The sequence below is a fragment of the Apium graveolens genome, chromosome 4 (genome assembly GCF_009905375.1).
Source record: "Apium graveolens cultivar Ventura chromosome 4, ASM990537v1, whole genome shotgun sequence".
Taxonomy (NCBI): domain Eukaryota; kingdom Viridiplantae; phylum Streptophyta; class Magnoliopsida; order Apiales; family Apiaceae; genus Apium; species Apium graveolens.
The window spans coordinates 434,162-506,250 of NC_133650.1; the positions used below are offsets into that span (position 1 = coordinate 434,162).

The window sequence follows — 72,089 nt, forward strand, 5'->3', positions numbered from 1 at the left end:
ATTTATTGCTTTATGATCAACTCTTCTTCACTGAAATCTATTTCACATGCTTTGAACATGGGTGTACCAACCTTTCTCAGCATAGCTGGGACATCTTCATTTTCTGTTGCCAATCAACGCAGCTTTATAGTGGTCATCAGAATTAAAGAAATACGGCTCTGCAAAGTAAACGATAATATAAATAATGTATCAAACAAAATAAAACTTAATTATAATCAAACAGAAAAAAACAATTAATTATAAAAAAAATCAGAAACATATTCCAACATATTATTGACCTTAAGGAATAGGAAATGACCTCAAAATCTAAATACAACAAGATACATATTTTATCATATTAAGAGAACTCATTATTGACTTTATAGAACTCAGGGCACATGGAGCAACACGGACTTACCTAAACACATAAGCTTGTCATTATGTCCATGAATAAAAATGAGATTAAAGGTACCTAATTAAGAACATTAACTTTTTTGCTTCTTAAAAAGTTCAAAAGTTAAAGAATTTACCGTTTCACTTTGAATTTTAGAAATATTTATAAAAACTGATAATTGGTATGATAAAAATAGGGTTTAGGGTTTAGGGCCTAAACTCTATAGCCTAAATCCTAGGAACCTGTCATTATGTCCATGAATAAAAATGAAACTAAAGGTACCTAATTAAGGATATTAACTTTTTTGGTTATCGAAAAGTTTAAAAATTAAAGGGTTCACCATTCCTCATTGGGTTTTAAAAATATTTAAAAAAAACTAATAATTGGTACGGTAAATTAGGGTTTAGGATATAGGACTTTTAGGCCCTAAACCTTGTAGCCTTAACCGTAGAAATCTATCATTATGTCCATAAATAAAAGTGAGACTAACGGTACCTAATTAAGGACATTAATTTTTTTGGTTCTTAAAAGGTTTGAAAGTTAAAGGGTTCACCTTCCTCTTTGAATTTTATAAATATTTATATGTTAGGTTATGAATACAACACAGGGGGTGAATGTGTTTTGGATTATTTTTAAGCTTTTTGAACTGTTATGGATATGGTGAACAAAGTAATCTAATTTGTAGAGATAAAGTGTTTTAACAGAAAAAATAAAATATGTATATGAACACACTATCTTCAAAACTCACTTAATTTTATATTAAAATCAAGTATGTCTTGCTACAAATTTATGGGTTTTTTTTATAAAGAACTCAGCTCCTTTTCTTGAGAGAGTTACAAGAGTTTTAGATCTATTTGTTACCACTAAAACAAAGTATTCAGTGTTTACTTTATTGAACAGTAAACACTGGTTTTACACGGCATGCAATAGCATGTACTAAACCCTACTTTAAGTTAACTAGATCTTTCTATTTCTGGATGAGTGTATATTTGCAAATCGTGCATGTCTGTGACTTTACTTTGTCAGTTAATCTTGGCCTTTGATCTTGTACTCTTCAAGCTGATTTTTGTAGACTTTTCAAATCAGTGATTGATTTGTTTGAAGATTGATAATCCTGGATATTTAACTGATCTGCATTTTGTACTTTGAGTTTTATATCGAGATCTCCAGTTTATCATATAGAGAAATCGACATCTCGATAAGTATAATGACTTATTGAGATCTCTTATTACTCTATAGTTATTTAGACTTATCGAAGTCTCTGAGTTCTCTATAAGAGAATTAGGCTTGTCGAGGTGTCCGATCTTCATGTCTTCATTTTGGCTTATCGATATCTCTGAGTTCTCTAGTGAAGAAATGATTTGTCGATATCTCAGAGATCTCTAGTGATAATTTGACTTATCGATATCTCAGAGATCTCTAGTGATATTTTGACTTATCGATATCTCAGAGATCTCTAGTAATATTTTGACTTGTCGATATCTCCGATCTTCATGTCTTCATTTTGGCTAATTAAATTCATCGCAAGTCGGAATTCGTTGATTCTAGACTTTTAGAAAAGGTCTTTTTATTCTCTACAACTTTCGTGTTTTGTGTTTTCGAAGAAAACGTCGTTTAGATGGTCAAAAAGGGTAAATTCAGATCTGATCATATTTTGTGGTAAGTTTTTTATCGGTCTCGCTAGTGTTTTCAAAATTGTATGTTGTGTGTGTATATTTGATTATCAAAAATTGGCTAAATGATAATATATTTGAAAGTAGTATGCTTTGTAGAATATGTATTGATGTATATGTGTGGTGTCTAGACGATAATTTTGAATCTCTGATTTGTGTCATGGTTTGTGAAAATATCAAATAAGAACTTAGGATCGTGGTCACCGGATTGTAGTGACAGTTTTCAGAAAATTTAGGACCGTTATCACCGGATTGTAGTGGTCGTGACATGAATTATTGGTTATGAATTATTGTCTTCTATGTGATTATTTGTATCATGTGTATCGAATAAGAATATAAAAATTTATCGAAAGTATTTGTTTCGAATATCGTATCGTATAGATTATTGTTATTTTTATATGTGTATATGTTACTTGCCCTGCTCGTTGTATCGATTATTTTCTTGATGGTCGTATAGCTCATTATTTACAATTTCAGATTTCATTTAAGATTCGAGTTGGATAGCATTGGAGTTCGAGGACTTAGAATTGGAGTAGATTGACTTTTGGACTTCCGTTTCTAGCTGCGTAGTAATCATTATAATAGGAGTCTTGATCTATAAAGTGTATTTTGTATTAGTTTTTATTTTTAATAGTTCGGAAGTGCGGGTTGTTACAATAAATTTTTCACATAAAGCTCTACTCGCAATTGACTACCCGAACCATCCAAAAATTCAAATATGTACTTCAGACCATCATCATCAACAAGTAAAATAACTCCATATTTGTTTGTCACATGATTCATTAAACTACGTGATACCCTTAATCTAAACATATTCGGATCTATGTTGAATTTTTTGTAAACAACATTCACAAGCTCTTCATATTTCCAACCAAAGTTCAACTTCACAAAGGCAACAACATCTTCATCATATGCAATTAACAATTTAACCATTCACATACCTAATTAATATTCAAAAAAATCAATCCGAATTAAAATTTAAATTTATAAAATAAGTGAAATAAAATTACCTTATGAAGAGGAAATTGATGGAAAGACTCATAATTAATTCGGTTGTGGTATAGAAATAGGGTTTGATTTTGCTTTAGAGCAGTAGCAGCAGAAGAAGAGGAGTATAGATACATTGTGGTGTGTCCGGTGCCGGGGTGAAAGAAACAAATTAGGGGTTTTAAGTTATACATAGAATACGCATTGCGGCTATGAGCCCTCTATATATGTATTGTGACAATACACACTATGTATTAGATGTGGAGTATAATAATGTGTTCTCTACATACGTAATCAAGTTATGCGTATCTTTGTATTTTGATTGCTAATCAAAATAATTATAAAAATTACGCAGTTTTTCATGTTATTCTGAGTGTCTTCATGTATTAAAACAAACCACGCATTATGGTAATTCGTATTCGTTATACGCATTAGAAGAATGCGCATGCGGTGGGCATTTTAGTCGCTCTCAGCGCCGGTGGGTATCTCAGTTCCAAAGAAAAGAGGTAATTAGGTATTTCACCCGAATTCAAACCATTACACTCGTAACGGTTTTTAATTATTTTATTGGATCTCTTTAGACAATAATGTTCTTGCAACAATTTATTCATTATTAGATCTCTATGTATAAAATTTAAATGAAAATAATATAAATTAATCAGTCACCACAATAAAATAATATCCTGCTTACTATTATTATTGAAACATATTGCGTAATATATATGAATTATAATTATTTGACAGAATATGCACAAGAAAATATATGAGTAAATATATTAATAGAAAGATTTTTTTTCTCATTTTATATTATACATGTGAATTCTAATTATTCGATAAAATTATCTTTGATAATTTTTTGTGATGTACTCTATAGTTGGTAAATACATCTAAATCTATTAAATTTTTTATTTTCTTTGAACAAATAGAATGATATAAATAAAGATGTTTATTCAGGGACGAAGTAAGCTAACTAACGAAAAGATGATGTTCGTAACAAAAATGAAGTTTAATATTATTCGTTATCTATATAAATATATCTATATATTATAATGACAAAAGACTGGGTGGTTGAGGTAGCGAGTTCTAAGTTCTTCAGGTTATTTTTCAAATTTTCTTATTAATTCAATTTTATATTATATATTAATTACTACACATTAAATATACATTCAAAACATTTTTAATACACAATAATTTTAAAAATACTTTTATTACACATTGATCGTGTCCATTTGAAGCACTTTTAAAATATATTAATTTTATATTTTTTAAGCCAAATATAATAAACTACACAAAAAAATTCAAATTATATTTTAAAATACTTATATATATATACACATATGTGTGTATTCGAAAAGTATAAGACAATATTGATGATGTGGTAGTGCATATTGTATCCGAGTTAAGACTTTTATATCCTACTTCACCGATCAATCTACATTCTACATGTTTTTTTTCTTCCCTACATCAAATTAAAATTTGCTAAACTTTATTGTGCATGATGTTGATTTTCTCCACAAATAAAGAAAAACTAGAAGAAAATGATATTTCAAGGAACACGGTCAATCTAGAAACATGAACTTTGAATTTCAAATTTCTTAGATTAATCTAGAAACTAAGTAATTTAAATCTAATCTTAAAAAAAATCAGTAATTGAATTTTAAAGAAATAAAAACTACTCATAATTTATCTCAAAACACAAGTTTTATATCATCCATTATTTGTCTTAAAAGATTACATAAGACGGGTATGTTAGGTCACACACACTGTAGAGGGGGTGAATACAGTGTATAGTACACTCAAATCGAACTATAAGAACTTAAGTAACAGAAAACAAATTTTATTGAAACAATAAACTCTGTTACAGTATGGAACTATTACCTCTCAGTGATGAACAAATATCACGAGAGCTGCTAGGGTTACAATGAATAATCTTTTCTAATAATGATAACACTTATAGTGTAAACCCTATGTCTGTGTTTATATACTACACAGTTACAAGATAATCGCTAATTGATATGGAATGTAATTCTGCTTCCTAAAATATATCAATCAGATATCTTTTCTTCCAAGTATTCCATTCTCCACGGAATTCCTTCTTCATGCATATCTCTTCTTATGTTTATCTCGATCTTCTTTCCTTTAATCAGCTACTATCCTTCTTTGATCGTCCTTCAGCACTTAAGTTCTGATATCCAACTTCTGATGATTATCTCCTGATAATATAAGTATTGATATCCTTAAGTCCTGACTTCCAGTATAAGTACTGATTCCCAGTTAAGTACTGATTTGTCCTGTTAAGTAAGATCTGAAAACTAAACATAAATCAAATTAGCCATGACATTATCAAATATATCTAACAATCTCCCCCAACTTGTAAATTAACAAAATATACAAGTTTAACAGATATTTGATGATGTCAAAAACATTAAGTACAAATGCATGAGAAATAGACTAGATAACTACAACTTACAGTCCTTAAAGTTTTTACCAATTTCAACTTCTGATAACAACTTCAATCTGTATAAATATCAGAATTTAAGCAGTTGTAGATCTTTGACTTGGCTTATTCATTTTCTGATCTCTCTGATGTCAGGAGTTGTTCTGAGATAGTTCTTCAACAAACATTTCTCAGCATATCTTAGTTCATCAATCATTCTCCTTTTAACACCTTTAAGCTCTGCAATATCTTCACCAGTTTGAAAGATTGCAGCTCTGAGATTATTAATCTTTGCTTTTCTTAACTCCTGATCTAGTCTTATGACATAAGCTTTGTCTGACTCACGATTGAATTCAAGTCCCTTAATACCAAGATACGTTCTGATCTGTGCAGTATTAGGCTTCATATCAACAATATCACCATTGTGATCTCTGTACTTTGGAACATATCTGCTGTCAGACTTAACAGAATAAAGCATTTTTTGTCTCTGAATCTGTTCTTTTAAGTAGTTTGCAGCAGTCTCTGTTATTCTGTCATCCATTTGAAGTAAGAAAAGTACATGCTACAATTCTTCAAAATACTTCAGAGGAATGGCATTTTGTCTTATATGATAAACCCTACCATCTGTCATGAAATACAACATGATGTATTCTTTCAAGTAGGTATGGTAAACCATCTGTACAGATTCCAGTTGATTCAATCTCTCAGGAGTTGCTCCAATACCTGGTTCACTCAAGGAAGTTGGATCATTGGTAGTATTGTGTACTCTTCTTTCATCAGCACTTCCCAATCCAGTTTTATCTCTAGCTTCCTTTCCAGTAACTACTCTTGCTTCAAAACCACTTGCAGTAGTCTTCAAAGATTGAGTCTGTTTTGCTTTAGTGAATCCTGGTAGGAGTGTCTTTGATCTATTTTCTGATATCAAGTTAACTTGAGCACTGTCAGAGGTTACTTGCTTCTTCTGAATATCAGAACTTACAATTTCTTGACTCTGAACAACTTGAGCCATGTCAGAGGTTGTTTTAAGAACTTTTCTTGTAGTCAGAGCAAGATCATCTTTTCCATCAGTAATTTCTTCTTCCTCAGGAGGTACATAAGGCTTAATAGGTTCACCAACCTTTTCTTTACCCTTGGATCTTGGATCTATCTGTGGTTGTGATCTAGTCAAAGTTGCTTCAGTATGTGTCCTTTCTTTGATCACAATGCCTTTAGGTTTTAGAAGTAACTTTTTACCAGAAGCTTCAGATTTAAATGTGACTTTCTCTGATTTAAGTCTGGCTTCTTCTTCCTTTAAACTTTCCAAGTCCATCCCTGGATTTTCTTGAAGAAATAACTGTCTTGACATTTCCTCATCAAGATCTAGAAGTTCATCAGAACTTATCCTTTTACCAGCAGCAGAACTTATTCTTTTCCCAGTATCAGAACTTGTTCTGTGACTAGCTTGTCTTGATGTAAACCTTCTACCTTGACTATGACCACTACCCATTCCAGAGTTTCCTTGGTCATCTTTTCCATCATCCTTTCCTTGCAGTGTCTTGTTGGTTGTGCATTTGGACTTAATTACCTTCTCCCCCTTTTTGGCATCAGCATGTAATAAAATAGAGATAAGTAGTTCCACTGAGGTCTGGATTTCAGTAAGTTGCGATTGCTGAGAAACTTGATTTGTCAGAATTTGATCAATCTGAGCTTGTTGTTTCTCTTGAGTTTTCTCAATATAAGCAATCCTGTCAATGGTAAGTTGGAAGAACTTTTTCTTATCAATTTTCCAAACTTGTTCCTGTTTGATAAAGTTCTCCTAAATCTTGTGTAGCTCTGCATGAGTATTGGAATGAAGACCTTGTAGATGTTTAGTACTCAATGCAGTGACTCTAAGCTGGGTTTTAAAATCATCAGAATTTAATATTTCATCAGCTTTAGTCAAGTGCTCAGCAAGATGTAAAGCATTTAGAACACATGAAACTGAGTTCCATTCCTTAGTCCACTCCTGACCTGCAGGAGTTTCACTCCAAGGCACTGGTGCATCCCTGATAACAAACTCCTTTACCAGTTCAGACTTAGGAAGAGTCGGTAGAGGAGTATGTCCTGAAGGACCTGCTTCATCAGCATCTACGGTTGTAGCAGCTTCACCAGTATCTCCAACATTTGCAGCATCAGAACTTAAAGAATCAGTATCTTCTGATAAGACAACAGTGTGAGTAGCAATGGAGGCTTCAGCATCCTCTAATTGCTGATCTGATACTAAGTTCTGATCAACAGCCATATCCTGATGCTCACCTAAAATCTGATCACTAGCATCTTGATGCAGAGAAGGTGTTGTTGATAACTCTGGAGTTTGAACAGCATCAGTAACAGGTGTTGTGGAAGGATTATTTGTTGTTGGAGCTTCTAAGAAAAGTATTGCAGGCACAACCAAGTTCTGAATATTAATTTCAGCACTTGTTCCTGGATCAACAAGAGACACAGATGGTGAGTTAGCCTTGTCAGATACAGCTTCCTGAGATGGAGTGGATGGAGAAGAAGTGACTGGAGCAAATTCCTTGTCTTGTGAGATCAGAGATTCCTGATCCCCTTTCTTAGCTGCTTCCTCCTCATCATCTGAAACTGGCCTTTGTGCCCTCTGTTTCTTTTACTTCCTTGTTGATTTGGATTCCTTGGGAGTTTCAGGAACTATCATACGTCTAAGCCTCTTGAGAAGCCTAGAACCCCCAATTTCAGAATCCTTCTGAGAAGTTGCTTTCTCAGCTTCAACCACCACAGGTTCTGAAGAAGGAATCTGTTCCTCAGAATCTGATTCATCTCTCAAAGTAAATCTCCTCCTCTTTTGAGGTGTTTGAGGAACAGTCTTTGTTCTCTTTGGCTTAGAGGATGTAGGCTTCACAGTAGGTGCTGAAGAAGAAGGTTGAGTAGTCTGTGAAGTGGAGAGATAGGATTTGAGATAAGTTCTGAGGGTAGGTTGAGTAGAATGAGAGGTAGGTACTGAAGTTGATGGATTTTGGTTATGGTGAGTTGGTTGAACATTTGAGTAAACAGATTTGTAAGTAGCAGGATCAGCATTTACCAGAATCTGTTTCACAGACTGAGGAATCTGTAATGGTCTCACCATTGATCTCTTTGTGTCAGCATTTATCAGGTCGTGAAAGTACCTTTTTGTAACCTTAAAAGGTGGGGTTTGAGTGCTGACTAAATGAGGTTCATCAGTACAGTAAGTGTAAATAAGTTGATAGAATCTAGCAAAATAAACAACATCTCGATCCTCTGTCATCCTATCCTCAATAAAACCAATTATTCCAGTTGCAAAATCAAAATGAGTTTGATGGATAATAGCATACCCTATGTGCTGACTCAGAATTGGGATAGCATCAAAATTTGAACATTTGTTCCCAAAAGCTTTGGTGATGCAATCAAAGAAGAAACTCCATTCTCTTTTGATATTAGCCCGTTTCAACTGTCCAAGTTTCGTCAGACTCTTTTCATATCCCATTTCAGCCATTAACTCCCGAAGGGCTGAGTCCTCTGGAACTGAGAAAGTACAATCCTCTGGAAGATGTAAAGCCCTGCGTACTGTACCAGGAGTGACTACAAAGGATGAATCACCCACTTGGAAGATAATACTGGGAGTTCCACGGTTACCACCATCATCAAAAACGCCAGTCCTCCAGAACCTCAGAACTTGTTGACTTGAAAATAATTCAGGCTGAGTTAAGGCGTACCCAACCTCACTATGTGCAAGAAGATCTTGCATAAAGTGCAATTCAGATGGAGCTTCAGCATGATCAAGAATTGCAGCATAGTTGTTTGGAACAAACTTTGCTCCATCAATGATTAAATCCTTTGGTGTCATGTGAAAAAAATTGAGAATTAAGTATGCCTGATAGGTGTTTGATATAATGTCTGTATGAAAACAACGGAAAAAGTAAAGTGAAGGAGAGTAAAAGTAAGAAGAGAGATAAAAGATGAAGAAATTAAAAAGATTACAGAAATCTTCTCTCTGCTGTACTTATACAAAAAAATATTACCGTTGGACACCTGTCAGACATGCAGTAATAACGGATAGTTACTGGGCTCGAGAAAACAGGAATGATTACTTACCCAGTTGCCTTGTTTCAAGGAAAAACCGTTCCATTAATCAAGAGAAACAGTTTAATTCAAAATTTAAACCGTTAGCACTGATTGAATTATTTTTCACTGCAACATTAATATTCTGAAAATAAATCATGTTAAAAATGACCGAGATAATTTCGATGAATAAGTGCTGACAGAGAATCAGAACTTAAATAAAAACAAAAATTAAATGGTCATCAGAATATCAATCAGGATTTATCAACAGAAGAGAAAATAACTCAGAGACAAAATCTTGAAGTAAAAACAATTTTCATTAATATATCAAGTCAATACATTTATGAAATGGAAATTACATCAATACAAGATTTTCCCTAAGCTTCTAATCCTAACATCAACAGCTTTAGTCCTAGCTAAGAAGCCTGACAAAGCTGAGGATGAAGAAGAACAGGAAGAAGACAAGATTAAGTCATCTTCCTCTTCCTATCTTCGACGAACAAGATGGCGAGTCGTATGATTCGCTTTTGCTGACGGATAGCTTCCCGCCTTTCCTCCTCCAATCGCTCCAGATGGCGATGGTAATCCATATAGAAGAATAGGAGGTGAGTTAGCACCTCCTGTGGGACAGAATCCCAGATCTCCTCAGAAATGGCTGTTACATGCCACTCCTGCTGCCAGTAGGCACAACTTAGCTCCATTGTGAAGGTTTGGTTGTTCAAAAACATGTTGTATCGAACCATTGTGTTTTTGATAGAAGAAGGAGGATAAGTGTGTGAGAAGAATATGATGGAAAGACTGATGTGAAGTGGTTGCTTATATAGGCAAGAGAATGCCAAGAGACACAAAGATATTTAATGCTGACAGGTAGAATTAATTCTACCTCGTCTCCCTAGACTTTGAAAAAGAATAACAGTCATTGGAAAGAGGAAGCATGGTCTAGACCGCACAAGACACAAGAAACAGTGGACTGTTCAAGTACAAATACCATTAATCCTAATCACAGTGACTATTAATCTTCCACTTCAACATATTCGAGTACGAACTGAGACTGTTATCAAATTTTATTCAAAGATAAGTCAAGTAAAGGATTAGACTGAGAAATCAGAACTTAGACCTATACCAAAACTTAACAGGCATCAGAACATAATTTCTTAACTCGAAAAAGGAATGCCTATCTTAGTAAATACTCATACAAGTTCTGAGTTATGGACGTCAGAACTTAATCATCAGAACGTGTAACTTAGAACTTGTCCTCAGAATTTGTGCAATAATGACACAATGACTGTTTATCTAAAATAACATAGACCACCACAGAAATTTTCATCATTCAGATGGAGTGATTAGTGTGTGCATTAAGATAAAAACGGACAAAGAGTAAAGTCTGATTCACTTCAGTACATCTTAGAAATAAGGCATAACTAAAATTTTGCTAAAGATCTGTCATTGTCCTGAAACCTACTGAAGAATGAGTTTATGCTTGAGTCCACCTCAACTATTTTGTGCTAATTTTATGCATCTTTTGAAATTCTATTTTACAGTGGCTTCTCAGTGTAAGTGAGTCACGACTGTTTATCAGAATTTATGCTATTTTCAGAGTATTTCTCCAGTAATCATAGAGTGTGAAAAGTCACCAAGAAAATATTTTGCTTTTCTGATGCATATTTACTTAATACCAGCAATGCACTTGGGTCGTCCCTTCCACATTTTTACTCTAGATCTTAAAGGAGTACCTGATTTTAATCTTTGATCTTTTTGCTTTTGCTTTTGATAAGAGAGGTCTATCAGCACTTAGTACATTCAGCAGTTTTACTAGTATCAGAACTTAACAGATGAGTAGCATTATTCTAATTTGTGACTTAGTAATAAGATATACAAAGTGAACTTAACTAAGCTCGGTTATCAGAATTTGCTAGTGTCATAAGATTTCCACTGAAATAATTACTTCTTCCATGGAATCATTTGTTTATTGAAGACTACTAGGTCAGTATCTAGCACAGTTATCCTCATAGGATTGAATAGGTACTAGAACAGACATATCACTTATCAGAGTTTAGAAACATATATCAGACAACAGTCAGTACTTAAAGACATTTATCAATTAAGCACAGAATACACAATGAGATTAATTCTGTAAATACTGAGCATAAAGTCTGATAATACAGAACAAGTCTAAGCAGATTTAGAGAAAGAACCTGAAACCATTCCAAGTTCATTTACCAATCTTGTAAAAGTAGCTTCACATAATGGTTTTGTGAAGATATCTGCCAACTGTTGATCTGTGGGAACAAAATGCAATTCCACTGTACCTTCATCCACATGTTCCCTGATGAAGTGGTACCTGATGCTGATGTGCTTTGTCATTGAGTGTTGAACTGGATTACCTGTCATAGCAATAGCACTTTGATTATCACAGTAAATAGGGATTTTGAAATATATTAACCCATAATCCAGTAACTGATTCTTCATCCAAAGAATCTGTGCATAACAGCTTCCTGCAGCAATATACTCTGCTTCTGCAGTTGATGTGGAAATTGACTTTTGTTTCTTGCTGTACCAAGAAACCAATCTGCCTCCAAGAAATTGGCAGCTTCCACTTGTGCTTTTCCTGTCAATTTTGCAACCTGCAAAATCTGCATCTGAGTAACCTATTAGTTTAAAATCTTATTCTCTAGGATACCATAATCCCAGAGCAGCTGTTCCTTTAAGATACTTAAAGATTCTTTTTACAGCTGTTAAGTGAGGTTCTCTTGGATCTGCTTGAAATCTTGCACAAAGACAGGTAGCATACATGATATCAGGTCTACTAGCAGTTAGATAGAGTAGAGAGCCAATCATACCTCTGTAGTCAGTAATATTTACTGATTTACCGGTATCCTTATCCAGTTTTATTGCAGTGGCCATCGGAGTGGATGCACTTGAACAATCTTGCATTCCAAATTTCTTTAGCAAGTTTCTGGTGTACTTGGTTTGACAAATAAAAGTGCCTTCCTCATTTTGCTTGACTTGAAGGCCCAGAAAATAGCTAAGTTCCCCCATCATACTCATCTGATATCTTGACTGCATTAGTTTGGCAAACTTCTTGCAAAGTTTGTCATTTGTAGATCCAAAAATGATATCATCAACATAAATCTGGACCAGAAGTAAGTCATTTCCATGGTTGAGGTAGAACAGTGTTTTGTCTATTGTCCCTCTGTTGAATCCACTTTCCAGAAGAAACTGAGCTAAAGTCTCATACCATGCTCTAGGAGCTTGCTTAAGTCCATAGAGTGCTTTGTCAAGTCTGTAGACATAGTCTGGATGTTTGGTATCTACAAAACCTGGAGGTTGTTCAACATATACCTCTTCCTCCAATTCTCCATTGAGAAAAGCACTTTTCACATCCATTTGAAAGACAGTAAACTTTTTGTGAGCAGCATAAGCCAAAAATATCCTTATGGCTTCTAACCTAGCAACTGGTGTAAATGTTTCATCATAATCAATTCCCTCCTGTTGAGAATATCCTTTTGCAACCAGCCTTGCCTTATTCCTTGTAATTATGCCATCACTGTCAGTTTTGTTTCTGAATACCCACTTTGTACCAACAACAGATCTATTCTTTGGTCTTTGTACCAGGGTCCAGACTTTATTTCTTTCAAATTCATTCAACTCTTCCTGCATTGCTTGCACCCAATCAGCATCTTGAAGAGCTTCTTCCACTTTCTTTGGCTCAGTCTGAGAGAGAAAAGAATTGTAAAGACACTCATTTGAAGTACCTGTTCTAGTTTTGACACCTGCATCAGGATTTCCAATTATCAAATCAGGTGTATGTGATTTTGTCCACTTCCTTGCAGATGGAAGGTTTTTTCTAGAACTGGATGCTCCCCCATGATCCATGCTATCTTCATTTTCATTTTCTGATGCTCCCCCTGAAACTATGCTCTCTGAGTTGGATTCTTTAGTATTTAGATTTTCAGCACTATCAGAACTTGGCTTATCAGAACTTGACGAATCAGAACTTGAAGAGCCAGATGCATGTTCGGATGTTTCTTGAGATGTGGTAGGATCTTGAGTATGCTCCCCCTGCATAGGTGCATCTTCCTTTAACGTAGTCACCACAGTTTCAATAACATCAGAGTTTAATCCATCAGAGTTTGCAGTATCAGGACTTAGACTGTCAGGATTTTCAGTATCAGAATATGAGTCTTCATTTTCAAATCTCAGTTGATCATGGTCAATGAAATCTTTAAGACCAGTGATCTTCTTGTCATCAAAAGAGACATTGATAGATTCCATGACCACTTTTGTTCTCAAATTATAGACTCTGAAGGCTTTTATGGAAAGTGGATATCCAACAAAGATTCCTTCATCAGCTTTTAGATCAAACTTTGATAGCGGTTCAGGATGAGTCTTGAGAACAAAACACTTGCATCCAAATACATGAAAATATTTCAGATTTGGCTTCTTTTTCTTCACCATCTCATATGGTGTTTTCCATGCTTGTTAATGAGTGTTGCATTTTGAGTAAAACAAGCAGTCTGCACAGCTTCAGCCCAGAAATAGGTTGGAAGCTTTGCTTCTTCAAGCATTGTACGTGCAGCTTCAATGAGAGTTCTATTCTTCCTTTCAACAACTCCATTTTGCTGTGGAGTTCCATGAGCAGAAAATTCCTGCTTTATTCCATGGCTTTTGCAGAACTCTTCCATTATCAAATTCTTGAACTCAGTGCCATTATCACTCCTTAAAATTTTCACAGAATATTTGACCATTTTATCCAGCTGTTTGACATGATCAATCAAGATAGATGCAGTTTCACTTTTTGTGTGCAAGAAATACACCCATGTGTATCTGGTGAACTCATCCACTATGACCAACGCATATTTCTTCTTTGCAATAGACATGACATTTACTGGACCAAATAGATCAACATGTATAAGATGATAAGGCTCAAGAATTGATGAATCAGTCTTGCTCTTGAATGAAGATTTTCTTTGTTTGGCTTTCTGACATGAATCACAAAGACCATCAGGAACAAATACTGTGTTTGGCAATCCTCTCACAAGATCTTTCTTGACCAGTTCATTTATATTGTTGAAATTTAAATGAGAGAGTTTCTTATGCCAATTCCAGCTTTCTTCAATTGATGCTCTACTTATCAGACAGATTGCAGAACCATCAGTACTTGTTGAAAGCTTAGCTTCATAAATGTTACCACGTCTGTATCCTTTCAGAACAACTTTGCCTTTAGATTTACTCACAACTTCACAGTGTTCTTCAAAGAAATCAACATGATAACCTCTGTCACAGATTTGACTTATACTAGGTAGATTGTGTTTAAGTCCTGAGACCAGAGCTACTTCTTTAATGATGACATTTCCAAGATTGATATTGCCATATCCCAATGTTTTTCCAATGTTGCCATCTCCATAAGAAACACTTGGGACAGCTTTCTCCACAAAGTCTGATAGCAGGGCCTTATTTCCAGTCATATGTCCTGAACATCCACTGTCCAGAACTAGAATATTTTTCATGTTGCCCTGCAATCACAAAGACCACTAATTATTAGTTTTAAGGACCCAGACTTGCTTGGATCCTTTGGCCTTATTAAGTTTGTTAACATTTGTAGCGGATTTAGCATCAGAGTTTATGTTAACATTTTTCTTATCAGAATTTACACTATCAGACTTTGAATCAGAATTTACACTAGAAGGAACAATGGAAACTTTCTTCAAAGAAGGTTTTATTTGATAATAATCATAGTACAAACTATGATATTCCTTACAAGTATAAATGGAATGCCATAAACTACCACAATGAAAACAAGGATTTTGTGGTTTGTATCTAACAGACTGACTCTTAACTCCTGATTTTGAAGGTAAGGAGTTAATATTCTTATTCTTCCTGCAAAAAGAAGCCAGATGGTTAGAACTTCCACAGTTATGACATGTTTTCCTAGGAGCATCAGGAATAGGTTTATAATCATTGCTTTTATTCACACCTTCCTTTCCATTCCTATTTTTCCTAGGTGATTTTACCTTGTTTGCATTCTTGACATCTTTCAGCTTATGCTTAAGCTGCTTCTTTGTCATTAAGCCTATGTTTACTTCAGCTGTCTTTTCCTGTTTTAGTTTGTCAGAAGTTAATTCCTCTTTAACTTCTGATTTCTCATTATCAGACTTTACAGTTACAAACTTAACAGGTTTTAACTTTGGCTTTTGCTTAACAACAGGCTTAATTTCTTCAGTTCCTTTATCATTTTTATTCTCTCCATAACCTAAGCCCTCTTTCCAATTTTCACTACTTAGCAAATTTTGAGTTGTTCTGCCAGAGTTAGTCCAAGTCCTGATTATCTCTCTTTCCTTTTCTAACTCAGTTTTTAGAGATTCATTCATTTTTAGCACTTCATCCCTAACATAAAAAGCATCATCTCTATCCTTCTGAGTTTGATGGAATATAACTAACTCTTTTTCTAAGAAATCATTTCTTTTCTTAAAAGCAAGATTTTCAGAAGTTAATCTTTCACATGTTAAGGTTTGATCTCTATAACTAACAAACATGGTTTTAAGATATCTTCTCAACTCATTAATATCATCAGTATGAAAAGCATAAGTAGTCTGAGGTACCTTTGTTTTAACAGCTTCAGAACTGCTCTCAGCACTTTCTTTATCAGCATTTGCCATCAATGCATAGTTCTCCTCACTTTCAGAGTCTGAAGTGTCTGTCCAGCTTTTCTGCTTTGTGACAAGAGCCTTGCCTCTGTCACCCTTTACCTTCTTGCAGTCAGGAGATATGTGGTCTTTCTCACCACAGTTATAGCATTTAACATTGGTGTAATCTCCTCTGTCAGACTTTCCTCCTCTGCCTTCAGATCTTCTGAAATTCTTCTTATCAGAACTTATGCTTTTTCTGGAAAACTTCTTTCCCTTCCTGAACTTCCTGTATGCAATCTTGGTGATTCCTTTCACCATAAAAGCACACAGCTTCATCATCTCCTCATCAGCATCAGTCTCAGGCAAGCTTTCAGAATCTGAGTCATCATCACTCTCAGAACTTGATGACTCAGTATCAGACTTTATGAAAAGAGCTTTACCCTTGTCTTTCTTTGAGGAAGCTGCTTTGGGGAATTCTTCTTCAGCCTTAAGAGCAACTGTCCTTGACTTTCCTCCTTTCCTCTTGCTTCTTTGTTCCATCTCCAGCTCATGAGTCTTGAGCATTCCATAGATTTCGTCAAGAGTTGTTTCATCAAGATTGTAGTTGTCTCTTATTGTCGTTGCCTTCAAATCCCAGCATTCAGGAAGAGCTAACAGGAACTTAAGGTTTGAATCTTCAAGATCATACTCTTTATCAACCAATGACAAATCATTCAAAAGTTTGACAAATCTATCATATAAATCATTCAATGACTCATTAGTCTTTGAGTCAAAGTATTCATACTCTTGAGTGAGTATTGTCTTCCTGTTCTTCTTAATTGTGTCAGTTCCCTGACACCTTGTTTTCAGAGCACCCCATATCTCCTTAGCAGTCTTGCAGTTGATTACCCTGTTTGACATTATATTATCAATGGCACTATGCAGTAAGTGCCGTACCTTAGCATCCTTAGCAATTGATGTTATGTCCTCAGCAGTATAATCACTCTTCTCCTTTGGTACGGTCATTGTTGCTTCACCTGCAACTGCAACAGCGAGTTTGGTTGGTTTGTGAGGACCTTCCTTGATTCTATCCAGGTATTCTGGATCTGTTGCTTCCAGGAACATGGTCATCCTTACCTTCCATATGGGATATTCAGATGGTCTCAGTATGGGGACTCTGATGGTCTCATACCGACTCTGAATTTGTGTCTTTGGTGGTTCCTCAGTTGTGGTAGGCTTAGTTGGTGTTTCTGTGTCCGACATGATTGTGTTTGGATCTTTAACTGTATGTAAGTTAACAGATAGGCTCTGATACCAATTGTTAGGTCACACACACACTGTAGAAGGGGTGAATACAGTGTATAGTACACTCAAATCGAACTATAAGAACTTAAGTAACAGAAAACAAACTTTATTGAAACAATAAACTCTGTTACAGTATGGAACTATTACCTCTCAGTGATGAACAAATATCACGAGAGCTGCTAGGGTTACAATGAATAATCTTTTCTAATAATGATAACACTTATAGTGTAAACCCTATGTCTGTGTTTATATACTACACAGTTACAAGATAATCGCTAATTGATATGGAATATAATTCTGCTTCCTAAAATATATCAATCAGATATCTTTTCTTCCAAGTATTCCATTCTCCACGGAATTCCTTCTTCATGCATATCTCTTCTTATATTTATCTCGATCTTCTTTCCTTTAATCAGATACTATCCTTCTTTGATCGTCCTTCAGCACTTAAGTTCTGATATCCAACTTCTGATGATTATCTCCTGATAATATAAGTACTGATATCCTTAAGTTCTGACTTCCAGTATAAGTACTGATTCCCAGTTAAGTACTGATTTGTCCTGTTAAGTAAGATCTGAAAACTAAACATAAATCATATTAGCCATGACATTATCAAATATATCTAACAGGGTATATGCTTACACAATAACCTAAAACCAACAGGAATCCAAGAAAAATTCAATATTAGCTTGAGTTAGCCGATATCTGAATCCATCCCGGAAATAAATTTAAAAACCAAATCCAAATAGAAAAATGACAAAAACCAAATCCAAATAGAAAAATAAAATCCTAACTGTTTAAACAAGAAATACCCTTTCAAGTGAAAGGTAAAAACTTGCAAGTAAAATTCTAAATAATAATTATATAATAATCAGTCACTTGTCCAACTCCATGCATCGCTCCTTTATTCCTTGTTATCCAAGTAAGCTTCATAATCCATGTTTGCGTCCTCTTCAATTCAACATCACAATTAATTGTTAAGTGACATTTATGTCCACTTAGAATGCTCTATAAAGGCTTGGATTGATATTTTATACTCAAGTTATTTGTGTTTTTGATGTGTTTTTGTAGTGTTTTTGCATTTCAGACACAATTGAAAGACTCAGGAGATTTAGCATTGTTTTGGTGCTAAATTGGTGCTAGGAATGTGTTCAGTAAGTAAGCTCGTGGATCGCCATCTCAAGCCATCCAGAAAAGCAAGCAGAAGAACTTTTCCAGAAGGTCAGCGCGCCCGCGCTGTAGTAGCGCGCGCCCGCGCTGTAGTCGCGCGCGCCCGCGCTGGTGAAGCGCGCGGCCGCGCCAGGTCGGGTTTCAAGAATCCTGTTTTGAATAGAAGATTGATTTCTGGTCTTCCCTGCTGATCAGGGCTGCTATATAATGATAACTTAAGATCGTTTTTCATAACAAGACGTAACAGAGCTTAAGGAGAAGACATCAAGAAGACCTATAACACAAATTCAACCAAGGCGAAGAAGACCTAGTTTATTCTTGTGATTCTTTGTTCTAAGTTGTAATCTTGGATGCCCGTTTCTTGTTTTGTTGAACCTAATACTCTTGTTTAACATACTTTGTTTATTATTCATTTTTATAAAGACCTAGTTTATTATATTATACTTTCATCGGAACCCACGGTGATGATGAGTTCGATTATGGGCTAATCGTTATTGTGGGGTTCTAACGGATTTACTTATGGATTTTTTTAGTTAATTTGCTTCGATACCTTAGTGTGTGGTGATTGTATGATATCCTAGTATTGATTGTGCTTATTCGTCTTATGAGTGTCGCGAACTTAGAAGATAGCGTGTTAATCTCTATTGAAGCGAAAGTGAATTTAGAGGTTTAGAACTTGTCATACTAGCATAGGTTCATGTATTTGTTATGCGTGATTCGTAGATAATTTTAACCATCTTACTTGCCCTATGTAATCACGATAGATAACTTGTGCATTAAAATGTTATGTTGTCAAATTCTATAGACAAATAGGGTCTCAATATAATTGGTGTATATTCAGCTTCTATCTCTTTTGTGGATGTCTGGTATTAGGGTATTCGTACAACGAAAGTTGGCGTTAACTAGTTTCGTGTTATCTGATTAGTGTCATCACCATTGCATGCTAAGGTTAAGAACGAAAAGGCTATTGAATGAAATATTTAATGAAGTTAGAATCTCATGTTTGTGTTATATAAGTAATTCAACCTTTTAATCTCTTAGTTAATATTAGTTAGTATAATCGCGTAGTTATAAATAATCTCAATTTGTTATCATCTTAGCATTGAATAATAACTATACCATCGTTGCATAAGTACATTGATTGAAATTAACTTAAAAGAGTCTTTGTGGGAACGAACTAGAATTAATTCTATATTAGTTGCGAACGTGTATACTTGCGTGAATATTAGCGCGTGTTTTCGTCCTAACATTAATACACATAGCCAAATCTCAATTAACATATTCATTCCTTGATCCTCATCATTCTCCTCTTTTTTGAAAAAAAAAACTCGTCCTCGAGTTCTAGAGTATTCAAGAATAAGCACATAATGAGATGTTCTCTCGTGGAACTTGAAAACTTTGAATTTTAATTCTATGAGTAATATCTTTGGAAGTAAACTCGAAAGAACAAGATAATTTGATAAGATAGGTGCATTCAGCAAGATTTCTACCCCCAGGAAATCAATGTGTTCCACCATGATGTTGTATTCCTCGTACACAACATCATTAGTTTAGAACGTCTCTTCTAACGCCTCTTTTTCTTCAACATTATCGTTACACGTAAATTAAGGAAATGCATCTATTAGATATTCTTCAATAACCAAGATTTTCTCAATATATGACATGCTTTCTTCTTCATACTTCTCTATTATAACTTCTCTTGGAATTTATTTCACTTTTACAACAATACTTGGTCTAATCTCATTTAACACGGTACAATCAACAAATAAATTATCATTCATCACATAAACATATATTTTTTCTCCTTTCACGTTTGCTACCTTCTCTTTGCTGAGAAAGATCAAATTTTTGAAAAGTACACTTCTGATTCTCCTTTTACTCCTCTTATTGATAATTTTTAAATTTCAAAAATATATTGCAAACATTTTTAAAAGAGATATATGGACTTGAATTAGCCCTAACCGATGCTCGAAAATTTTGAACAAGTAAAAGGTCTAACTAACCATAACTCGAGACAGCGAAACACAGAAAAAAAATATAAAAATATAATTACATCTATATTCACATGAACAAGTCAAGGATTGAGGAGGAGAAATAAAAATATACTTGCAAGTAACAACTACACAAACACACAAAGATGACATATGTTTTGTGTTAAAACAAACGAATTAAAAACTCCATCATTAACTTGCCTCTACTTAAACACACAACCTGTCCTAATATTATAACGCAAGTATTTTATTATTCCCCTTCTGACTACACGCTGGCTGGCGACTACTTTTTTTCTTCCTTTTTAGTGGGTGCTCGGCGGTGACTTGCCGGAATATTTATTTTTTCAAAAGTCAAAATTATTGCAAAAGAAGTATCTTTTCTTTGCCCCTTTTCTTTCCATTGACCCTTTCTGTGATTTTCTTGGTTTTTTTGCTTGATTTTTAGTGTAAAGTTTTGATTTTTAATTATCAAGAAGAGGAGAAATGTATGTGGTGCCTCCCCCTAAGAATTCTGAATTTGACAACCCTGATGGATCTGTTGGTCTTAGAACTTATCAGGCATGGAAAGGCAGCAATGTGAGAATCTCTCTCTCTCTCTCTCTCTCTCTCTCTCCCTCTCTCCCTCTCCCTCCATCTCTCTCTCTATCTATCTATCTCTCTCTCTCTCCCTCTCCCTCTCCCTCTCTCCCTCTCTCTCTCTCCCTCTCTCTCTCTCCCCCCCCCCATGTATGTTCTAGTTACCTTTTTTATGTTTAGGGTTTTTAGTATGCAGGGTTAAGCTATTTGATGTTAGAAACTTGATGGTTGGGTTTTTTAATATTTGATTAGTTTTTTAAGATCCACTTAGCTCTGTGTTGATAAGTTAATAACCCTATATGCTCTTGTTAAGCTATAATTTGCTTTTGTTTTATTTGTTTAGTTTTGTAGTAAGCTTATTAAAAGTTCTTGGATATAATTGTTTGACTTTTTCCTGGTACTTTGGTTTTCGATTTTCGTTAGGTGTGAAGGTTGTAGTTAGGTTCTAATTTTGTGGATCACAACATAATAGAGATGGTAATGGGTCAAAAAGTGGATCATAATGCAGTTGATTTGTTAAAGCACAAAATGCTTGGTATGTTCTTGGTACGTGTTGTTCTCGCTAGCTATACCAGCTGCTCTTAGCTTAGAGTGGTTCTGCCTTTGTTGCTAACTATTTTTTTATGGAGACGAGGAAAGTCTTAGGTATTTACAGTTATAGACGGTAGGGAATTGTTACTAGGAAGTACTAATTTTAGGTGTGCCAATCTAATCATCTGATAGGTTCTTTTGTAATTGATGTATGATGGAATTTAAGGGCTGTGAAGTAACTGAGTTGAGTTGAGCTTTGCATAACGAACCATTTAGGAAGGAATTAAAGCAAGTTATAACTTTTTTAACAAATGATTATAATAACAGGTTATGTTACCATGTTTTATATTTTTATTATTTTTTTAGAGTTGGCGTACTGACAATTATCGCATATCTGCTAGGTTTGACAGCTGTTTTTACTTCCTCTCAGGTTTTTCTTCTTCAGGGAAGGTTAATATTCGGACCAGATATAAGATCGATCTTCCTCACTATATTCCTTATAGCAACTCCTGTTGCCATCTTTTGTGGCTTCATTGGCAGAAAACTAATGGATGAATATTCTGATGGTTTTGGAATTTGGATTATTGTTATTGCTGTTCTATTCACGATATATGTAAGTCCTGCTTTGTTATTTTCCAATCCTATCAGATCCTGGAACTTTTTTTACTTTGTATTGTGCACCCTAAATCAATTTCCATATTTAGTTCTCATATTATTATATAAATCAAGCTACAACAGATTTGTTTCAGATGGATCAAGAGATTCAGACAGGCTTGTTAATAATTATGAAAAGTTAGAGTTTCCTTTTAGAAGTTACTTGTTCAAGGCGTTGAGCAACATCTACGGGCAAATTGAGTGTGTACATATGAATGTAACTTTTGGTGCCTGTTTTAGGATACCAGAGAAATCTGCACCCTTCTCTGTATCAAAGATATATAGAAGCGGTAGTCCTCTGCGAGTTTATTTAAAACTCTTCTTTCCCCTAGAATAGATGCTCAAGGCAGACAAACAGTAGATATAGCATGGATTATTTTCTGTTATTATTATTATTATTATTATTATTATTATTATTATTATTATTATTATATTCCACTTCTTCCAGTCGGTTATGCCAGTTAAGGGAAAGTGGAAGAATGAACTTTTTAAAAGCTTTCAAGCTCTCAATACATGCTAGATGTTCACTAAAATAGAAAAACAGAAGGCAGGGGCATTCATGACTTGTTAGATCCCAGTGACATTTTAGGTTACTGTCATGATATATGAACCCAGAGTCTGAGACATGTTTTTCATCATGCATGATAAAATTTGAGATTATATCTGTGATTGCAAAGTTGGAGGTAAACTGAATCTCATTTTTAATACACAGTCTGGTTGTGTTTCAGTCCGCTGCTTAGTTTCTTGGTCTATAGTAAATTCCACGATGACAGAGAATTTCTTTATGTACATGTTATCTCTGCTGTTAAGACCAGTTTGTCCTTCTAGCTCATAGGCAATAAATTATTTAAACTTCTGTTTACATGTGTGACTACTTGAATTCTGTATCCATTTTGAAAAAACATCAATTCCGTCCTTGATTACTATGCCATAACATATATTCCCAGTTTCTTTAGATGCATACATAGTAAGTAATGATATTGCTGCTTCTCTGTTTTTCTCTTGAGAAATTATATAACTTTCAATCCCCCCCCCCCCCAAAAAAAAAAAAATTAGAGTTCTCAATGGAAACACCTATCTACTGTTATGGGTGGAAAGGCCCGGCACATCTGACCCTTACCCTACTTTCAAGTTATACATATCGGGTATGTTTGGTTAGGTTTATTTAGCTATGGTATTTTGGAAACCAACTCGATTTATATATGAAATCTCCAAATTAAATGTTTGTACAATAAATCTTAAGCATGCTATGTACGATTTTTACTATATTGATCATGTTCCCCATGTAGATATAATGCTGTGTATTACATATAAAAAAATTATATTGCACTACTGGAGTTTGAGAAAATGCATATACTTGATCTTTCAGGTGCTAGTGCTTCTTCTACTTACTTCCGGTAGAGATCCTGGTATCATTCCCCGCAATGCACATCCTCCTGAGCCACAAAGTTACGATGAGAGCAATGAGGTTGGGACCGGACAAAGTCCACCCTTACGTTTGCCTCGCATCAAAGATGTAGTTGTCAACGGTATAACTGTTAAGATCAAATATTGTGATACCTGCATGCTTTATAGACCTCCTCGTTGTTCACACTGCTCAATATGCAACAACTGTGTCCAGCGATTTGACCATCACTGCCCGTGGGTTGGACAGTGTATTGGACTGGTAAGCTTCCTACTATTTCTCCTTCACTTTATATAATTGCATTTCTGTTTGACTGCCAGTTTGAACATGTTGACCTAGATCTATATTTCAAGCTGCACCTTAACCTTCCATTGTTACCATTTTATGGAAGGTATATAGCTGACATGTCAATTCATGACCACTTCATTAAATAAACATATGCTAATCGATAAAAGGGTTACCCGAAAAGGCGTGCATTGAATTTCTAATCTTAAATACTTCCTCTCAAGGTGTAAGATAATTTATTGGTCCCTTGTGCTTCCGCACACTCTGTGGTGGTGCTTCCCTGGATGCATGATATGCAGTTCTGCCTTTACAGTTAATAGAATGATAACATAAACATAGTGCTTTTTCCAGCTTTTGAAGATCTTCGTTCAATTACATGGGACTGTATCTTACCTGCTTAGTTGGACTTGAACCTCTGTCAGCAATCACCTCTTTTAGTTTCTTCTACTAATTATTTAAAAGGGTACAGCAGCGATATTCATGCTTTCTTTTACATTCATTATCCCTATTACGTTTTTTTATTACTCTTACGGGATTCTAGCTCACTTCTACAATATCCCAGCATGTTAACTTTAACATAACTATAGAATTTTATCTTCTTTTGGGTATTGAAGTGATGAAATGCAGTTTTTTTAATGCATTGGTTGTTCAAAGTATAGTGTATACAACAGCTGATATCTAACATAGACCCACCTTGCGTGCTGACAATGATGACCCCCTTCCCCTTTCTGTGTGCAGAGAAACTACCGTTTCTTCTTCATGTTCGTCTCCTCAGCGACATTGCTTTGCATATATGTCTTTGGTTTTTGCTGGGTCTTCATTGTGAGAGTTAAAGATAGGGAGGATACGTCCATCTGGAAGGCAATGACCAACTACCCTGCCTCAATTGTGCTAATAATATACTCATTCATAGCAGTGTGGTTTGTTGGTGGGCTTACAGTGTTCCATCTTTATCTCATCAGTACAAACCAGGTAAAGAAAAATTCTTTAAAGTTACATATATTGCCTTTCTAAATATTCTGCTAATAAAGAAACAAGTTTTCCTAGTGTATCAATTTGAGTGATCTTTTTATCTTTATGCAGTCTACCTATGAAAATTTTAGATACCGATACGATCGCCGAGACAATCCATACAACAAAGGGGTCATTGAGAATTTCAAGGAAATATTCTTCAGCAGTATTCCTGTATCTAAGAATAGTTTCAGGGAAATAGTGCAGAAAGATCCTGGGATGCCTCGGGCACATGGAGTCGGTTTTGTTAGCCCAAACTTGGAGAAAACCATGGGAGATGTAGAAGCTGGGAGGAAGCCAGTTTGGGATGACTCTGCAACAGGACTAAGTGAGGCTGAAGCAGAACACAGTAACGATGATGGTGCTAATCGGGCGGGTGCAGAGGAGTCACCAGACTTAAGCAGAATAATCGATGTTGAAGGAACCGAAGGCCGAAGCATTCTACATCCCAGGCGATCTAGTTGGGGCAGGAGAAGTGGAACTTTAAATATACCACCCGATGTAGTTGCCATGGCGTCTGGAGTTGGGGATTCAAATCGAATCACTGGCAGCAGCAACGATGGGAGCCTGACAAGAAGGGAATGGCAATGACAAGTAAATTACACGCTGTAAAATCAAGAGGTAGAAAAGGACTGATGGAGAAGGGCAAAAACCAAAAATCTAGTTAATTTTTTTTTATGATTTCAACTAGGCTGTGGTGGTGAGTGGTCTTAGGGTGTGTCGTGTGAATATTTGTTTTCTGGGGTACATGGAGCATTATATTTTTTGTGAAGAACGTCTTTATTATTTTTAAAAATTTGACGATTTTTAACGTGGTTTGATTATTGTGACCCGTCTTGTTGGAAAGTTATAGAAATCTGTTTTACCCGTGCTCACTTTTACTTGTCATACTTCATGCACAATTATCTGCCAGAGCCCAGAAATGCAATTAGTTGTGTGCTTCCTAGAACAATTAAAAAGTTGGAACCAAGTTTGCTGACAATGGCACAGCCCTCTCCCTCGTTGATGGAGGTTTAGGGTTTCGGTGCAAGAGTTTCTGTAATATACATCTGTAACCAGGTAAGAAGTTAAAACCTCGATAAAATAGCTTGGAAGCTGGATCAGTGATAAACTACTGATGGGGTAATATTTTTACGACTATTTTTTTCACTTTCCCACAATAAGAGGACCATTTTAAACTTTTTGGAAAGGTAAAAAAAACGAGACAATCTGTGCAAAAACTTGTATAGTTCTATTTCAAGTCTCATTAGCAACAAACATATTAATCACCAAGATTCCACACAACCTCCAGTTTACCATATTATAAGGATTCTCATAAACTTTCTTTTTCGATATAGTAGAAGTTCAAAAGAAAATGGTCTAACATTATATTAAAAGATTTTAACTGACAACTGGTAAAGCCGGGAAATTTGAAACTCAGAAAACTGCTGCTTCTTCATCTTTATTGCATAGACTGGAAGCGCTTCATAATTAAGATACTCATATCCATGTAACGCTGACCACAGTTGGAAAGGCAGCTCGATTCACTGGAGCTGAACTTGCTTCCAGGAGTACCAGTTACACACTTGTCCCAACATACATTTGTAAGCTTTGCCACCATTTCATTCAGCATAGCCTTCTCCTTTTCTTGCTGCGTTGATATTGTAAACATTAAAAAATGGTTAGAGGAAGCTGTGCTCTCATTTAGTTGGCGCAAACAAAACATCATAACAATTTTATAATAGGTACTTGTATTTCAACTGGCATTATATACTGTAACAATTAGTTTTAGACCAGGAAACAGAGACTTCTACATACATGCGTACGCATCAAAAAAAAAAACCTCGCTAAAAGAATGAAACTTCAGCATTAGTCAATGCAAAGGTGTAACAGAATTCATCAGAAAAAGAACATAAACTAATTAGTGACCTAAGTTTTAAAAGCTTTTTTACCAGGCAAAAGGAACAACAAATTCCAACTACACAATGAGCTATCCTAATCCTTCCAATTATAACCACAAAGATCCCCGGTAATAAGCCTAAACACTAACTAACAATACGCATGATACTAACAATTTTTTTCAACACTCACCGCAACAATTCTTATACATGAATATCGGAAAGGAGCAAACTTTAATCTTGGCAAACAAAAGGAACTACCTTTGTATGCAAATCAAATCAAATTAAACCAAAATAACCTTAAGACAATACCCGGGTTTTGTTTATCTATGATAATTCAATGAGTTTTTAGACCAGGAAACAGTGACTCATCTATATATCTATCTATCTATCTATCTATCTATCTATCTATCTATCTATCTATCTATATATATATATATAAGTTTATGCCAAATATGCATCAACCTATCGAAAAGAATGAAATTTGAGCATTAGTCAATGCATACATGCAACACAGTTCATCCGGAACAGAACATAAGTTTGAATCATTTAACAAATTCCAACTACAAAATGAGCCATCCTAATCCTTCCAATTATAACCACAAAGATCCCCCAGTAATTAGCCTACAAATAAACCAACATGAATTCATAACATTAACAATTTTTTTCAACACTCACCACAAACAATTTTTATACATGAATATCATAAAGGAGCAACCTTTAAACTTGGCAAACAAATGGAGCAACCTTTATACGCAAATCAAATCAAATTAAACCAAAACAACCTTAAGAAAATATTATAACAATAATTAGCCAAGACTCTTAATTTATAATCATAAAAAAACAAAATAAAAAACCAAACTCACCCTAATAACACAATCTAATCCATCCCTATAAAATCCAAGAAAATAATAAAAACACAAAAATTACAAATAATTAAGCAATACCCAGGTTTTATTTATCTATAATAATTCAATTAGTCCCCTTCTATATGCAAAATTCAATACAATCAAACACACACAAACATGTACTAGTGTGTGTAAATAAAATAGATACAGAGAGATTAAGTTAAAGGAGCTTACATTGATAAAATGCTGCATATCAGGAGAGCTTAAAGCAGAAGGATCCATTATTAATTATTTAAGTTAATAAAATTAAAATCAACTGATTTTGGACAAGAACACAGAGATGCTAAAACCCTAGTTGAATAATTTGGGGACAAAGATTAGATAAAGGAGTTAAATAAGATTATATAGGCCCAGGCCCGTTTACAGAATGGCCCATTTTTATTTTGTTCAAGGCTCATTTGTAAAGACTTGTAAAGTTTCAAGCCTACCTGATAAGTTTATTTTATGTAATTTTTATAGATTGAAATATTATTCGAAATAGAGAAGACATGATCGGGTACTGGAATATAATGATGTCCGAATGTTTATAATGTTATTCTCGGAAAAAGAATTATATAATCGGGTCATTATCGGATCGGAAAAATTTCAAAGAAACCCGGTTGCATGTGTGTTTTGAACATAATCAGGTATTAGAGTTAAATTCTATGAAAATCACGTTTTTTCTTGGAAACCTTGGAGATCATTTATATTCTACAACTACAATCTCGCATAAAAACATTACAAAATGTTTTATTTTACGAATTATGTTTGACAAATATTATTATTTTAATCAAAATCTTAAATATCATCTATGTACTACATGTAGAATATTACATAATATTTTATTCAAAGGAACATGTTTAGTTTGTAGAACATTTGTTTATCTTACAGAACATACACATTTTATTTATTAAACTTAAAGGATCTTCGACAATCTTAATGAATTAATGATATTGTTAAAACATACTTTACACAATAATATATTTTACTGTATTTTAATTGCAGAAAGGTGATCTCCGAGGTCTCCAATCAAAATACGGTCTCCACATAACTTTTCTTTTAGGTACTAATCATACAGTAAAATTAACTTATGATGCGTTAAACAAAAGAGGGTAGACAATATGTTGAATATCACATTCAGTGGACGTCTGCTTCCATGGCACATCTATCATTTTCAAATTATTACCCTCTAATTATTGATTTATTTTACATTTAAACTTAATATTAAAGTCAATTTTTTTTCTTCTTGGGTCTCAATAATGTAGTATAGCCACATATAGTGTGCATTTTAAATGTCAATGAATAGATGGACACAAGTCATTCTCCTTTATCTAGTACAAAGAAATTGACATGTTTTGTTGTATTCTTTTGTAGAATCTTTTTTAGATTTATTAGCTCATTAGATTCCGACAATTATATTATTGGTAGTACAATTTTATCTTTGACATTAGAATCTGTATGGTTCTGTCCAAAACACATAACTAAAACTCATTCAATCTCAGTACCTGTCAATTTTCACCCATTTTGTTATCTGAGAATCTGGGAGATACCTGATACTGATAACATGTCCTGCTGATGAAGATCCAATCAAGAGATTTTAAAATAACAGACAATTTAACATGCTATCGATATCTATTCAAGATACGGTATGAGGGAGCTAATGTTATGCTCTTGTCCTGCTGATAAACATCCCAATCAAGAGATTCTAAAAAAAACAGACAATTTAACATGCTATCGACATCCATTCAAGATACGGTATGAGGGAGCTAATGTTATACTCGAGGTCTTGAAATACCCTATATTCTCGTAATTAAAATGCTAGAAGTCCCGAATTGGAACCACGTATCGTATGTTCGCCAACTTACTATGAGCATAGTAATATATCACTACTGAATAATAGAAAAATAAATACCACATTTGTAGGCCGAACATATGCCATGGCCAACAATATTTCATTATATAACATATGGAGCTGTACAAGAACGTGTAACTGAATATTGCAAGGGTTCCGTGAATTATACAACAGACATTTATAATAAGAATGCTCAGAAAGCGGAAGCAAAAATGGAAGGAGGGAGAGGAGGGATAACACAAGTTACACAACGCAGAACTCTGAGGCATCTAAATACAAAAATATGACTATTCCTACACAGTTTTTTCTCTTGGAGCTCCAAAACCCTCAGAAACAGAGTCTTTACCTTTAAACCTTTGATCAATTGCTAAGCTAACTGAGGATGGAATGAATGGGGGGATGAATTTCCAAGACCGTGGCCTGTGTTCCTTCTTGGTCTTTCTCCTTCTTGTCCCGGAATCTTGGAAAGATTGTGACGAATTTGAATCAAAAACTGATGAGCTGAATGAAGAATCAGAAGCACCAAATGAGACGGGTCCATTATGTGATGTATCATGAGGGTAACCAACTGCTGCATCTTCATGCGGGGGTGGGAATTTTTCACTTTTACTTTTAGGATTAGCTTCAATAACAACTCTTCGCCTCTGGTAATCAAGTAAACCAAATGAATTAGGTGAAAGATCACAGGTGCCAGGACACAGTAAGACATGAATCAAGCCATTTGCAAGCAATTATGTAATCAAGGGTTTGAAATACGAAATATGGCTTTTGGCAACCAGATTTGTAGATATTATGTAAGAAAAAGGTACAACATGTCTTACATCCAAGTTCAATTGGAGCTCAGCATTGGCTTCTGGAGCTGGCATTGCCCGACTAACCCTATCGCGATTTCTTACTTTTTTCGTGCCATCTACTGCTTGAGCTTTCCCGTTAAGACCTCTTTGCCTGAAACAAATAATAAATAACACACTCATTATGGTTGAGTTCTAGGTTAAAGAACTGATAAACAAAAAAAAATTGACAGCAGAACCTTCTGGCTTCCTCATCTCTTCGCTTTACATCTAATTCTTTGCTGGGAGGAAATTTAGGTAAAGCTGATGGATCACATGCATATGGCTCTGTGGTGAAGAACTGTGCACATGAAGAACACACCACAAATTATGATATATATTTTTTAGGTCAAAAAACACAAAAGGAACTGTACTGCTAATATAAGCAATTACTTTTATCTAATATACTACACAAAAGAAGTATATAATTTTTGAAAATGTTGGTTTATCTAAATTTTGATTTCTGAGCGGAAGGCAAAAAGTTTACGACTGTGGACAGTGTTTAGCAGTACCTTCTCAAAAAGGTGTGAGCTCACCTTAAATTACCGCTCTTTCTTGAGCTGATTTTTATTTGTCATGCAAAAAGTGCCACATGCAATGCTTAATTATAAGATTATTTTATTAACGGACAGGATTTAACTGGTCTAGGGATTAAGGAATACCGCTAATGCATGTTTATAGAACATTTCAATTCCTACACTTATTTTGTGTGTTCAGCACATGTAACTAGAGTTATGTGGATGCATATTCTTGAATAATCTCCAAGAGTAATCATTACATTGTAATTACCACCCTATTAAGAATTAAATAATATAACATAGAAACTGGAGCCAGTACTCACTTCGCTATTCAGAGCTGCAGTAGCAGAACCTCGCTCCCCGGGGTCAATTGCCAGAAGTTTTTCAAGTAATGGAAGAGAAGATGGTGGAAAATCCTTAAAGGTTTCTGCTGTGCGACGCTTGTATGGCTGTTGTGGTTTAAAAAGAGTTGCATTTGGCAAACGGGATTTCTTCCAATATTCCTCGGATGGGGAACCACATAATTTGAATATCTTATGCAACTGCTCCACCTAATAAGCCAATAAATCTGGAAGTGAATAAGCTGGATCATATTGTCACATTTAACATGTAACATATATACAATAATTATTAGTGTCGCCACTGTTCAGGTTAAAGATGCCAGACCCTCATAAGACTTGACTTTCTGAACTAGGGAAGACTCACGAGCAGCACTGTAAAAGTCTAACAATATTTAAAATTTAAAAATAAAGGATAGTCTTTTTACAGAATAAAGTGATATATGACTTCTACACTACCTTGGTTGCTTTATATTAATGTGCTGCCAAAGGAATCTAATGTACTAATCTATTTACAAAATAAAGATTTATATTGTTTTGACCATGGGGCACCAAGGAGAAGCATAATTACTTTGTAACAAAATTTATTATTCACACCACTGTTCGTTTAAATTATACTCCTAGAAGACAGATATTTAACTCCAAAGTTGTCTGAGTAAAAATAAAAAGATCACCAAACGACATTAGACAAGTAAACTATACCTCTGTCCTTCCTGGCATTATTGGTTTCCCAGCAAGTAACTCTGCCAAGATGCAGCCAGCGCTCCACAGATCTACACTAACACCATAATGAGTGGCCCCGAGAAGAAGCTCTGGTGGACGGTACCACAGGGTAACAACACGACTAGTCATTGACTGCTTGTGAGCAGGATCAAAAAATGTAGCTAAACCAAAATCAGCAATTTTTAGATTTCCATCATTGTCAATGAGCAAATTAGACCCCTTGATATCACGATGCAATACACCATGATTATGGCAATGCTCAATCCCTGAAAGCAATTGCTTAATGAAGCATTTAACCTGTCACGGTAAACATTACAAAGAACAATCCATCATTTAAGTAGTATATACAAAGATGATCTGCAGATGTAGAGACATTGATCAAATGAACATTTTTTTATCTCCATAAAATTTAGCACTAACTATTTAATTTTCAACCACAGTTCACAACCAATTAATAATTAGCCAATGTATTACTAGCACGTCATTTAATACTAAGTGCGGGATCACTTAAAATGCTAACATGTTTCTCATGAAACTTTCAATGATTAACATATCTAACTTATTCCAACACAATGAGAGCAAAAATGATTGAAGCAACAACAGTTATCATATAACCACAACAACACATTGGATGCTCAAAGCAGAATACATGGGGTCCAATTTCTAGGAACAGTTTAGTGACACCATCAGAAAGCATATGAACTAAAACAAGAAGACAAACACTATGAGCAAACATACTAGAACACTAAACAGATAAGTACTAAGAGTTTTCTCTATCCTTGTTTCCTTCTTTATATATTATTTATAATACAGTAAGCTTCTGGATATGTTGAGTTTTACCTAAATCAAAAGTCTTCAATTTCACTTTTTTAACATAAATTTGCGGCATTCTAGAGTAAATTAATCATAATGTCTGATGCAAAATTGTCAACAATATGACTAAAGTTGAAAATGTTCAAACAAAATCAACACCTAACCTAATCAAACCAACCAACAAATCAATATATTTAAAACTGCAATGTCTTGAACAGTCATCAGAACAGTCTGGAGCATTCACCTGTGATTCCGTAAATTTGGAGCCTTGAACTGCAGCAAGGCCAGAAAGATCATGCTCCATGTATTCAAAAACAAGGTAAAGACTACACGACATTCTCGAAGTAACCAACCCTTCAAGCTTAATCACATTAGGATGATTCAATTTCTTCAAAACAAGAATCTCTCTAGCCATAAACTTGACACTTTCGGGTTCTAAATTATCAAACCTAACCTTCTTCAAAGCCACTATCTTCCCTGTTATCAAATCCCTTGCTTTATATACATTGCTATATGTCCCTTGCCCTATCTAATCAATTCACAAAGCACAACATTACTTAAAAAAAATCAACAAAAAATAAATTATATCGAAACATACATTAATAATTAATAATAAATAAACAAATAAATAAATATTACCTTATCTAATTTCTCAAAGGTGTTAGCACGGCGAGGAGTTAAATCTTTAATGGCATCTCCGGCGAAAGTGCACAACCACGTCGGCCACCCATGGCATGTTTTCAGGCTAAACTCCGGCCGTGGTTTATACTTCTCCGTCACTGTGATAACCCCTTTATCTTGATTTTTATTTTTTTCTTTACTTTCATTATTTTCAGCGTCAACGCCGTTAATATTCCGTTTGGAGCTCCGGAGAGAAAAAGGGGCTTTAAGGGACTTCCAAAGAGTGTCATCTCCGGTGACCCTTTTGCATAAAACGCAACCCATTGTGTTTATTTCACCAGTTTGTATTCATTATCAAGAATCTTGAAGAATTAGGTGGTATTCCGGCGCCGGAAAACCATTAGTGGTGTAATTAGTGTGACGGCGGTTTTGGGGTGGTTAGGCAGGAGTGTACGGAGGGAGTAAATTGGAGTGGAACTAAAAAGGTTAGATTGAGTTCAAGACTGTTATATATAGATATGAATATATATAAGGGAGAGAGAGAGATTTTACAGAGAAAAGGTATAGAGAGAGTGAGAGAGAGAGAGAGAGATTTCACAGAGAGAAGGTAGAGAAATGGGGAGAGAGGGGGAGAGATTTTACAGAGAAAAGGTAGGTAAAAGGAGAGAGAGAGAGAGAGAGAGAGAGAGAGAGATTTTACAGAGAAAAGGTAGGTAAAAGGAGAGAGATCATGAAAGTCTATATCCAGTTGAAACTATGCATGTTTATTTAAGTAAATGTAAGATATTGTATGCAAATTTATTGGTTAGTGCAGTTATTTTTTAAGGTTTATACAGGTTTAAATTTACTGCAAAGACTGTATCATGGACTGGAAGATTGTCATTTTCAAGTTCATAAATAGGTTTTAAAAATCTTGAGTTGTTTTGACACTTTAGCAGTTTCACCTGGCTATTAAGAAATGTAGTATATAATAATGCAAGCAGGTTTACAAAGTCTAACAAAAGGAATAATACATTTTATTTTTCAGTCATGATCTTTATCTAGTAGTCAATTGTTAAGAAAATAAAGTTGTTGATTAGGTATTCCAGACACCAGACTTTTCACACAAGTTCTATTAGTAGTAGATTGAAACAGTGTTCATGCAACAATAATAAAAAAATCAAATCTTTTTTAATACACCGTAGAACTAAGGGTGTTAATCCCTAACAATCGTGCCTAGCAATCGTGTGTTATATAAGTCATATCTAAAACACTGCTTCGGGTTCAGAACCCGCAGAACCCTTGTATCATTATTTCAAGTACTCAGAACTGAGGGTTTTTTTTATCCTTCGGTGGATATTTTTCAGGGAAGGTTTTTCTCCATTCGGCGGATATTATGTGTGACGAGTACAATCAGGACAGCAGTAGCACCACGGGCGTGAGTGTAAAAGTGTGCAGAACAGTAAAAAAGGTCTGTGAACTGAATCAAGGAAAAAAAGGAAGGTTTCACAGAGCAAGTCTAACTACCTTGCCTAACATAATAAAGGCTCCATCCTCTGCATTTACTCATCTTATTTTGTCCATTCTCTACAGAGATCTCAGACATCACTTGCCCCCCTTCATTATTTCAGTATTTGTTATTGGTACTGCACTGCTTGTTTATCTCCCCATGCTGCAATACTGCATGCAGTCATGCACCATTTCCCTTTGCTGAACTAATCACGGACCAACTCAATGCTCAAAGTCCAGTTATTTTAGAAATTTTACTAAAAGAACAACATATTGCAATTTTTGAATTTCTTAAAATTTAAAATTAGTTTTATTCTGAACCCTCACCGATCTTTAAAAAATAATATAACTAAACACATGAAAATATTAAATTATCGAACATTCGGAGTTCGGGTTTCGCCACAAAACATCTCGAACCACTCCAACCATTTACTCCATATTCGAAATTTTCTTTCCGACATTTTTCTAATACCTTAAGGTAGAAGATTCAAATTCTAGATGCAGTAACCCCTAACATCATCAATAAACAACTTATTAGCGTAAAGATAAACGTCAGTGATTCACACCTTAACATTCTAAATGAGATGAGTGTAAAGGTATTCTCCAGATTTTTTTAGACTAATTAAGCTTACATGTCTTATATTTGTTCTAACAATTCTCGTGGTGAGCGAGAATTAAACCCCTGAGACGAGACGACAAGACATAAGTTCTTGAGTTATCTCACCGCGCTTGTTTAGTAATATTAAATAGCAACACATATTATGAGCACAAGACAAGTAAATGCATAAAATCAGAAAATTTTGTAAAAGTCCATCCCATAGCATCTCATTATACCAACACCAAATATATTAAAAACCATATAAAGAAATAGAATTATGTTCAATTATTTGACCTACCAACCCCTATAAACTTACTGTTGTATATCATAAATGTGCAAGTGTTAAATGTACAAATATGAAGGTGTGTAAAATTAAAGTCAACATCCTTGAGCTTCAGAAAGTTATACCTACAACTGACAGAGGGCTACTGAATTGACCACAACCAATTATCTTACAGGACCCGTCGACCCGACCCGACCTGACTTGACCCACCTAGAACGTTTACATATTCAATTAGTGACCAATTCAGATGAGAGTTTAATAATAAACTTTGAAATTCCTACCTCATGGGCCAGCTTTAAAGACTTTGTCCCTGCCCATTTTGTTTATAAGCGTCGAGTCATTTTTTTCAGGTAGCCAATAGCCATGAATAAGTGTTTGTTACGGATATCTCATTAGATTTTTTAGCAGTACAATTAAAAGATACTCCGTAATTTATTTATTTTAGCACGGTGGTACAGTTGTTATGAGTTTTATCATCCCTCGGGCTATAACTCTATAAGTCATATTTGTCAAAAAAAAAAAATATTTTTTCATTATACTCTAACTAGATACAAAATTTAAAGTTGGAATTTATTTACCTAAGTATAGTAAAAATCCGTAATCGAGAAATTAACAAGCTAAAAATACTTTCTCCGTCCTAATAGATTTTTAATATATTTTTCTCTCATACTTAGCACGCATTTTGAGACTATTATAAAAATATAGTTCTATAATTTATTTTTCGAATTTTATTTTTCTACATAAAAATTTAAATATTATATTTTTATTTAAAAAAATATATATTGAAAATCATTTAGGGAAACATGTTTTACGGTAACCTTAAAATGTGTGCCAATTTCTAGTCCTACAATGTAAACAACCCAGTAGGACGGAGTAGTATAATATTCCCCCAGTCCCACTGAATTGTTTACGTTACTTTTCGGCACGCTTTTCAATACTCGTTTAAAGTATAGTTCCATAATATATTTTTAATTTTTTTTTCTAAATAAAAATTTTATGTTTAAACTTTTATTAAAAAAATATTATAAAACTATATTTTAAAAAAACCTCAAAATGCGTGCAAATGGTGAGCGTAAACATTTCAGTGGTAAACATCACAGTGGGACGGAGGGAATAATATTTAGAGGATTAATAATGCCAGAGTTACGAAATAAGTACAGTAAATGGATCACAAATGTCACATGTCATGCACTAATTAGATACAAATTAACTAATAAGAGCTGATTTTATTTTTATTTATTAAATCAAATGTAATATAAAAACAACATTGTTTAATCTTAACTTAGTTATACCTATTTTTATTTTATATTAATTAATAATACAAGTTTCACATAAGAGTTTTATAAAGAATTTTAGTTACACTTTAATCTAATACGGAATCAAACATATGATATTAGAAGTGATACCGAAATCGATTTACTCCGATTTTGGATTTCAAACTTAAACCGATTTATCAACCAAAATAATATTAAGAATGATACCAATCCATATAAATTTGACTCAATTTCTAAATTCAAAGTCATAATTACCTTAAACCAAAAATCCTTAACTTTATTATACTTGTTAGTTGTTATATTAGCTAAGGAGAAATGTAAAACGATTTAATCAGATCCTAAAATTTTAATCAACAGGGCATCTTCAAAGGATTTACAGATAGATTATTAGTTATGTGGGGAATTTTCAAAAGCATGTATATTCATGTTCCATAGTTCTAGAAGGTGGTTGGATTCAGTCAACTCAACTTGCTCCTTTTAACATTGGAGACTCTCACTATTTCTTGTCAATATTTTACAAGTGAATTTGAAGCCAATAAGCTTAAAGGAATAGTAAGAACTGGGAGTTATAACTTAAAACCCAAAAAGGTCAATATGGTCAAACACGTTTTTAGAACTTTTTTATTTTTGAGTGACCACATTTTTGTAATATATGTAAGTGGGCCTTTCTTCAAGTGAGAATACCGCAGAGAATCCTTGATTCTATTATAAAATTTTATCAAATTTGTTAATAATGTAGAATAATAATTATTTTTAAATATCATAAAACGTTTAACAATTCAAATTTCAAAAAAAAAATTGATTTTAGTGTGAAATAATTTGAAATAAGTGTGATTTTACTCTCATTCTAATACACAACTACTTTAAACTATTTTAACAAATTTCAATGATTTTTTAAATAAAAACATGTGCAACTTTGTTTTTAATATGGTAATTAAAATTTTTAACTACACCTGAATCTGGGGTTCTAATATTAGCCTAGACTTGTTCGAAGTTTTAATATATACTTTCTGATTTGATGACAGACTAACTTAAAAATCGAAACCAAAATCGACTTATATTATATCACCAGCAGCATAAGTTTGTCGTATTGCCAGGATTTAAGAACTGTTAATCTACATTAATATCTGATACACCGAGGATATAAATAAGAAAATCCTATTTCACCTTGGCATGATACGTCGTATATAATTATCCTTTCTATCGACATTATAATGTCAATGGGGGCATTGCAGACTCTAGGAACAAAGTTTCTCCAGAGCAGCATTTTCATCTCCACTCACAGCTTCCAGAGCATCTCTCACCATAACTTCGGGGAATCCCATCTCCACTAACCTCTTTACCTGTCAGAACGTATACACTTTTTGTCAATATACCTCCTGCCGAGCATTAAGATCTACAATGTTGATGCAAATGATGATGATATTCCACCATTGACAATATTATACATTTATTCTGGGAAAAAAATCGAAGTAAGATGAACCTGCTAACCTTTTCCTCAATCCCCACAGAAGATGATTTTGCATAAGCTTCTGTCCAGTAACGGGCTGTGCTTGCGAAGGTCTGATAATCCTTAAGATACTGAAGCAGAACAAAGTAAATGCCATTTGCACTAGTCAAGAACTAAAATTTGCAGTAATTTAAAAAGAAAGGTGTACAGATACTTCACAATATTCCTTGATTAATACATGGAGCCAAAATCTAATTACTCCAAAACTAACCTACATGTATTAATTAGCGAAACAAGATATTATAACCTCACTAGTGAAAAATAACTACAAACTACACCTGTTGAGCTACCACAGCATCTTGTGGATCATCAGGTTCAGGTGAAGAAAGTAAAGCTTGTATAGAAAGGAGAGCGGTTTTAATGGTAAGAGCTGGGCTCCATTCCTTCTTCAGAATATCTAAGCATATAGCTCCACTCTGACTACTGATATTAGGGTGCCTTCAACAAAGAGACCCAAATAAAATGATAATTAAACACAGGATATCAACGTTTATCTAGTAGCAATATTTCCACAGCTATCATAAAACTGATCTAGCGAGTAGGAAGCAACATTTCCGATTTAATAATTTAGAGTACATAGGGAAACAGCCAAGTAAATATGATATACAAACAAATGTCTAATATAATGATGAGGGACTTCTTATTTTCTGAATTTGATTATTAAAAGACAAAGGATGACAACAAATGTCTACCAAATGACACACTGCATACGAATGAACATGCTCATATTCAAGAACTAGGTGATCCCGATATTTATAACAGTTTCCAGCTATGGCATTATTCAGGTTGCCGCAATTTGCTCTATTCCTTGTTCCCCTGTGTTCCTTGTTCTGAAATGTTCTGGAACCTAGTGGCCCACATTAAAGGAACGTGTTTAGCTCATTTGGATTGTAGAAGTCCTAAAGGTCAATCTATGTACAAGAATATGTACTGACCATAGGATTCATACCATAATCCGAGTAAGGGACATTAACAAATGTATTATAGTACTTTAATGAATCCCTGCATATGATATCCCCACTTTTGGTTCCCGTCATGTTTAAAAATAACTCTAGTAATATAACTAATCCCATTAACCAGATTATTATCAGCATACTTCTTATCGCAACTCAGTAACCCATACACATTGTTCAACAATTTGATGCTAACCACAAATCGTGTCCACATATACAAGATACGATTAGAGAAAGTATAGAATTTCCAGATCAATGTTAGTTCCCACTTTGTTCTGTTCATGCCAACAATGAACCAAAACCAATGGGGTGAGAAGACGAACTGGAATGATCCAATTAGAGAAAGTATAATCTTTTTTTATTGCCAATAGGGTTGAGAAGACAAACTGGAAAAAAAAAAGGAACCAAAACCATTGAAAAATGAACCACAAAAAACCAACAGAAAACAGAAAAAAATGCTTTTAGCGTTTTTTGGTTTTTAAAGATAACCAAACCGAAATAATACTGAAAGAACCAATATATATACAAATATTGCATTGTATATTATATTAATTATAATTTTAGTTGTTACTATAACTTAAGCCCAAAATTATGAAACGTCAATCCCTATAGGCAAATATACACTAGAGTACTATACAGATTACAGCTGCTTACTGAGTCTAACTAGTCAACACTATTGTTCCTTAAATAAAACACTACTTAGGGTTGTTTAATGATACAACCAATACATACTCCCAAATCATTTAGATATAGATAGGTTATGTTCTCTTCCCTCTACGGAAACCCTACATCCATACTTATTCTATTTGTAAATAATATAGGAAAGCAATACAGCATTCGTTGACAATCACATGACCAAAAACCATAATATATTATAGGTGTTTTTAATGGCATCTCCGGCGAAAGTGCACAACAACGACGGCCAAAAACCATAATATAATATAATAAAAATTTATAACTTAAACTTTTATTTACAAAAACAAAATTTTAAAAATGATATTTTTTATTAAACGGTCAATGCATCTTGAGATGTGTGCAATACATACAAATATAGGAAAGCAATACAGCATTCGTTGACAATCAAATAAATATTTAAAAAATAATACTGAAAGAACCAATATATATACAAATATTGCATTGTATATTATATTAATTATAATTTTATTTGTTACTATAACTTAAGCCCAAAATTATGAAACGTCAATCCCTATAGGCAAATATATACTATAGTACTATACAGATTACAGCCGCTTAGTGAGTCCAACTAGTCAACACTATTGTTCCTTAAATAAAACACTACTTAGGGTTGTTTAATGATATAACCAATACATACTCCCAAATCATTTAGATATAGATAGGTTATGTTCTCTTCCCTCTACGGAAACAGCAGACACTGACAACCTCTATCAAACTCCAGAAACAGACAAACTAAATTGTGCGATTTTACTAGACAGATAAGAACAACACAACAGAGCTTGACCTGGCTGAACCTATGTGCCCAACGTCAAGGGTTTCAAGTGTTAGTAAAGGCATGTGTGTGCGTGAGTATTTAAATACCTTTAGCAACAAAACAAGACATGTAGTTTATGTAAAGCCAAAACCCCAAATTTGAGGTAGAAGCAATTGAGCAAATAAAATATATAACTTTCCTACCATAATTCATACAATACAACTGCATTTTTGGTGGTTCATTATAACCCTGATATTAATTAATCCCTTAATCCACATTATTGTCAGCATAAGTCTTATAACAACCCATACATAATGTTCAACAATTTATTGCTAACCACGAATTATGACAGCAGGTGGTCAGAGAGCCCAGACACAAGACACAATTAGACGAAGTACTTCCCTTGTAAATGTTACCTCTGTGGCTGAACCTTACAAGTTGCAATCGATGGGTGGCTTAATTTCTCAATTTACAAGCTGAAGAATGTTATGAATCATGTTTCAGAATGATGGCCATCGTCAATGTTCTTTTAACACCGTTAACTACTCATCCCTTTCTTCAATATAATATATTTCTTTCATCAAACATCCACTATTTAACGGTGTTGAAGAAGACGATGAATAGTTAGCCATTTAAACAAAAATGACGATGTCCACCCTTTCGTAAGATGCTTCCCAAGTACAGCCAAGGGAAGTGAGAAACAACATTGAAAAGACTCCTCACTCGCAAAAGTGGCGATTTTTATTAAGCCTCAGCCAATCATATAAACAAGGGAGGTGAGAAACAACTTAGGAAAGACTCCCGCTCACAAAGTGATAATTTTTTCAGTTGTGAAGGCTATAGTTCATTAAATAGACTACTCTAAAAGGTTGTCACTCCCGATTCATTTAGATATAGGCTGATTCTTTTCCCTTATGGAACTTCCAAACAACGCGTCTAAATTTGTTATAATAGAATATAGCAAGACAACATACATCGACAACCACATGATCCAAAACCTTGGTATACTTATCCACCATAAAAACGCATACAAGTAAACACAATTTCCAAACCAACCAATTCAAGAAAACACAGAAACTATGTAATTGCACAAGAAATAGACCCCACTCCTCGAGGTTCAAATGTTCAAGAATTCATCGTTACCCAACATAACAAGCAATGTAGTTCATATAAATCCTAAACCTCTAATATAACCTAAAAACAAACATAAAGATCAAAACTTTCTAACTATACATACCAAACCCTTGTAACAAACTGCATTTTCGGAGGCTCGAAAGGATACCCATCTGCAAAAAACCACAAATTAACAATCTTTTCACAAACCCCAGCTGTAAATTACCAAAAAAACACTAAAAACATGTAAAATCAAGACAATTGAAGAAAAAAAGACAGTAAATCAAGAACAAGAAATTACCAGGAATTACAATATCAATTAAAAAAGTGCCACCTTCATAAGGAGTAGCAAGAGGGCCAGGAATAGAACCAACCAAATGAGTTAAAGTGTTGCCCCCTTTGAGTTTAACACTTATTCCTGATGAATCTTTGTCTTTGTTGCATTCTTGTAGCTCTTTTTGTACCCTTGCTATGTCCACCATTCTGAGCGAGAGAGAGAGAGAGAGAGAGAGAGAGATGACGAGGGTGTGATTGTTTTTGTTTGAGTTTGTAATCCACCTCTCGATTCCCCCAAATGTAAACTTTTCTACCTTTATTTATACAACTACAAAGAGACACAGCTGCTTCTAGAATTTAGTAATTTACACATAAATTTATATTTATTTAAAAATTAAAATATACTCCAGATTTTAATTTTGGTTCTATACATGGCTATCCACATTTTAAACAAAAATTAGCTAATTATTATCGGGGTTACATATTTCGTAAATAGAAAATCGGAAATAATAGGTTTATTGACGATATATCGAATCGGTCAATTATTTTTGATAGATTTGTCGGTGATCTTTTAAAAATTGATCTATTTATATAATAGAGCTAATAATTAATACTCGATAAATTTGGTCAAATTTAAATTCTTTTATAGAATAACAAAAGAGTTGTCAATTTTTACAAAGTTCTTAAAAAAACTAATCACATTTAAAAAATTGTATACTATTATAATATGTTTGCTCATTAAGCATCCGGGCCGCATTCCAAAACTCCTGGAAATAGTTTATGTTTTATCTTGGGTTGCTTCTTTGTTCTGGTGTTGGGCTTTCTTGTTTATGTTTTGTTTTGGATTGGTTTTTTGTTCTGGTATTGGGCTTTCTTTCTTTAATTTTGGGAACGACAAGCGATGAGTACCAAGTACGTAAAGTACTTTTATCACATTTTTGAAATGAAAATTTGTTAAATTTATATTTATTATCACTTGCTTTTGAGTACAATTTTGAATTAAGTACTTGACTTACCCTTCGCTTAATTTTCTTCCTTATTTAAACTCGGGAGCACCAAAGAGCGGATAATGAAATAGTATAATAAAGGAAGCTCTAGCCTCTAGCTCATGAGTATAATAGGCAAGTTGGAATAAACGCTTTACACGAATCAAATAATATCTGAATAAGTATATGTAACATATTAATCATACCCCCAGTAATGTGACTCAGAAACCACTTCACACGAATGAAAAAATACGTACCAAAATATCATTTACTTTGGTATAACAAATATGTTATTTTTTAGGTGTTGTTTCGATCATACGATTATGTTAACGTAAACGAGAATAAAATTTCATATAAAAAATTATTAAAACTTTTTTTTCATTCACATTAATCGAGTCAAAATCTCATAATTCAGACGGCATGTTAAGAGATGTAAAACATGTGATGAGAATAATCATACGGATACTACATTAGGTTAATGTTCAACTGCTACTGTTTGATGGCCATAGAAATAAGCAGAATCCACAGAACATTATGCGAAAAAAACATGTAAATATGTAACAACGTTTCAGAAACATAGTGAAACACTGTACAACACAACATGCAACACTTTTGCATTGATGTTTGTTTTCTAACCCAGCAAAACCTGACATTATGTGCACACTTAGACATTTTCTAATCCAACAAAACAACCAACCCATTCTCAAAAACACTTGTTTTTGAGCTCCTATTATCTTTCTGACTCAAAAAAAAAACAAGAGACATGCCCTCACGGGTAAGTACTTTCCACACACATCACAATGCATTTTTTGGCTTCAAGAAAAAATGATTATAACATTGATTACTGCCATATAATTGAGTGAAATTATTACAACTACTAAATGATTAGAGGATACAGAGACACCTAATGGGACCAGACTTATGTTTGTGTACGGTACCTACCAGCAGCAGCAGAAGCAGTGAACTTCTTAAGGAAAAACAAATGCACATGGTTTTAAGATACTAATATCATCTGGCAAGTGACAGCCATTGTCTGCATTTTACAATTATTACTATAAATCCAAATATTCGCTACCCTAATTCCGCCTGTGAAATATATTTCAAGAGGGCGTTTGGATGGTCGATGAGAATGGGGATGAAGGAAAACATAGGAATGACAATGATATGAAATCGCAAAGTGCAGGGAGGCAAAGGAAACGAAATTCCATTCCAACAACCCAAATTACTAATCCAAACATGAACACATGTGATTGAGGTTCCGATTTTCATTATCCGGGCTCATTAACCACGGACCAACTACCACAAGATATGAATATATGATCAACCATCCACAGCACTATCCAGGATAAAAAATGTAAATGATGTGCGTTTCTTATTTGAAAGTGTAACTGTATGCATGTACACACATCACAACTTAATTACATGTATGCCAGAAGTTAGTTTAGGTTTCTTATTTGTAAGAATCATCAACCAGCAAGACATATAATATCTTAAAGTTGAAAGTCAACCAACAGAAACTTTTACATGGGAATAGTATTACAGAATCTTGAAAAAAATGGAAGATCATTACAATATAAACAAATAATTACAGAAAAATGATGAGCTAAGAAAGTGGAATTATTACTTACTACTAGTATAATTTATTGGTCTTTGCTGGAAAGCCAGAAACTATTAAAAGTCCAGTTAGGTCACCTAACAAAAGATTACATTTTCCAACATTGACTTCCCCTCAACTCTCAAGTAGCAACACCTTCTATACTACTACTATGAATTCTAATGATCTAATCACAAATATAGCACAAAATATAACCAGATAAGAAACAAAATTACTAACAAATTACAAACTATAATACATACAAAGTAACGAAACCGAAATCATGATCATCACCTCACTATAAGTCCTGCAGATGCCATCTATGGTCCGGTAAAAACACCCCAGAGTTTTCTCCGTCCAAGACTTTCCAAGAGCTTCTTTGCACCTTCAACATTCATATCCACAACTTTAGGCAAATACACGAGAGCACTCGACGCAATCATCTGTTTACGACATTTCTTTGAATGCACAAACAATGCTAATATAGAAACAGGATATTTCCTATCCAGATTCTGAAGTAAAGGATTCAAAAGCTGAACTGTACTAACAATTCCCTTCTCTTCCTTTTTAAAAATTCTTCGATTTCCAGCATACCCCATGAGCATTGCCAATGCTTTAGCAGCAGCTTCTTTCTCCTCAACAGCCTTACCATCCAACATTCTCACCAAAGGACCAATACACCCACATTCCCCTAATTCCTTTCGAGTTTTCGTATCGTACCCCAACTCACAAACAGCATTAGCAGCTGCAACTCTCACTGCCAACACATTACAATTCAAAACCAACACAACCCTCCCTAACAACCCATCCGAAACAATCATCTCAGCAATCGGATGACACGAAACCAAACACCTCACAAACTCAACCGCAACCTCCAAACCCCTAACACTCGAAACACAATCCCAATAATTCATCACAAACTCAACCCCGCCTTCCTTCACAACAAAAAGCTTCAAACTTTCATCATCCAAACACAAATTACACAAACACCCAATCACATTCTCTTGAGCGCGAATCGTACCCGAACCTAAAACCCCTAACAACACCAAAACCCCATTCTCCTCCTCCCTAAAAATCTCCCTAATTTCAACAAACACAGTTAAATTCCTCAACACACTAGCAGCAACAGCTTGACAATTAGGGGTCCCACCTTGACAAACATCAAGAAGCGCAATTATCCCCCCTTTTGACGAAATTGCCCTTGCATTTTCCCTAGTCTGACTTAAAGACTCAAGGGCAATACAGGCCTTTTCTTTCGCGAAACCCGAACCCGATTCGATTATCCGAATTAAATCTTGAATTAAAGTCAACCCTTCTGCAATTAAAACATGTTTACACGAATCAAGAACTGAAACCCTAGAAATCAAAACGACAGCGTTTTCTTTTAATTGAGGTGATGAGTTTGAATCCAGTAAGCGCAGGACCACCGGAACAATCCCCTGCGCCACCGCAATTAAAACGTTTTTATCATCTTCTTGAAGTAACTCGTTCAATGACTCAGTCGCCGAGATTTTTGCAGGATCCGACCCGATTTGTAACCGGGTCAAAAAGTTTCTACAACTGACCCGAACTGACTCACGTTTAGAAACTGTTTTTGACCCAGTTTTTGAAACGGCGTCGTCTTGGAGAACGCCGCTTTTAATCAAAATGTCGATTTCGTCGACGTGGCGACTGAGTCGAGACGACAGCGAGTCGATGTCGTTTTGGGTTTTGAGTTTGCCGTTGGGGAGAGAGGGGGAGTGGGAGAGAGTGGAGAGAGAGAGGGTTTCGTAGAGAGTAGTGGAGAGAGAGATGAGGAGCTGGGAGGAGAGAGAGTTGGCGGGAAAGTCGGAGAGGTCGGAGAGATGGAGGTTGAGATCGGAGAGTTTGTCGGCGATGGAAGACCACTTGCCTTTGAAGGTTTGGGCGTTGGGGATTGAGGAGAGGAGAGAGTTGATGAGGTCGGAGAGATTGGGGAGCTCTTCTTGTTCCGAGACTTTCATGGCGAGAGAGAAATCAGAGAGAGAGAGGGAGAGAAATCAGAGAGAGAGTAGAGAGACGGGGGGAGAGATTATGATAGAGAGAGAGGGGGAGAGAAATTATACAGAGAGAGGGAGAGAGATTATGAGACAGGTAGAGAATGCCGGGAAAGAGTTAATATATGAATGAATGAATATTTTAGTAATTGAATTAAATAAAAATACCGTTAATAATAACGGCAATCATATAGTTGACTAATAATAGAAGCCTGAGATATTTATTTTGTTTTATTTTATTTTATTTATCTATATTTAATTTTCAATTGGTTAGGAAAAATTGATTTTTTAAATAGGTGTTTAATATTGTTATAGTCTCGGTTTTTCTTTATAATGCGTGTTTATTTTGTGATTGTCAAAAATATAAATTAAAGTATCTAATGATAATTCATTTTATTAATTAAACATGTTAGTACCAAATGTAAACATTCTTTATACGTTTTGCATATTTAACATGATTTAGTGCATGTACGAATTTTTTTTCTTCACGCTGTTGTTTTTTTAAAAATGGAAGGTTGAGAAAAACATAGCAAAAAATGTTTTTTTATTGATTAAAGAAACTGTATTCGTGATATTTGTAAATCTTTTGACCGGTCATAAATTTTGTAGCTTTTCTTAACTCACAATTTTAAGGTGTTGAGTATGTAACACTGTTGTTTGGTCAAATATTACAGTGTGTATAAATTGACTTAGCACGTTCGTAACAATAAATATACTACAACAAAGTTGTACGATTTCTTGAAGGCTTTGCTTGGCTTATTTATTTCCTAACATATGAGTATTATAGTCAAAATTTGGTAAATGGATCGAAAACAAATTAATATAGGACACGCTCGAGTATTAGGTCATCTGTAATATTAGGTCATCTGTAACAGTTATGATCCAAAAATTCAATTTTGGATCACCAACTGATCTAAATACTGATCCAAATTTATGACCAACTCCAACAGTGTGATCCAAATATTTGATCCAAATTACTTTTTACATATAATAATATATAAATATGATATTAAGCATTTTTATCTTAAATTCATCATTTAATCATTATTAAAAATTTATATAATATTTCATATATTAATTAAATCAAAAAAAAATAATACACATAAAAATATTAAAATTGTGCACTTAATTCACGAAAAACACGTTTATTGCAATAATTAACTTACAAAATATCATTAATACTCACTAATTTTCCGAATTAGTACATTCTTCCCACAATTGCTCAACTAATGTATATCTAAGTGCAATATATGCCTATTTATTTTTTATTTTTAAATTTTAATGAAATTATATTTTCTCATTATTTTAAGTTTTATTTTAAAAATAATTTTTTTTAACTATTAATTATATTATGTTATTAATTATATAATTAAATAATCAAAAATCAATTTAAAATCTCATAAACTACAAATAACAAAACCATTATTTTATATTAAACCAGGTGATCCAAATTTGAATTTGGATCAGTGAATAGTAGTGATCCACTCCAAATTTGAATCATCATTTGGATCACTGTTGAAATGAAATTTGAGATTATCTATCTCAAATTTGGATTTTCGGATCACCATTGTATTTGCCTTCAGCTCTAAGTATTAGGACGCTCCCTCGTTAGTTAAAACTTAAAATGAATGATATAAACTGTTTGGAAGTGAGACTACAACATAACGAGAAGTGTGTATTACAGGGAGGGAGGGAGGTTCATAGATTAGAGAAATGCATAGTTTGGTTTATTTAAATAGTTGAGCTTGTTCTTACTCAGAATAAGGCAAGCACGGAAGGTAATTGAGATTATTTTTACTAACATATTTGTTATAAGTTTGAAAAATTATCTCGTAGAATCGGTCAAGGATGGGGATATTTGTGAAAAACTTAAAAGTCAGGATATGCCTGATGATTGAAGGCATCAGGTGTTCTCATTGGACATGTGGGGTTAACATTAGTGTATGTTTTGGAAACTATGTTCATGTATTCAACATGTATTCTCGTTGAATTACTTTGAAGTTATCTTGCATTTTACACCCAATGGTTTGGGATCACATGTTCTACTTTATGGTGGGTTATCCTCATTCCGGGGATAGAGACGGTTTTGGTATTCGGGGTAAACTGTGGTTATACATGCGTTCATAATTAAGGGAAATAGTTGGTAGCAGAGTGTTATCCTTACGTATAGAGATACACTATCCGTGAAATTCTACGGTTACGAATGAGCCTTGGGATTTGTAGTTTGTCATTTCTAAAGTTAGCGGAAAAACGAATTTTGGAATGACTCCTCTTGGGCCTCGGAAAGAGACGCCTAAACCAATTAGATTTTTCGTTCCATGAGAACTATGTTAGGTCTCTGTATAAAAGGTACGTAAGCACATTTAAAAGGGTTGGAAATTGAGAGCTAAAAAGGGCCGCCACTAACCCTAATCAATCTGAGCCACCAATTAACACACAAACACCTCACACCGCTAACTTTTTCGACAAAAAAACACCATCGTAAATCTTGTTTTCGACACAGAGTCTCAAATTTTGTTGTTACTAAATTTTTCCATCAATAATAAGTACTTGTTATTAACGAAGAAAATGAAATAAAAACAAATATCTTCCTTGGTTCTTACCACCTTTAAATTATAATATATATCCATATGTCACATTTTAAATGTTTTTTTATTGGTTTGCTTATGTAATACATGGAGTAAAAAACTTGAAAACATATATTATTTGAAAAGAAAATGTTATTATTTTCAAATTATATTTTTTATTTTCAGAGAAAATAATGGGTAAAAAGACAAAGCTCTCATTAAATTAATTATAAATAACTCTTAAAAAAAATAATGTAAAAATAATTAGGTTTTTTCACACATTTTTGCTACGTAAATTAAAAAGGTACTTTGAAAATAATACTTCCCTATTAGAAATACATTTAATCAATTTCAAAATGTATTTTTCAATCATTTAAATAAATGATTTTTTTTGGTAAATATTGTTTATATATATTATTAATAAATCTTTGTTTTAATAAATTTCCGAATAATAATCGAACATAGAATGACAAGAAATAAGTTTTTACAGTTGAAATTCGATAAATGAATACAGTTGGGACCAACAATATATATTCACTTAAAAATATTATATATTTATCGATTAATGAATATTTTGTTTTTTATCGATAAATGAGTATTTATTCATTTAAACATTATTTTCAAATTTTTTATAATTTCTTTCCTATATTTTATATTCAGATGTACCTTAAATTTATTATAGTATGTGATATTTAATTAATTTCATTTTTTTAACATTATAAATTAGTATGTCTGTAATAGGTACAACCATGGTATGTGTCGTACATGGTACTTAAACAATACTCCCTCTGTCCCATTGAATTCTATACGTTATTTTTCGGCACGCTTTTCAATGCTTATTTAAAACATAATTCCACAATATTTTTTTTAAAAAAAAAATTCTGAAAAAAAGTTTCATGTTTAAACTTTTATTCAAAAAAAAAAATTTGAAAAAAACATTACAGAACTATATTTTATAGAGACCTCGAAATACGTGCAAATAGTAAACGTATAGAAATCAACGGGACAGAGGGAGTACATCTTATGTGTGTAAAAAATTAAAAGATAAGATATTTACAAAGACATCTGTATCAGATATATATATTTCAGATCTTATTTTAATATTACAATCATAGAGGTTTAATTTTTTTATTTTTTAATGTATTTAATGAAATTATTTATTAAACTTATTTTTCTAAATCGGGATCGGGAAAAAATATTTATTAGTTAAAATTATTAATTTACCAAACATTTATTTATCGAGGTTCTGAAGTATTACTCATGGATAAATTTCCATGTAAACCAAACATGAGATGGAGGTAGAGATGCACAAAAAGCCCATACCCGAAAATTCGGCCTGATTCGGTCAAAACACGATCAAGCCCGGTCCGGTCCCGACCCGAGCTTAAGGCCTCGACGGGTCCTAAATTTTTTAACAAAGCCCGACCCGACCGACCCAGTTAAAAGTTCGGGTTTCGACCCGGTCCGGCCTGATTAAAAGTCCGAAAAAATTCGGTTAAAATATGATTATTCTAATATATTTTTCTTATATATTTATGAATTCAAATTTACTATAAATATAAATAATACTTTAAACGTTTATATATTTACATATTTTTGATTAATAATATTATTTATATAATTCTATGCATAAATAATGAAAGAAGATACAACAAGTACATTATATATATCTGGATAACAATGATAAAATATACTCCCTCCGTCCCGGCCAATTCTTTACGTTTGGTTTGGGCACATAGGTTGAGAAATATGTATAAAGTAGTGAAAAAGAGAAAGAAAAGTGAGTGAAGTGGTGAGACCCGTTAATTTTTAATATACAAAAAAGAGATAGTGGAGTAAAAGTAGTGTGAAAATGAAGGAAAAGTGGGAAAGTGATGAGACACGTTGCCTATTTTTGGTAAGTTTTGAAATGTAAAGAATTGGATGAGATATCTCAAAAAGAAAAGTGTAAAGAAATGGTTGGGACAGAGGGAGTATTATTCTATAAATATGTTTATTTTTTGCCGAACTTAAAGTTTTTAACGAATTAATTTTTTCATAAAATATTCCATATAAACTAATACATTTTTACGATGATCTAGTTACTAACATATGCAATCTTAGAATCTCTAATAAAATTCGATCCGATTTAAATTAGAAAAAAGCCCGATTCGATCCGATCCGGCCCGAAAAAAACCCGGTTATGTCCGTCTCGAGTGCCCAAATGAGCTCTGACATTTTCGAAAAGCCCGGCTCGGTCAAAGTCAAAACCCGAAAAATCGGGTACATTTAAAGGTCGGGTTTTTTAAGACTCGTTTAAAGGCCGGCCCAGTGGGCGTTTCGTGCATCTCGTTACGGAGGTAACATAGTAGAAAGGAAAGTTAGAAAAAGAAAATGCAGGAGAGTAAATGCAGGGGGAGCAAACACACGGGTAGAGCAGTTGTGAAAAAGTAGCAAATCGAGATAGGAATTAAAGAAGATGGCTGTCACAATTCACAAACTCAAAGAAATAACCCCACCTTACTTTCTAGTTTCTACTCCAGGACTTCACAAAATCATCAAACTTTTATGACTTATGACAACCTGCAGTACTGCAACTTTTCACCATCCCCTCAAAGTCTCCTCCTTGCTTAACTGTGTAGAGGCTGGTACAAACTAAAAGTGTGTTCTTCGAGACTAGGCCAATTAGATTAAATATAAAAAAATATAAAAATATTTATTAAAATAATAAAGCTTCGATAATACTCGCGAACCTTACGAACTGCGTATTTTGAAGCTCAAACTTGGCTCAATAAAGAATTTAAATAATTTGAACTTGAGCTCGAGCTAATCAAATCGAATTCGAATATTTACGAGTCGAACTCAAATAGCTCACAAACAGTTTGACTCGTATACTCTTCATGTTCTCAATCATCCTTTCATGGAGCAAATCAATCATCATTTCATGGAGCAAACACATGTCAGATATAAATTTGTTATAATCATATATCCGCTATAAATTTTCACATGTAAATTCTATATTTTCTTGTGAATTCCAAGTCCACGCCGTTTATCCAGTCTGCACTCATTTCATTCAATCTTGGAATTTTGTCTATTTATGAAAAAAAATTATACTTCCCCCCTTTTTTGCGAAATTTATTCTTCCTCGACTTTTTCATTTGCGAAAAATATAGTTCATTTATTTTATATATTTGACCGGATAAGTAAAGTAAATATCATCAAATTTTTCATTTTGTGAAAAGGTCTGATTTATTTTCCAAAACATAATAATGAATATAAATGGGGAACCTACAAGAAAAGCATACCCACTATAATTTTGTTCTCACGTTTTTGTTGGGTATATGAATGTTAATATTCTTATCCTATGCTTTAAATATCCTGTCTATCGGCCTTAACCATCCTCAAAAAATCTCAGCATCTGGTTGAGATGGCATTTGTTTAAACTCCAACTTGCCAGCAGATTTCATAAGTGTCAACTTTTTCAATTAACATTCACTTCATTCTTATGAACAATTCTTATGAACAAAATACAACATTAGTTTTGCTCCAGCATGATTCGGCAAAAATCATAACGGCCAGAACCACAAACAATGGAGAGATATATATTAGGGGAGATTATGGGTCGGTTGACCTCGGTTTTTGGACAAAATGGGAACCGCAACCATATATTTTTTGTTTTTTAAAATCGAAAAACGCAACCGCCGGTTCGGATTCGGTTTTGATTTAAAAAATTCCGGTTCAGTTATAATCGGCTTGGTTTCAGTTACAAAACTGACAAATATGAAAATAAAACAAATATGAAAATAAAGAACAATTTACAAACAAATCCGAAATATATAAATAACGGGAAATTAATACAAATTTTGTCAAGTACCAAGTTTAATTAATACTAGTAATTAATTAAAAAGACAAAGTAAAAAACTTAGTTTGTTTTTAAAGAAATAATTGTTAAGATTAAGCTCATAATATTTTTTATTTATTTTGAACATTCTGCTTGCTCAGGGATGTCAAAGAGAGGAGGATGTTGAAAATCTCCACGAAGTTTAAAGAATATCTAACAGACCAACACTATAAGAGCATCTCCACCATAAGACTCCGCGGCGATATGGACTCGACCCTTAGCTAAAAGTCTAGGTGGCATATCAAAAATAAAAATAATAGAGAATGTCTAAAAAATTTATCACTCCAATAAGACAAAACCCTTATTTATAATTTTAGCCAACCTTTTTATGTTGGTTATATTTGTTGAACCCATGCTAGCCTGTAGTTAAATTCCATGTTATTATTTACCATATAAAAATAATACTTTCTCTTTATAATAACTTCAAATAGTAATAACATGCTATTTTAGAAATATAACTAATCATTATAACTAACTCCACCGAGGAAAATCGCATTACAGGTTCAACAAATTTTACATATCGATTATTTTAAACTATTTTAGCCAATCATTTTACCTAACACCATTGGAGATGTTCTAGTTCTAACAGTGAGTGAACCTACGCAAAATGTAGACTATGAAAATCAATTTGCACACATCTCATAATGTATTGACCTCATAGTAAAAATTATTATTTTTAATTTTATTAAAAAAAACTTTAAAAAAAATTACTTTAAACATATGATCAAAATATTTAGAAATAAGTGCAGAATAATCAAGCAACTATTAAAAAGAAATTGACAAAGTCACTAACAAATTAACAAGGAGAACTTTTGGGCTAGTGATTTCAATAATTGATAAATCGGACGACAAAATCATTATTCACACACTCAAATAATCAATCTCCGTCAAGACGTCCTTACCTGGTAATGGACACTGGATATAACATAAAATTTTGATTATCATGCAATTGCAAGTAGCCAAGTAGTACACTTGAACCTCTTTAAATTAATAAAGTTGAAAGCGAGAAAAATATTAATTTAAACAGTTTATTATTTTATGGTGAGTAAAAATACAATGTATATATTATGTTGGGATCGCTAAAAACATTATTTTAACAAAATTATATTATTTTATCAATTATAATTTTTTCAAGATTCAACCGTACAATCCATCAATATAATTTTGTATATAAACTGTCGCTTTTATAAAACATTTGCGATTATTATGAACAGTGAACTGTACCATTTAATTCTTCTGTTTAGAAACAAGATCCTTCTTGGTAGCCTGGATTGCTCATGCATGCATACTTCATAAATAAATATGCGATCAATAGCTTCAAAAGTAAAGAAAAATTGATATGAAAACAAGGGAAATATTAGCAGAACCAAATTAGATACGTGAATCCCGTTTATTCACATAAACCAAGCCAATTAAAATGTTCTAACCTATAAATTTGACAAAAAAAAATGTTCCAACCTAACACATTCACTAATTTCACATTACTTGTTAATAAGATTTGGTACCGTAACATTACTTTTCTAACAATACGCTAATTTTTAAAGTGAATTTGTTGACTCGTCTTTTATTTTCTATTAAAAAATTTAAGATCATTGCCATACATATACATTATTTATTTGTACTTTCTGCTCGTTGGATGATTGTAACAGTTGAGAGGGACGAATACCTACATTCACATATACATTATTTATTCGTCCTTTGTACTCGTTGGATGATTGTAATAGTTGAGAGGGACGAATATCTACATTCATACTAATTTATATTCCCTCCGTCCTATTATACGTTTTCTATCTTAACTTCTGTTAAGCGATTGACTATTAATTTAAGTCTAATTTATAAGATCAAATATAGTAATGAGTGATTTTGTTGAATTCGTATTTATGAGTAATTTAATACAAGAAAATTTTTATATTTAAAATTAATACGAAATTAAAGATATTAACAATCAAAATTATGTATTGGCAAACATGTCCAACACAAACATTTTAGGGACGGAGGGAGTATTATATATTTACGGAATATATAATAAGAGACACCAGTTTCAATCGTACCAGTAGCGTGTTTTTTTTATTTAATTTTCCACTTTTCATGCACTATCTTGCTGACCGAAAACAGCACAAGTGAATCTTACTTGCTTATCAATCAATCATTATCAATCAGTTGACTTGGCCGAATTGTAGGCATCAACTAAATTTCACATATTATGTGATTATGTCTAATTTACTACACTGGTCAACAGATACTAGTTTCTAATTAAGAAAACAAGGTATACTGCGTTTCAAAAAAGAAAACAAGCTTCACTACTTTCAGTAGTCTAACTGGACATCCATTTATTCAAGAGCGTAAAAAGGCTTCTAATTGTGGACAAATGTGACAGGCCATGGCCTTCAGGCCTTGCCGTAACAAGCTCTTCAGCCTCTCCCCATTTGAGTACGTTCAGAATGTCGTGTTTATCCCAAAAACTACGTGTATTGGCAACAGATAATCTATGATCCAAATCTATTCTTTTCTAAATACAGCAAAACAAGTACGGGTCCGAAACAAGAACCATCGCGCTACCAAGATTGAAAAACAAAGCCATTATCTACATAGCTATTTCATACGTGAGATTAGCACCTAACTCATACAGATATACATCATCATTTTTAAACATCTCTGCATAAAGAGGCAACTTTCAACAGCTCCCATGTTTCATGTCCAGGCGACCGTTCATATTTGCTGGTCTTGTGTTGGCTCCTTCCATGACGGCATCCAAGTACCGCCTCACATATTTGTGATTGATTTCAAATATGAAACTCATTCCCTTAATCTACAAATACACCAATTTAACATAAATTAGTTGAAGTTGCTAACTACTACATTAAAGGTATCATTGCAAGTGTGCAACACAAAGATGCAAGCAGCACACAAGGTTAAAACTTAAAGGTACATAGTAGATTTCAGTTAATTTGAAAATTTATGAGTCTCAGAGTATGCATGTAAATACATTATCTAAAAAAAGCATTTCACATACGACCCTTTTACCAGGATGTCAAAAAAATTTGTACATGACCACATCATTTTATCTTTTCTCAGTGCAACAAATACATCCCCCCAAACTACAATTGCATAATGCACAGTGTGTATGCAGTTAAGCACGTTGCCAGAGAAACATTTGGAACAGAGGTTCATCTTTGATCCCGAAAAGTATAAATAAGAGGTTTCTACTTTCTAATGATAACTTGGCATTAATCAAAAGATGCAAGGCACCTTCAGCTAAGCACTAGTAGTCTCTGAACTCCTTTTAGGAATCAGCTAAGTAGTCGATAGTAGTATTGGATAATAGAGATAGTAAGGGAATATTTGTCATTTACTGAGTCAGTTAGCCTGGTGCCTTTATACAGCAAGACTTGTGACTCACTGACTCCATTCCTTAATTCCCGTCTTTTGAGTTTGGTTTTCCCTAACTAACCCGCTTAATTCAAAAATTATCCAACTACCCCATATTACCGTTTAAACTTTAAACCCAACACACAGTCATGCACTCACTAAATGACAACTTCCTTTATAATTCAATCCTGTTTTAAGTTTATCCAGATTATACTCTATTTAAAATTAATATTCATTTTCATTTTTTTACTTTACTTCCTATTTCATAAACATTACTAATATAACTATAAAAAATATTAAACTTTTCAACATAAAGGATTTTTTTCTAAAATAAATTAAAAAAAACAGAAGAAAAACTACAAAATATATTCGAGTTTGAACACTACTTGTATTTTTGTTAGCTATTTTCCACCAACTATTCTCTCCCTTCTCTATAAGGTTTCTCTCTCTAAAAACCTATCTTTCTCTACAAGTTTCTAACTGCAGTCTCTCTCTATCTCTACATTTCTGATCTAATTCTATCTGTTTCTATCCCTAAATCTCAATTCTTACCCTATATGTCTGCTAAAACAGCTCCGTTTCTATCCTTATATTATTGTAATTCAGCTTATAAACTCAAAAAATACCAAAAATACTTGAAAACTCAGTTCAGGAGCTTCCGGTTCCTAACAACACCATTGTCAGTAAATATTCTAACGTGTTGCAAACGTAACAAATAGAATACTACTCCCACCTTTATCCTTAAAACTTAAGGGCTCTTTTTGACAAACAAATACAAGTATGCTTACAAATTAATAATCAAGATAAATGCTTCTGCTGTTCAAGATAGACTTCCACATAATTGTTACTGTAATAAGTTCGGGACGTATTATGGAATTAAGGAGTCAGGGGAAGAAAAGGGGGGATTATAACACTATGCTGAAGAAATCCAATAGCTGACAAATTTCAAATAACGGAGAGCATATTCTCAAAAGTATCGCCATCAAAGTGGTCAACTACTCGTATAGTCAAAGTCAATTGCTGCATGTAAGATATTTAATACAAATACAATATGAAAGATAAATACCTCAATCAAACAACTTGAACTTAAGCGCATTGACTGTTCACTAGCAACTGCTTTGCCATTTACTGAAATTGAACTTTTCCCAAGATTTTTCAGAAAGAAAGACCCATTTGTCTCCATCTTGATAGTTGCCTACATATAAAAACAAATGTTATGTTAATAGTTACAATTCGAGCAACATATGCCACACAAACAATGCCAAAGACTCACTATATTTGCATGCCAATAATCTTGATGAATATCAGCATTGATGATGTGTTAATCACTTTTTGAAACCAAGTAATCAGTAATTAAACAATGTTACATCAACAGTTCCCCAGTTATAGTAATAGTTTACATTATGAAAAGGTAATTCACTAATTCAATGACCCACCTGTCGTCTAGATATTTTGTTTGCTCGACCTTCTTTCCTCAAATCAATATCAACATCCACATCATTTGTTGATCTTCCAAGCAGTACCTAAAAAAGAAAGGATTTTACTCAGAAGAAAGAATGGCGACTTTACACAATAAGAGCCCTCTGCTCAGGCAATCAAAGTCCATTATAGTCACGAAGGACGGTAAATGAAACCGGCAGAACTTAAAATAGAAAACTTGAAAACTTTTCATAAACAATCTGACCCCAGCCAATAAACCGGCTTTCGTATTTGACCTTGTTACAACTCCAAGTGGAACCAAGACCAGAGACATGAGAACTTTGGATCCTCAGTTTGGCACAGAAGTCTTGTACACTACAACTAATATGAACCAAATTAAACTTCAATCCCTTAAAAACATCATTGTGAAAAGTTTTATACAGTGCACAAGGCTCCTGCACCAGCAGAGTTGGGTAAAAGGGAAAAGTCCCATCATTCAGGCTATTAGCCATTATGTGGCAATGAAATACCTAATAGTCTACAATTAATATATCATTAAAAGGTTTTCAGGAAAACAAGAGAGTAGTCTAGGATATAAATATTTATAAATATTCTTTCAAACCACTTTAAAGTGATCCCAGAGGTGTAAATATCCTTATTTATATTAAGTGACAATATCAACACATTTGAACAAGGAAATAACCTTAATTAAGCCATAGTTTACTCATTAATGGAAGCACTACAGCCAGCTAGAAAGAAAAATTGGTAACATATACAAAACTTTAAAACCTTGACCAGTACATGCATGCGCCATTATTCCGAATAAGTATAATGTATAAGCCACTATACGATTTTACTCAGCACAGACATAGCCAGCTCATGATTGAACATATGTAACCAAACTACCCCAAAGACACACCCTCAGATCCACACAGACACTGACGCATTAACAAACAATATGGAAACATGAATCTGACAAATAAAAAGGGTTGACCAATCAATGTAATTGTATCACAAGAAAGTAAAAGTATCAAGAAAAAATCTGTATACGTACCTCAGGTTTCTTGATGTAATGCTTCAAGTGGCGTCCATACAAGAAAGCCAGTGCACCGTGAGATGACATCATTCTTTGCAATGATGCTCGAGCACACTGTTCGAGTCTAATGATTTTCTTCTTAGCATCCTCATCTAATAATTTAGATACCGAAAAAGTTCAAATATCAGGAAAAAAATATTGATATTTACAGACCAAAAAAGTGACTGCACTACGCAATTTGTATGCCCCAGAGTATTATACTTTCGTTTTAAACAAGGTCATCGTAACATCTGAATCAGATGATCTGAGTAGCTAAAAGTTCAGAACAACAATAAATATGCACTTGTATTATGATGATTAGCCGACCTTGTCCTTTGTTCAAACACGAATAATAAATAGAAGTTACTTGTTAAAACTAGTTAATAACTGGACCACGTCAAGATAAATTACCTAGTCTGATAGGAAGTGAATCCTGATCATGTGGACCCAAGTCCATTTCAAGTATCTGTAAGAAAACATAATATTTCATCATAGAAACAAATATATAACGTAATCAAGGTAACAGAATCTAGCAAATGAACCCATAGATTTACCATAGCTTCAATATCAGAAGAATAAGGGACATCATATTCACTCTCTGATTCGTCCTGATCCAATGCAGAGAGATTGTCAACTGATTTTGGAAGAGCAATTTCACCAGAGCCTGCTTCTGCGAATAGATCCGGTTCCCTAGATGTACACGGGTTAGCTGATACCTGTTCACGTCGAAATGAAATAGTGTGAGGAAGAATAAGGAGAATAAAAAGCTTCAAGGAGACTCCAACAAGTTGACAAACAGTATATATAGATAAGATACTATGCAATAGTACCCTTGATTCAACTTTAACGACGTCCTGCTCCTGAAATTTATCTGCAGTAAATGCAGCAGGGACAGCAGATCTATTTTGCATTAAGTCTCTAATAGTCTTGCTAACTTCACCAGGTTTAAGAACTAAGCTTTTTGCATCAGGTACATGAGATGTGATTTTACAACCGCCAGCCGGAAGACTATTAAATGATCCTGTTAACTTATGTGTGCCCTTTGCTGGGGATGACGCATGTGATACTGTAGGATCTTTTGCCTTTGTCAACTTTAAACCTCGTTCATTGTCTTTTTCATCAGCAGATGATGCAGGGTCAGCAGGATCTGCTGCATATGATTTTCGTGCAGGAGCAAAAGATGTTGATGGATGAATAAGCAAGAAAATGTCATCATTGCATGGGATTTCCGTGTCCTCGGTATTTAGCACACAGCATATATTTTCTTCATTAAGTTCAGAATAATCAGGAGGCAATATTGATGCTGAAGCACTGTTCATCTCAGAAGGTAAAATACTTTTCTGGGAATCAACATGTAAAGACGAAGTAATTTTTTCTGATTCCGCAGTTGAGACCAATGTCGTACAAGGTTTAGCATTGTTAGACTCATTAGCATCAGTATTGCACAAACCACCTTTCTGAGCATCGCCAGCAGAGCTTACAATTAATGAATTGACATTACCATAGCCAGACTTATCTATTTTGTCTTTCCCATCAATATTCATGAACATCATCTCATCCTCGGTTGGGAAGTTTAAAAGGGAATCAGAAAGGTCTACAAATTCAACCTCAGAGACAGCCTCTGAACCAAAGCAGTTGTCATTGTCACTCTGTCTCAGCAGGGGACCTGATTGTGCAATATCAAACGCTGATGGACTCTTCTCCATTTGTTCGTTAGTTCCGGGAAGTGTCAATGCCCCTTCAACACTCCGACTTATCTCTCCACTGTGCATATGAACTGGCATAGCAGGTACTGATATATCTTCCATTGTTTTCCAAAGAGGGAGTCTTGGCATTGAAGATGAAAATCCCATTGTATGTAATGAAACACTACCATCGGAATCTGGGGAACTAATATGCCTTGCTGCGAACCCAGAACCCGTCTGGGGGGTTTCATTTGTTGAATGAAAGGCTGGCGATCTTTTCATATTAGAATTATCAGCATCAAAATGCTTATTATTATGAAGCTCCGGCAAAGGGACTTGAGTATTGGACTCAGTGATTTTTTCGAAGTCCATTGAATCGTTAGCCAACAAGGGTGAAACAGTTTTATGTCCAACATTTGATTCAATCGAACGCCTCCCATCATCTCCAATCACAGGGGGAATGTTTTGAGGAAAGCCATATAAGCTATCTTCCCTCATATTTGCAATTGAATGATTATCTTCAATTAAATTTTGACATTGAGTTTGATATACATTACCAGGAGCATCAACAACGGTGGTAGTACCAATATCATCCGCTTCTTGCGGAAATACCTGATTAAGGATTTCAAAGTCTGATTCCTGAAGTTCAAAGTCTGAGATAGAATCACGGAGCATATGATTGGTATCTACAGGCCCATTATCAAGAGTGACATGCTCGTGAAAATCACCCGCACGCCTATTGCTATCAGGCATATTAGGTTCAAGAAAGCCTATATCACTGGAGTTAAAAAGCTCACTCCGAAGTCTCTTCCTCATGGCATTATATTGTTTGCGGATGCTTACCATTTTCCTCTTTGCAGTCACTCCTGAACTCTTAGCGTTATCTGGCCTACTGATCTTTGATGAAGAATTGGGACCAGAGAGTTCAAGTTCCATCATCCTGGAAGAAGCTTGAGCTGAAACAACAGGATCATAAAGAAGCGAATGCCACCTGTCCCGCAGTTCGCGAAAGGTATACGCACGAGAAAATTGCACCGCTCCTTTGGCAAGTGCTTCAAGAGAAGCACCAGCCTGCAATACACACACACACATTATTAAAATATAAAAAAAAATACGACTAAGATATTAATTAACTTCATAAGTTAGACCAGAAACTTTGTTTATAGAGTCTAAAGGGAAGGCCAAAAAAAACCATTTAGGCGCGTAACAAGTAAGTATAATCAACGTTTTTCCTCCCGAAAAATATTAGATACTGAAACTTAACACCTCCGTAAATGCAACTTAGAAAAGGTAAGTAGGAATCTTTATCCTGAAAAGGATTACCCCCTCGAACTTATAATATGTTGCCTCGTCCTTTATACTATCCATAGTGGTACAGATACAGGAAGACAACATACATCGACTACTGCTACAGTCTACACCTACAGCAGTTTGACATTAAGTTTTAAACTGTTCTATCAGGCGAAATCATCATTGTAGTAAAAGAGAAGCAGAAGTTTTTAACCCACTTTAGCATCTGATTCCTTTTCTTAATGCACATAAACTAGGCTTCATGATATTTATGTCCAATTATATAAACATATATAAATATTTTACAGGGGGAGCACGCGCAGCTCCTAATTTCATTTCATTTTACACGTGCGCATATTTACACATACATACATATCTACATACTAGAGACAGGTTTCTAGTCACCATACACACACCATTAGCATATCACCCACACCCACAAACATTTGCATCAAGAATGGGAGAGAACGTAATACCAACTTGGATGCTGGTTCCGTGAAACATTAGTGAAATGCATGCAGCCACCAGCAATCGTTTTGAGACCAAACATAGAAATATAAGATATGGTGATTCAGCATCAAATGTTGACGTTATCTGAATAGGGTATGTACATTACCATATTATACGCAATTACATTATCTACTTCAGATAATGTGTAGAGCGAGTTCAAATTTACACATTACGGTGTCTTACTGCAGAGCACAAACAGTTTGTTCTATTTCTACACATTCTCTTTTTGAAAAGAAAAACTCCTACAAATAATCACACGTGCAGAAAATAATTTCCCGACAACAAATACTACTCACACTTCCAGTAATTTATTTCCTCGACAAACACAATTTCATAAATAAATCTCATACAAAACCTAAATAAATGTCCGATTAATCTCTACACAGCCAGGTCATTCCCAATTAACATTAATAACACATCACCATCTACAACTACAACCTCTTCCATATAAAGCCTACATATACGATACGAAAAACCCGATATCGAATCACACCTCAATTACACAAAATTCCACAACAACCGTAACAGATAATAATCAATCAATCAAACAAATCGCACTAAAACAGATACACAATCAAACATTACAAACTAATAATCCAAAAAAATCAAAATTAAAACAATTAATAAAAAAATTATATAATTACCTCAATTGAATTCTTCAATAAGAGGTCATCTTCAGGGATCCACGGAGAAGAAGAAGCTTGAATTGGCTCAGTCACCGCCATGATAAACCCTAGCTTTTATCACGCCTATACATACATAAACGTGTATCTATATACTTTAACAAAAAAAATATAATTCGATGCGCACACAGATTATAACTGAAATTAATAGCGAGATTGAAGCTTTAAAATCAAAATCCCCAAATTAATTTGCCGCGTTTTAATAGAGCGATGGAGCGTAAATTGGATTTAATTTGAAAATCAAGTACATATTAGGGAAATTAAAAAATTAAAAAAATGTAGAATAAATAAAATACTCGTGGAGTCGAATAGGACTCGGAATATACTAAGCAGAATAGGACGACTACGGGAGAACCCAGCAGCGGACGTCAAAATATTTACGCGACGAGACGGTAAAAATAGTCGAGGCGTGTGTAAATTGAGTCGAAAAATTGGTTATTAGAATAAATTGTGATTAAAAAATTGTAAAAATATTTTGAACAAGATGATGTAAGTTTTGATTTGGAAAATGAGTACATATTACAATTATAGGATTTTGGAATATTATATACTATCATTTTTATTAGGGGTATGATCAATTGAGTTTTATAGATCGATAATAATTCATAGATTTTGTAAATTTGTGAATTTTTATATTCTAATCCAAATTTTATATGTTCTTTTGATTTTAGGCATAAACGAATTGAATTGTCAATATTTTTGTGAAATAAATAAAATCTTACACATTTGGTGAATGCCTTAATTAACTATTTTTAGTAAACATGTCAAAAAATTATTATCGATAGACGTAATTCAAATTACCGACATGATACATGAGAGTGCGTATGAAATACCAAGATGACATGCTATCAACACATGAATATTCAATATATACGCAGCTACCCCGCAATCTATGTGGGGGACACACCTTTTGAAACAACGTATTTGTCATAGATATGATTTTTTATCGAGCTCAATTTAAAATTTTCAAATTATTTACCGAGTCGAACTCAAATTCAAATTACTCTACTCATAAACTTATAGTTGTAACAAATATGTTTGTGCATTCTAATTTTTCAATTTTATGATATTTTTTTGAATATAGTGTTTTAAATATTTATTATTGTTCATTTTTTTTGCAGAAATATAAATATATTTGCATTGATAAATATTAAGAATACAACCCGGAGGAGTGACAGAGTTTTCTTCATTCACCAGAATATATCATCTAACTGAAAAGCAGGCAAGTGCCCCCAGAAACTTAGACAATATCGCCCCAATGTCCGATCAGATAACCCACAAAAAATGCCTCATCAAAACCCCGTAAGAGTAAAACCCAAAGGGAAAAAGAGACCCAAAGGGAAAAAGAGTACCCACTAAAATATATCTATATATTCTTAATGACTACTACTTAATTTATCCAATGGGTAAAAAAATTACCCATGACCCATTTAACATATAAAATTATAGATCCATGAATTATCCACCAATAACCCATTTACTAACCAAGTGTGTACGCTACTCTACTTATTCCAGATAGGGGTGTGCATTCGGTTCGGTTAACCGATAACCGAACCGAATAACCGAAATAATTTCGGTTCGGTTAACCAAACTTCAAATTTCGGTTCGGTTTTCGGTAGTAAAAATCCTGAATTTCGGTTATTCGGTAATTCGGTTATTAACTGCGGTTAACCGAATAACCGAGTTAATAACCGAATATTTATAAAAATATAAATTATTTCATATTTAGTAGTAATATATGTAACTTCTTTTATCTGTTGTGTCTCTCTTTCTTATCTTCTTACTAAAACACTTGCACATTCATCAATACTTACACAGACACACAACACAGGGGAACACAAAACATTAATCGATTATAAACATCATCTCTTCAGTCTTCCATCCTCACTTTGGAGCATCTTTCCTGCAATTAAATTATCATTTATCAATGTCTAAAAACTTAAATTTATTGGCATGTGACTTCAATATCTCAAATTCTGGTTGTAAACTTAATAATTTATTTTTGCAATTTTGGCATATTTTCTTAAATTTCGGTTTTAATTTTCGGTTTTCGGTAATAACCGAAATGATTATTTCAGTTTCGGTTGAAAATCGAATACATTTCGGTTCGGTTTTCGGTAGTGATTTTTTCACCAATTCGGTTTCGGTTAACCGAAAAAAAATTCGGTTCAGTTTTAACCGAATGCACAACCCTAATTCCAGATTCACTATTTCAGCAACAAACGAAGCAATTTACTAATATCCTCCCAAATTCAAAACTCAAAATTTCAAATTTATGAGCGTTTACAAATCGTGATAAATGCATATAATCGTGATAATGTTACATCGAACATTATTTCCCCTCTTCTTCTTTTTTCTAATTTTTTTCTTCGTCTATTTAATCTATCTTTTGTGTGATTAGTATTGTTGTTTGTGTAGATTTTATATGTTTATATATTTATTATTTAATTACATTTGTTATGTTTTTGGCAGAAGACGATGATGTGCTGATAAAATTTACAGCAGTGCTTACAAAATCGTGACGAATTATGTGACTGTATGTCTGACCTGGTTTTTGATTAATGATGCATGAATTTGTTTTAACCTATGCCTGAATATGTAGCACATGTGTTTGTATATCACATGTTTTTATCGTTCCACATGTGTTTGTATAACATATATTTTTATCATTTCATGTTTAACTTTCGACTACATATTACGTGTTTGACGAAATACTCGAATCAATTTTCATAATGAATACATAGATCTTTGTTTGGACTTTTACTATGTTCTTTGTCTTTTTGAATTCTTCTTCGTTTGATTTATATAACAGGTTAAGAAAATGATTTTAATATTGTCATTTGTATAATAGTATGTTTCTTCTCCTCCCTAATATATCCCTCATTTAGTTTAAATTAACGTGTTTTCTTTAATTTTGTTTGGATCTTCTTATTAGCAACATAACTAATAAGTTTATTTTATGAACAGAGTTAAATGTGTGAAGTAATGATTTTATCATCGCATGTCTTGAAGTAGAGATGATGATATATGTTAGGTCACACACACTGTAGAGGGGGTGAATACGGTGTATAATACAATCAAATCGAACTTTAATATCTTTAAGTAACAGAAAACAAACTTTATTGAAACAATAAACTCTGTTACAGTATGGAACTGTTACCTCTCAGTGATGAACAAAAATCACGAGAGCTGCTAGGGTTACAATGAATAATCTTCTCGAATATGATAACACTTATAGTGTAAACCCTATGTCTGTGTTTATATACTACACAATTACAAGATAATCGCTAATTGATATGGAATATATTTCTGCTTCCTAAAATATATCAATCAGATATCTTTTCTTCCAAGTATTCCATTCTTCACGGAACTCCTTCTTCATGCATATCTCTTCTTATGTTTATCTCGATCTTCTTTCCTTTAATCAACTACTTTCCTTATCTAATCGTCCTTCAGCACTTAAGTTCTGATATCCAACTTCTGATGATTATCTCCTGATAATATAAGTACTGATATCCTTAAGTCCTGACTTCCAGTATAAGTACTGATTCCCAGTTAAGTACTGATTTGTCCTGTTAAGTAAGATCTGAAAACTAAACATAAATCATATTAGCCATGACATTATCAAATATATCTAACAATCTCCCCCAACTTGTAAATTAGCATAATATACAAGTTTAACAGATATTTGATGATGTCAAAAACATTAAGTACAAATGCATGAGAATTAGACTAGATAACTACAACTTACAGTCATTAAAGCTTTACCAATATTTAACTTCTGATAACAACTTCAGTCTGTACAAATATCAGAATTTAAGCAGTTGTAGATCTTTGACTTGGCTTCATCTTCTGATCTCTCTGATGTCAGGAGTTGTTCTGAGATAGTTCTTCAACAAACATCTCTCAGCATATCTAAGTTCATCAATCATTCTCCTTTTGGCATCTTTAAGCTCTGCAGTATCTTCACCAATTTGAAAGATTGCAGCCTTGAGATCATTAATCTTTGCTTTTCTTATATCCTGATCCAGTCTGATCAAATAAGCTTTATCAGACTCAAGATTGAATTCCACATCCCTGTACCCTAGAAAGGTAGTTATAATTTGAGCAAAATTGGGCTTCATTTCAACTATATCACCCTTGTGATCTCTGTACTTTGGAACATATGTGCTGTCAGACTTAACAGAATAAAGCCTTTTCTGTCTCTGAATCTGATCCTTCAAATAGTTTGCAGCAGTTCCTGTCAATCTGTCATCCACTTGAAGTAAGAATAGTACATGCTCCAATTCTTCAAAATACTTCAATGGAATGACATTTTGCCTTATATGATAAACCCTACCATCTGTCATGAAATACAACAAGATGTATTCTTTCAAGTAGGTATGATAAACCATTTGTACAGATTCCAGTTGATTCAATCTCTCAGGAGTTGCTCCAATACCTGGTTCACTCAAGGAAGTTGGATCATTGGTAGTGTTCTGTATTCTCCTTTCATCAGCACTTCCCAATCCAGTTTTATCTCTTGCTTCCTTTCCAGTAACTACTCTAGCTTCAAAACCACTTGCAGTAGTCTTCAAAGGTTGAGTCTGTTTTGCTTTAGTGAATCCTGGTAGGAGTGTTTTTGGTCTATCTTCTGATATCAAGTTAACTTGAGCTATGTCAGAGGTTACTTGCTTCTTCTGAATATCAGAACTTATAGTTTCTTGACTCTGAACAACTTGAGCCATGTCAGAGGTTGTTTTAAGAACTTTTCTTGAAGTCAGAGCAAGATCATCCTTTTCATCAGTAATTTCTTCATCCTCAGGAGGCACATAAACCTTGATAGGTTCACCAACCTTTTCTTTATCCTTGGATCTTGGATCTATCTGCGGTTGTGATTTAGCCAATGTTGCTTCAGTATGTGTCCTTTCTTTGATCACAATGCCTTTGAGTTTTGGAAGTGGTTTTTTACCAGAAGCTTCAGATTTAGATGTGACTTTCTCTGATTTAAGTTTGGCTTCTTCTTCCATTAAACTCTCCAAGTCCATTCCTGGATTTTCCTGAAGAAATAACTGTCTTGAAATTTCCTCATCAAGATCTAAAAGTTCATCAAAACTTATCCTTTTACCAGTAGCAGAACTTATTCTTTTCCCAGTATTAGAACTTGTCCTGTGACTTGTGATTTCAGCTTTTCTTGATGTGAAACCTCTACCTTGACTATGACCTCTACCCATTCCAGAGTTTCCTTGATCATCCTTTTCATCATCCTTCCCTTTCAGTGTCTTGTCAGTCTTGCATTTGGACTTAATTACTTTCTCCCCCCTTTTGGCATCAGCAGGTAGTAGAAGAGAGACAAGCAATTTCACTGAGGCTTGGATTTCATTAAGTTGTGATTGCTGAGAAGCTTGATTTTTCAGAATATCATCAATCTGAGCTTGTTGATTATCTTGAGTCTTCTCAATATAAGCAATCCTGTCAAAGGTAGGTTGGAAGAACTTTTTCTTATCAATCTTTTGAACTTGTTCCTGTTTGATAAATTCTTCCTGAATCTTGTGTAGCCCTGCATGAGTAGTTGAATGAAGACCTTGTAGATGTTTAGTACTCAATGCACTGACTCTAAGCTGGGTTTTGAAATCATCAGAATTTAACATTTCATCAGCTTTAGTCAAGTGCTCAGCAAGATGCTTTTCAGTTGGAACACAAGAAACTGAATTCCATTCCTTAGTCCACTCATGTCCGGCAGGAGTTTCACTCCAAGGCACTGGTGCTTCTCTGGTAACAAACTTCTTAACAAGTTCAGACTTAAGAGTAGTTTGTTGAGGAGTATGTCCTAAGGGACCTGCTGTATCAGCATCTGCATTTGGAGCAGCATCACCAGTATCTCCAGCATTTGCAGCATCAGAACTTACAGAATTAGTATCTTCTGATAAAACAACAGTGTGAGTAGCAATGGAGGCTTCAGCATCCTCTAATTGCTGATCTGGTTCTAAGTTCTGATCAACAGCCATATCATGATGCTCACCTAAAGTCTGATCATCAGCATCTAGATGCAGAGAAGGTGTTGTAGATAACTCTGGAGTTGGAACAGCATCAGTAACAGGTGTTGTTGAAGGATTAGTTGCTGTTGGAGCTTCTAAGAGAATTACTTCAGGCACAACCAAGTTTTGAACATCAATATCAGCACTTGTGCCTGGATCAACAGGAGATACAGATGGTGTGTGGACACTTAGATGGAGTTGATGGAGAAGAAGTAACTTTAGCAAATTCCTTTTCTTGTGAGATCAGAGATTCCTGATCCCCTTCCCTAGCTGCTTCCTCTTCATCATCTGAAACTGGCCTATTTGCCCTCTATTTCTTGTATCTCTTTGTAGATTTGGATTCCTTGGGAGTTTCAGGAACTGTCATTCTTCTAAGCCTCTTGAGAAGCCTAGATCCCCCAATTCCAGAATCCTTCTGAGAAGTCTCTTTCTCAGCTTCACCAATAACAGGTTCTGAAGAAGGAACCTGGTCCTCAGTATCAGATTCATCTCTCAAGACAATCTTCCTTTTCTTTTGAGGTGTTTGAGAAACAGTCTTTGCCCTCTTAGGTTTGGAAGATGAAGGCTTCATAGTAGGTACTGAGGAATGAGATTCTGATGGTTGAACATCAGGATAGAGTGCAGTGTACTTAACAGGGTCATAGGTGATTAAGGCTTGTTTGATAGATAGAGGTATTAAGAGGGGTCTTAACACAGCCTTCTTATTATCAGTAGATAATAAATCAGTGAAAGCACTTTTAGCTAGTCTGAAGGATGGAATTTAATCACCAAAACTTTGGGGCTGATTACAATAGAACCTATGAATAAGCTGACAAAATCTGGCAAAATATACAGTATTTCGATCTTCTGTCATCCTATCCCCAATAAAATCTAAGACAACACTTGCATAATCAAAATCAGTGTGATTTATAAGAGCATACCCGATTTGTTGGCTGAATATGGGAATTGCATCGAAATTTGAGCATTTGTTAGCAAAAGCCTTGGTAATGCAGTCAAAGAAGAAACTCCATTCCCTCCTTATGAAAGATCTCTTCAACTTGCCAAGCTTTGCCAATGTTCCCTCATAACCTAGACTGGCCATCATGTTCTGAAGAACTGGTTCGTCAACAGTAAAATAAACACAGTTCTCAGGTAGCTGCAGTGCTTGTCGAACCGTAGACAAAGTCACAACATACTCATTTTCCCCTGATGAAAAGATAATACTCGGGGACCCTTGAGCACCACCATCATCATATACTCCACTCCTCCAGAACTCCAGTACTTGAACTCCAGAGACTGATTCAGGCTCAGTTAGAGCGTACCCAATATCAGAACTAGTGAGAAAATCCTGAATGAAATGAAGTTCAGAGGGTGCCTCTGACGTGTTAAGTATAGCAGAGAAGTTATTAGGAACAAACTTTGCTCCATAGAAAATTATGTCCTTGGGTGCCATTGAAATTTAAGAGAAATGCGGTTGCCTGTATTGTGTTTAAGAAAATGTCTATATGAAAAATCGTCAGTAGATGAGAAAGAAGAAAAGTAAAGAGAGAGAGATAAAAGAGAAACGTAAATAAAAGATTTGACAATCTTTTTTCTCTGTTACTTATACACAAAAAGTAACCGTTGGGACACCTGGCAGACATGCATTTAAAAGTAGTGGCGCATACCTTGACAACTGTCATACATAGATAAGGCAAGAAGTAATGGGCACGGTAAATAAGCAATAATTACCACCCACTTGCAGTTTTTCAAGGAAAAACCGTTCCACTTACCCAGATATTCCATTAATCAAGGTGAATCAGTTTTAATGCAAAATTGAAACTGTTCCCACTTATTCAAATTATTTTTCACTGCAACATTAATATTCTGAAAATAAATCAAGTGAAAATAACCAAGATAAATCAGATGAGTAAGTACTGATAAAGGAAAATCAGAACTTAAATTAACACAGTATTTATATGGTCATCAGAATATGAATATGTAACAGGATTTAACAATGCATTAAAATATCTCAGAGACAAAATCTTGAAACAAAAACAAATTTCATTAATATATCAAGAGAATACATTCATGAAATTGAAATTACATCAGTACTTGTACAAGATTTCCCTAAGCTGCTAAACCTAACATCAACAGCCTTAGTCCTAGCTCAAGAAGCAGGGCAAGGCTGATGATAAAGAAAAATAGGAAAAAGAAAATAAATCATTTCTTCTTCCTACTCTCGACAAACAGAATGGTGAGTCGAATGATTCGCTCTTGCTGGCGGAGAGCTTCCAGCCTTTCCTCCTCCAATCGCTCCAGATGGCGATGGTAGTCCAGATAGAAGAACAGGAGGTGGGTGAGTACCTCCTATGGGACAGAGTCCCATATCTCATCAGGAATGGCAGTGACGTGCCATTCCTGCTGCCAATCGGCACAGCTTAGCTTCATATTGAAGGTTTCGTAGTTCAAAAACATGTTGTATCTGACCATGGTGTTTTTGAAAGAAAAAGTATGAAGGTAAGGTGAGTTTGAAAAAATTTTGATGGGAAGGCTGATGTGAAGTGGTTGCTTA

The 72,089-nt window shown here is 34.1% G+C and overlaps 6 protein-coding genes across 7 annotated transcripts; 1 reads left to right on the plus strand and 5 right to left on the minus strand.

Annotated features, from left to right (window-relative positions):
• Nucleotides 1–20,797: 20,797 nt before the first annotated feature.
• On the plus strand, nucleotides 20,798–25,892 carry LOC141717403 (putative protein S-acyltransferase 7). The gene is made up of 5 exons (XM_074519446.1): nucleotides 20,798–21,176; nucleotides 22,138–22,320; nucleotides 23,731–24,027; nucleotides 24,790–25,023; nucleotides 25,135–25,892. The coding sequence occupies exons 1-5, from the start codon at nucleotides 21,084–21,086 to the stop codon at nucleotides 25,651–25,653; spliced, it is 1,326 nt and encodes a 441-aa protein (XP_074375547.1). The 5' UTR covers nucleotides 20,798–21,083; the 3' UTR covers nucleotides 25,654–25,892.
• Nucleotides 25,893–26,272: 380 nt separating this feature from the next.
• Nucleotides 26,273–28,173, minus strand: LOC141717404 (mitochondrial import inner membrane translocase subunit TIM8). The gene is made up of 2 exons (XM_074519447.1): nucleotides 28,022–28,173; nucleotides 26,273–26,692 (listed from the first exon to the last, which is right to left on the minus strand). The coding sequence occupies exons 1-2, from the start codon at nucleotides 28,067–28,069 to the stop codon at nucleotides 26,504–26,506; spliced, it is 237 nt and encodes a 78-aa protein (XP_074375548.1). The 5' UTR covers nucleotides 28,070–28,173; the 3' UTR covers nucleotides 26,273–26,503.
• Nucleotides 28,174–29,735: 1,562 nt separating this feature from the next.
• On the minus strand, nucleotides 29,736–34,228 carry LOC141717406 (putative serine/threonine-protein kinase At1g54610). Its single transcript, XM_074519448.1, has 7 exons — nucleotides 33,540–34,228; nucleotides 33,145–33,429; nucleotides 32,067–32,384; nucleotides 31,350–31,577; nucleotides 30,709–30,809; nucleotides 30,500–30,623; nucleotides 29,736–30,322 (listed from the first exon to the last, which is right to left on the minus strand). The coding sequence occupies exons 1-7, from the start codon at nucleotides 33,843–33,845 to the stop codon at nucleotides 29,972–29,974; spliced, it is 1,713 nt and encodes a 570-aa protein (XP_074375549.1). The 5' UTR covers nucleotides 33,846–34,228; the 3' UTR covers nucleotides 29,736–29,971.
• Nucleotides 34,229–38,195: 3,967 nt separating this feature from the next.
• Nucleotides 38,196–42,784, minus strand: LOC141717407 (ubiquitin-conjugating enzyme E2 27). The gene is made up of 5 exons (XM_074519449.1): nucleotides 42,492–42,784; nucleotides 42,315–42,363; nucleotides 38,953–39,112; nucleotides 38,656–38,745; nucleotides 38,196–38,507 (listed from the first exon to the last, which is right to left on the minus strand). The coding sequence occupies exons 1-5, from the start codon at nucleotides 42,670–42,672 to the stop codon at nucleotides 38,403–38,405; spliced, it is 585 nt and encodes a 194-aa protein (XP_074375550.1). The 5' UTR covers nucleotides 42,673–42,784; the 3' UTR covers nucleotides 38,196–38,402.
• Nucleotides 42,785–44,962: 2,178 nt separating this feature from the next.
• Nucleotides 44,963–47,165, minus strand: LOC141717408 (uncharacterized). Its single transcript, XM_074519450.1, has one exon. It carries the CDS (start codon nucleotides 47,026–47,028, stop codon nucleotides 45,367–45,369), a length of 1,662 nt encoding a protein of 553 aa, XP_074375551.1. The 5' UTR covers nucleotides 47,029–47,165; the 3' UTR covers nucleotides 44,963–45,366.
• An 8,832-nt stretch (nucleotides 47,166–55,997) lies between these two features.
• Nucleotides 55,998–63,899, minus strand: LOC141717409 (uncharacterized). Of its 2 annotated transcripts, none has more exons than XM_074519451.1 (8): nucleotides 63,501–63,899; nucleotides 60,202–62,127; nucleotides 59,926–60,087; nucleotides 59,783–59,837; nucleotides 59,351–59,484; nucleotides 58,314–58,400; nucleotides 57,944–58,072; nucleotides 55,998–56,317 (listed from the first exon to the last, which is right to left on the minus strand). In XM_074519451.1, the coding sequence occupies exons 1-8, from the start codon at nucleotides 63,579–63,581 to the stop codon at nucleotides 56,183–56,185; spliced, it is 2,709 nt and encodes a 902-aa protein (XP_074375552.1). In that variant the 5' UTR covers nucleotides 63,582–63,899; the 3' UTR covers nucleotides 55,998–56,182. The 2 variants fall into 2 exon arrangements, with proteins under 2 accessions (XP_074375552.1, XP_074375553.1); XM_074519452.1 differs by lacking the exon at nucleotides 63,501–63,899 and adding an exon at nucleotides 62,823–63,187.
• Nucleotides 63,900–72,089: the final 8,190 nt, after the last annotated feature.

Excerpts from the sequence above, each read along its gene's own strand:
- LOC141717409 (XM_074519451.1), bottom strand. The coding sequence starts at position 63,581 with ATGGCGGTGACTGAGCCAATTCAAGCTTCTTCTTCTCCGTGGATCCCT. Across the intron at positions 60,088-60,201 it reads TCGTTAAAGTTGAATCAAGG|GTATCAGCTAACCCGTGTAC; the intron begins GTACTATTGCAT and ends CGACGTGAACAG. Across the intron at positions 59,838-59,925 it reads CTTCTGATATTGAAGCTATG|ATACTTGAAATGGACTTGGG; the intron begins GTAAATCTATGG and ends GTTTTCTTACAG.
- LOC141717403 (XM_074519446.1), top strand. The coding sequence starts at position 21,084 with ATGTATGTGGTGCCTCCCCCTAAGAATTCTGAATTTGACAACCCTGAT. Across the intron at positions 21,177-22,137 it reads AGGCATGGAAAGGCAGCAAT|GTTTTTCTTCTTCAGGGAAG; the intron begins GTGAGAATCTCT and ends ACTTCCTCTCAG. Across the intron at positions 24,028-24,789 it reads TTGGACAGTGTATTGGACTG|AGAAACTACCGTTTCTTCTT; the intron begins GTAAGCTTCCTA and ends TTCTGTGTGCAG.
- LOC141717404 (XM_074519447.1), bottom strand. The coding sequence starts at position 28,069 with ATGGATCCTTCTGCTTTAAGCTCTCCTGATATGCAGCATTTTATCAAT. Across the intron at positions 26,693-28,021 it reads ATATGCAGCATTTTATCAAT|CAAGAAAAGGAGAAGGCTAT; the intron begins GTAAGCTCCTTT and ends ATATCAACGCAG.
- LOC141717407 (XM_074519449.1), bottom strand. The coding sequence starts at position 42,672 with ATGGTGGACATAGCAAGGGTACAAAAAGAGCTACAAGAATGCAACAAA. Across the intron at positions 38,746-38,952 it reads ATGCTGTGGTAGCTCAACAG|TATCTTAAGGATTATCAGAC; the intron begins GTGTAGTTTGTA and ends GTTCTGCTTCAG. Across the intron at positions 38,508-38,655 it reads CTGTGGGGATTGAGGAAAAG|GTAAAGAGGTTAGTGGAGAT; the intron begins GTTAGCAGGTTC and ends ACGTTCTGACAG.
- LOC141717406 (XM_074519448.1), bottom strand. The coding sequence starts at position 33,845 with ATGGGTTGCGTTTTATGCAAAAGGGTCACCGGAGATGACACTCTTTGG. Across the intron at positions 33,430-33,539 it reads CCTTTGAGAAATTAGATAAG|ATAGGGCAAGGGACATATAG; the intron begins GTAATATTTATT and ends TGAATTGATTAG. Across the intron at positions 30,624-30,708 it reads AGAGATGAGGAAGCCAGAAG|GCAAAGAGGTCTTAACGGGA; the intron begins GTTCTGCTGTCA and ends TATTTGTTTCAG.
- LOC141717408 (XM_074519450.1), bottom strand. The coding sequence starts at position 47,028 with ATGAAAGTCTCGGAACAAGAAGAGCTCCCCAATCTCTCCGACCTCATC.